Raw genomic sequence first — 56,850 nt, forward strand, 5'->3', positions numbered from 1 at the left:
ATCCAGCCATGTTGCTATTTTTCATTCATTTTCTACTGCTCTATAATTAATTCCTTTACATGAATATCCCACATTTCTCTATCTCCTGTCAATAGTATTTCCATGTTTTCGGTTTGGGGCTACCACAAACAATGTTTCTACTAACATTTTTGTATACATTCTCTCCTGGTGCATTGTACAAGAGCTTACTGTGGCTGTACCATAGGAATGGACTTGCTAGGTTTTAGAGTACACAGATGTTCAACTGCACAAGATGTGACTGTGAAGTGAGGATGTGACTCATTCTCTGAGCTCCAAATAAGAATACAATGTGCACTTTCCTCAGGAGGGAATGTGGACAAGATGTGGTGGGAGGCGCTGGGGTGGAGGGTCTCTGGCGGAAATTGAACACCTATGCCTAATGCATCCCAGTGATATCTTCCTGTTGCATCCATGATCTCTTTTAATCCTCCCAGTTGAAAAGAGGTACTACTATCTCCAGAGATTAGGTTTAGAGAAGGAAAGTGCCTTGCCAAAAGTCAGTTTGTGCCAACTGCCTGAGCAAACAATGTCCCCTCTCTAAGCTTCAGTTTCATCTTACCGTAAAATGGATATGATAATACCTGACCCACTTCACAGATTAACGGCTTCGGCATGCATGGCTCCTGGAGATGCTCCCTAAAAGTCACTTGTTTGTTTGTTTGTTTGTTTATTTGAGACAGAGTCTCGCTCTGTTGCCCAGGCTGGAGTGCAATGGCGCAATCTCGGCTCACTGCAACCTCTGCTTCCCGGGTGCAAGCCATTCTCCTGCCTCAGCCTCCCGAGTAGCTGGGATTACAGGCACCTACCACCACGCCCGGCTAATTTTTTGTATTTTTAGTAGAGACAGGGTTTCACTATGTTGGCCAGGCTGGTCTCAAACTCCTGATCTCGTGATCCGCCCGCCTCGGCCTCCCAAAGTGCTGGGATTACAGGCATGAGCCACCGCGCCCGGCCAAGTCACTTGTTTATTAATGCTATTGTTAAGTTATTGAGTTGTTATTAACATTAAGGGGAACAGTAACCCAGGATAGTCTGAGCCTTGCCTTCTTGACATTCAATGGTGTTGCCTCTTGCAGAGACCTTTTTTGGATGTAGTGACATGGCCCATTTTGGCCACCACTTCTATCCTGGATGTATCTTTCAGAGCTGCATTTCCTGGCCCCCTCCTCTACCCTACTCGGGGCCCCAGAGCTGAGGTTCCTGTCTTTACCTGCAGATTTCTCTGAACCAAAGAAAAGGTAAACTGATCAGCGGCCCAGGCTCCCAGTTCTGCCTCAGGGCAAAGGGAGAAATTGGGGCCCAGGGCCTCATTCAGTGGAAAACATTTGTTGAGCACTAGTATGTGCTAGGACCTGTGCTGAGCACCAGGAACACAGGGGAACAAGACCAAACCCTGTAAGGTAGGAGGCTAAAGGAGGAGACAGAAGACAAGAAAACGACAGTGTGCTGAGTACAGGGACTGTTCTAACCAACAGAAAAACAGACTTAGGGTCAGGGAAAGCTTCCCAGAAGAGAGCTTCCCTTTGAGTTGGAGCTTTATGGCCGGGCAGGAGCTCCACAGATGCTCAGAGACTGACAAGACCGCCAGCCTATTGAACAGAAGAGGAGACTGAGCCCCAGCGCCTCTCGACCCCTCCCCGCCACACCTCACTTACCCGGACTAGGCCGAACGGGCCGAGCACCCGAGCAGGGACTCGCAGCTCCACAGAGCCCAGGGGCGGGGCCTCGGTCCAGGTGCGCGGCGGCGCTTCGCGGAGGCAGGAAGTGTGTCCCTAGCGGCGGCCCGTGCAGCGCTCCCGCGAGACGCTCACCTGCGCCCCAGGTGAGCGGCGAGGGGGCGGGGGAGGGGCTGAGCCGGAGGCGGCTCACCTGGCGGGACAGGTAAGCCCCGCGCGGGCCCAAGGGGGCGCAAACCAGGGCGGCGCCGGTGTCGGGAGCCCCCCGAGGCTGAGCCCGGACAGGAGAGGGTCCCGGGCCCGGTTCCTCGGGGGCCACCCTCCTACTTCCGGGGTGCGCGGGCCGGGCTGGGGAGCGGCCTGAGCGGGGGCCCGGGCTGGGCGCGCAGAACGGGGTGAGGGGCCGCGTTCGCCCTCAGGGCTGCACTGGCTGGGTGCGGGGGCCGCACTCACCGGGGGGCAGCATCGGGTTGGGACAAACGCTGGTGCTCACCCCGAGGAACAGCGTCGGGACGGGAGGGAGGCTGGGTCCGCCCGCGGGGTAGGGCCCTTGCAGCTGGAGAGGGTAGTGCTCGCCCCGAGGGCAGAGTTGGTGTAGGGGCTGTGGTAGCCCGGGGGACAGTGCCAGGGTCTGGTTCTTCCTTGTCCCCAGGACTAGGTGCCCGGGGATATGGGACTCTCGGGCTGCACCTTTGGGGCAGGAGGCCGAGGGTGCACTGAGCCGACGGCTGTTTCTCGAGCAGGACTGGGGCGGTCCTCCCCGGCCGGGTGTCCGAGGCTTGGCACTGGGCTGGGGGCAGAGGCTGGTGCGGCCGGGCCTGTCCTGGGGACCCTGGGAGGAGGGGACGGTACATAGACCCTTGAGTGTGTGTGTGTGTGTTCGCGAGACTAAGGGGGAAGAGGGAAGCATCAACGAGAAATCCAGGGAGGGCCGGCCGGGACCGTCTGACCCCCGGGAAGATCCTTGCGGTGCCTTAGATCGCCCAGTGACCTAGCCCCTCCCATGTGCAAGGCCGCTGCGGGAAGCCCCCTGCACTCAATATTTCATTTAAATCTCACGGGATTGGCGGGGCTGAAGATACTAGTCTCTCCTTATTTAAAGATGAGGAAAATGAGGTTAAGAATCTTGCCTCAAGTCACAATAGGGACAGGGAGCCTCCCCTCGCTAAACCAAGTGACCAGGTTCCTAAGATTGGGCGGGGTGGTGGCGGGGCGGTGGCAGCAGCAGGGTCGGGGAGATACAGCCTGGAAGAAACTGCCTGAGTTTGATTTCAGGAGGATTCAATGGCTGGAGGGAAGTGGGGAACTGAGGCAGGCATTGTCCTTATCCCAGGTCTTCTCTTCTTATCCCACCACCGCTGGAGATGTGTGGCACACACAAAGTACGCAGGCTCCAGAGCCTGGCGGGCCACAGTGCAAATCCTACTCCAGCCCTCTCTTGCTAGGTGTCTCTGGGCCAGTCACTTCACCTTTCTGAGCTTCAGATTCCTGATCTGTGAAATGGAGTTATACTACTTATTTACAGAGCAATTGTGAGAGTTAAATAAGGTGAAAGTCCTCTGGCCCATTCACTGCTGTTTTCTCAGCGTTTAGCACAACGCTGGGCACCTCGTTGGTGCTCAATAAATACCTGTTGGATTAATTTAATCAATAATAGAGAGTCCTAAAGCTTTGGAGGTTGGGGAGAACACAATAGCCAGTCCATCCTCAGGAGCCCCACGTACTTCCGAGCTCAGCATGGTTAACTGTGGATTTGTCCACTCTTCTGAAGGCTTGAGCCTGGAAGACAGGGCTCCCAACGTGGGCTCTCTCTGGGCACACGCTGGTCCATGGAGCTGGCAGCTTTGATTGCCTCTTTTCTCCCAAGTAATAGATAGGATGGGGTAGTGGATAAGAGTCTGGGGCCAGGCCAATTGTGTACAGATAGATGTATGGCTTTGGACAACTTATTTAACCTGTCTGTGCTTTAGTATAATAATACAGGTAATAATATTACAAAGAGGGTAGTGAAAATTAATTGGTTATTATGTCTGAAGTACTTAGAACAGTGTAAGCCATCAATAATCAACTCTCACTGAAGTGTAAACTCCTGAGGTTGAGGGATTTTGTCTGTTTTATCACTTTATCCATAGAATTTAGAACAGCTGGGCCGGGCGCAGTAGCTCACACCTGTAATCCCAGTACTTTGGGAGGCCAAGGCGGGTGGATCACGAGGTCAGGAGATGGGACCATCCTGACTAACACGGTGAAACCCCATCTCTACTAAAAATACAAAAAAATTAGCCAGGCGTGGTGGCAGGCGCCTGTAGTCCCAGCCACTCAGGAGGCTGAGGCAGGAGAATCGCTTGCACCCGGGAGGCAGAGGTTGCAGTGAGCCAAGACTGCGCCACTGCACTCCACTCCAGCCTGGGCAACAGAGCGAGACTCCATCTCAAAAAAAAAAAAAAAAAAAAATTTAGAACAGCTGGCTGGGCGCGGTGGCTTATGCCTGTAATCTCAGCACTTTGGGAGGCTGAGGCAGGTGGATCACTTGAGGTCAGGAGTTCGAGACCAGCCTGGCCAACATGGTGAAACCCCATCTCTATTAAAAATACAAAAAAATTAGCTGGGTGTGGTGGCATGCACCTGTAATTCCAGCTACTTGGGATGCTGAGGCATGAGAATTGCCTCCACCTGGGAGGCAGAGTTTGCAGTGAGCCAAGATCATGCCATGCACTCCAGCGTTGGTGACAGAGTAAGACTGTCTCAAATAATAATAATAATAATAATAATAAATCCAGCATGTGGCACACAGTGGGCCCTCAGTAAATATCTGTTAATTGCGTGAATGTGTGAATCCATACCCCACATTTCTCAAACTAAAGCAAAGATTTTTAACCACTTGCCTTGGATTGCAAGGGAATTTAAAATCACCTGTTACAATTTTAGTTGGGATTCCTTTGCAGACGGGATTTCACTCCCCTTCTCACCTCCTATCCTCCATCCATACTCTGGTCAACCTAGAGCCTAAGTCTTTTTTTCTTTGTACCCAATGGTCCTGGTTCTACCCTGAGGCAACCTGAAATCTGTCAGTCCCCTGAGGCACCTAGTGTACTACCAAACCCTGTTCCAGACCCTGAGGCAGAAAAGAATTACACACAGTCCCTGCACTTCCGGGTCATGGTCCTTGGGGACATAGACTTATCCTCAAACAATCAGTACAAGGCTGACCCAGCTGACAGCCCAGCAGAAGGCCATAGGGAGAGCGCCTCCCATCTAACTAGTGGTTTCAGAGGGTCCCTGGAGAAGGAGTGCTGAGTAGGGCCAGGAGAGTAGGTTGAAGAGTTGTAGGAATGGTTAAAGAACTGTATCCTAGGCCAGGCACAGAGGCTCGTGCCTGTAATCCCAGGGAGGCCAGGGCAGGAGATCACTTGAGGCCAGGAATTCAAGACCAGCCTGAGCAACATACCAAGATCCCATCTCTATCAAAAAACAAAACAAAACAAAAAACTAGTGGGGCAGGGTGGTATGCACCTATAGTCCTAGCTACTCAAGTGGCTGAGGCAGGAGGATCACTTGAGGCCAGTTGTTTGAGGCTTCATTGAGCTAGGGTTGCACCACTGCACTCCAATCTGGGTGACAGAGGGAGACCTTATCTCTAAAAATAAAATAAATAAAAGAACTGTATCCTTCACATCCCCATTTACCATGGGTAACATTCCCTCTTTCCCTTTCTCTACACACACATAACTTCTGTTCTTTTGTGTTTGAACCATTTGAGATTAGGTTGCAGATAATCCTGCCCCTTTATCCCCAAGTGCTTCAGTGTATGTTTCCTAAGAATAGAACATTATCTTATATAACCACAGTAATCAAATTCAGAAAATGTAACATTGATATAATACTATCAAATAACATATTTCACCAGTTATTCACATTATCCAATTTCCAATTCTTTCCTCCCAATCCAGGATCCTTTCTAGGATCATACTGCATTTAGTTGTCATGTTTCTCAACTTGGGCTTGTCTATTATTTCCTCATTATTACATTCAGGTTATGCATTTTTGACAAGAATACTTCGTGAGTTGTATCTTCCTTAGTACATAGTAGCAGGAGGAACTTGATGTCAGTTCATCCCATTATGGTGATATTATCTTTGATCATTTCATTAAAGTGGTGTCTGCCGTGTTCCTCTAAACATTTTAAAGTTTTTACTTGCTACAGCAAGTAAGAGGGAATGGAGGTGGCCAGAATGGGGGCTGTGACAGTATTTGGGTGAGAGATAATGATGGCCCTCTTTAGGGAGGTGGCATTAATTTTCCCAAGTGCCAAATCTGGGGTTAGATTAGGGCCAGAACTGGAACTAAAACACAGGTATCCCGATGCCCAGTTCCATGTTCCTCACACACCCCCAGTTTAAGACCCCAGTGCCATTAATTCAGGAATAAAAGGATAAGGGATCAGTGTCTCAGAAAATCCAAGCTAAGGATAGTTACTGCCTGGCAAACCCCTACATGAGATCAAGGACCTTCCCAAATACACTACTGCATAATCTTCCTTGACTCTCTCAGGCAGAGTTATTTACTCCCATGATGCTTCATATATCCTACATGCTCCATCTTACAAACTTCGTTTGTTTGTTTGTTTGAGATGGAGTCTCACTCTGTTGCATAGGCTGGAGTGCAGTGGTGCGATCTGGGCTCACTGCAACCTCTGCCTCCCAAGTTCAAGCAATTCTCCTGCCTCAGCCTCCTGAGTAGCTAGGATTACAGGCACGCTTCACCACGCCCAGCTAATTTTTGTATTTTTAGTAGAGACAGGGTTTCACCATGTTGGTCAGGCTGGTCTCGAAATCCTGACCTCGTGATCCACCCGCCTCAGCCTCCCAAAGTGCTGGGATTACCGGCATGAGCCACTGTGCCCGACCCTCATTTTACAAACTTTTTTTTTTTTTTTTTTGAGATGGAGGCTCGCTCTGTCACCCAGGCTGGAGTGCAGTGGTGCGATCTCCGCTCACTGCAAGCTCCGCCTCCCGGGTTCAGGCCATTCTCCTGGCTCAGCCTCCCAAGTAGCTGGGACTACAGGCGCCTGCAACCACGCCCGGCTAATTTTTTGTATTTTTTTTTTTAGTAGAGACAGGGTTTCACCGTGTTAGCCAGGACGATCTCGATCTCCTGACCTCGTGATCTGCCCGCCTGGGCCTCCCAAAGTGCTGGGATTACAAGTGTGAGCCACCGCGCCCGGCCAACAAACTTTTAAGCATCTATTTTCCCTACAAAACCATATGTGAATCATCAAGAACAGGATCTGTAATTCATTCATCTTTGGTTCTACGGTACCCAGCACAGGGCCAGCCTGAGTGTTTATGAAGTAAAAGAAGTCTTAGCTCTGAGCTTCCTAGCAACCAGGTCAGAATGGGAAAGAAGACATATTTTGTGGCTCAGCTTTTTTATCTAATCAAAGGACACCAACAGTGCTTGGTGTTAAATGTTGCTAGCAGGGCAAATGTGAGTAAGACTGAAATATTTTTTTTTTTTTCTTTTATTGTAATTATTATTATTATTATTATTATTATACTTTAGGTTTTATGGTACATGTGCCCAATGTGCAGGTAAGTTACATATGTATACATGTGCCATGCTGGTGCACTGCACCCACCAACTCGTCATCCAGCATCAGGTATATCTCCCAATGTTATCCCTCCCCCCTCCCCCAAGACTGAAATATTGACAGGGGACCTCTTAAATTCCCATATCTGATTTGAAGGACCAGGGGAGGGAAAAAGGTGTTAATGATCAGGTTCCATAGCAAGTCTTATGAAAAGGCATTTGTTGAGCAGCCACAGAGGCTCTCAACAAGAAAAACTTACCAACAGCAGGAAGAAACTGGGGGAGACCACTTCACAGAAAGTGAGATCCAGGAGATCTTTCTGTAAAATAGCTATAAAAGTTACCATATTAGGCTGGGTGTGGTGGCTCATGCCTGTAATCCCAGCACTTTGGGAGGTTGAGGTGGGCAGATCACCTGAGGTCAGGAGTTCGAGACCAGCCTGGCCAACATGGTGAAACCCCATCTCTACTAAAAATGCAAAAAGTAGCTGGGTGTGGTGGCGGACGCGTGTAATCCCAGCTACTCCGAGGCTGAGGCAGGAGAATCGCTTGAACCTGAGAGGCAGAGGTTGCAGTGAGCCGAGAATGCGCCATTGCACTCCAGCCTGGGTGACAGAGCGAGACTCCATCTCAACAAAAAAAGGTACCTTATTAACCTTTTTTTTTTTTTTGAGACAGAGTCTTGCCACTCTGTCACCCAGGCTGGAGTGCAATGGCGCCATCTTGGCTCACTGCAACTTCTGCCTCCTGAGTTCAAGCAATTCTCCTGCCTCAGCCTCCTCAGTAACTGGGATTACACGTGCCCACCACCATACCTAGCTAATTTTTGTATTTTTAGTAGAGACGGGATTTCACCATTTTGGCCATGCTGGTCTAGAACTCCTGACCTGAAATCATCCGCCCACCTCAGCCTCCCAAAGTGCTGGGATTACAGGCATGAGCCACTGTGCCTGGCCTAACCTTTTTTTAAAGAAACCACATTTGGCCAGGTGCAGTGGCTCACGCCTGTAATTTCAGCACTTTAGGAGGCTGAGGCGGGCAGATCACCTGAGGGCGGGAGTTCAAGACCAGCCTGACCATGGAGAAACCCCGTCTCTATTAGCCAGGCATGGTGGTGCTTACCTGTAATCCCAGCTACTTGGGAGGCTGAGGCCGGAGAATCGCTTGAACCCAGGAGGCGGAGGTTGCAGTGAGCCGAGATTGTGACATTGCACTCCAGCCTGGGCAACAAGAGCAAAACTCTGTCTCAAAAAACAAAACAAAACAAAAAACAAAAAACAGACCACGTTTAAGGGCCGGGTGCCATGGCTCACACCTGTAATCCCAGCACTTTGGGAGGCTGAGGTGGGCAGATCACCTGAGGTCAGGAGTTTGAGACCAGCCTGGCCAACATGGCGAAATCCTGTCTCTACTGAAAATACAAAAATTAGCTGGGCATGGTGGCACGTGCCTGTAATCCCAGCTACTTGGGAGGCTGAGGCAAGAGAATCACTTGAACCCAGGAGGCAGAGGTTGTAGTGAGCCGAGATGGAACCACTGTACTCCAGCCTCAGTGACAGAGTGAGACTCCGTTTCAAAAAAAAACAAAAAACAAAACATTTAAGCATCATTCCCATATTTAAGCATCATTCCTGTGGCATTAAATACATTCACATTGTTGTACAACTATTGCCACCATCCATCTCCAGATGTTTTTCATCTTCCCCAGCTGAAACTCCCTACCCAGTCAACACTAACTCCCCAGGCCCCTCTGCCCCAGGCAACTACCACTCTACTTTGTGTCTCTATGAATTTGACTATTCTAGAGATGTCATATAAGTGGAATCTTACAATATTTGTCTTTTTTTTTTTTTGAGACAGGGTCTGGCTTTGTTGCCCGGGCTGGAGTGCAATGGCATGATCTCAGCTCACTGCAACCTCCACCTCCGAGGCTCAAGTGGTCCTCCCACCTCAGTCCCCCAGGTAACTAGGACTACAGGTGTGCACCACCACGCCCAGCTAATTTTTGTATTTTCAGTAGGGATGGGCTTTCACCATGTTGGCCAGGCTGGTCTTGAACTCCTGCGCTCAAGTGATCCACCCATCTCGGCCTCCCAAATTGCTGGGATTACAGGCACGAGCCACCGCACCCGGGCTATTTGTCCATTTGTGTCTGGCTTATTTCACTTAGCATAAGTTCTTCAAGGTTCATCCATGTTGCAGCATGTATAAGAATTTCCTTTCCTTTTTAAGGCTGAATAATATTCCACTGTATGTATATACCACATTTTGTTTAGTCATTCATCCATTGGTAGATACTGGGATTGTTTCCACCTTTTGGCTATTGTGAATAATGCTGCTGTGAATATTGTCTAAACATCTGAGTCCCTGCTCTCAATTAGATTGGGTATGTACCCAGAAGTGGAATTGCTGGGTCGTGTGATAATTCGATGTTTAATTTTTGGAGGAACCACCATACTGTTTTCCACAGCAGCTGCACCATTTTACATTCCCACCAGAAATGCACAAGGGTTCCAGTTTTTCCACATTATTGCCAACACTCATTATTTTCTGGAGGAAGGAAGATTATTTTTTAAATACAGATTGAGAGATTGAGTATCCCTAATCCAAAAATCCAAAACACTCCAAAATCTGAAAGTTGAGCACCAGCATGATACTTAAAGGAAATGCTCATTGGAGCATTTCAGATTTTTGGATGAGGAATGCTTAACAGGTAAGTATAATGTATACAATCCACAATCCAGAATCCAAAACATTTCTGGACCCAAGCATTTCAGATAAGATGTTCAACCTTTCTTTTTTCCTTTTTTTTTTTTTTTTTTTTGAGACACAGTCTCGCCCTGTTGCCCAGGCTGGAGTGCAATGGCGTGATCTTGGCTCACTGCAACTTCCGCCACCCGGGTTCAAGAGATTCTCCTGCCTCAGCCTCCCAAGTAGCTGGGATTACAGGTGCCCACCACTACACCTGGCTAATTTTTTTGCATTTTTAGTAGAGACGGAGTTTCGCCGTGTTAGTCAGATTGGTCTCGAACTTCTGACCTCAGGTGATCTGCCTGCCTCGGCCTCCCAAAGTGCTGGGATTACAGGCATGAGCCACCGTGCCCGGCCAATGTTCAACTTTTCATAGCCATCCCAATAGGTCTAAGTCACAGGGAATTTTGAAATCTGGGTTAGACCACAGAGACTTTCTCTTTGTGGAGGGAGGGCCACAAGAGATGAGGGTTTTTGGGCATACTTGGGTCCATCCACATCCCAGGCCTCTCAGAAACTAGAAGTGTGAAGCTGCTCAAGTCAGCCCAGGAGTTTGTCCCTCACCTCTGATCCTGACTCCTTCCTGGCCTCTCCCCCTGCAGGTGCCTGGCTGCTGCAAACCACGCAATGAGCCATGCCCCGCCCTGGACACCCCCGCCCAGCATCTGGGCCTCCACGCTTGGGACCCTGGGAGCGGCCAACAGAGCTATGTCTGGAGACATATGATAAACCACCTCAGCCCCCACCAAGCCGCCGCACCCGTAGACCAGACCCCAAGGACCCTGGCCACCATGGGCCAGAGAGCATTACCTTCATCTCTGGCTCTGCTGAGCCGGCCCCTGAGTCCCCCACCTGCTGCCTGCTCTGGCGACCCTGGGTGTGGGAGTGGTGCCGGGCTGCCTTCTGCTTCCGCCGCTGCAGGGATTGCCTCCAGCGCTGTGGAGCCTGTGTGCGGGGATGCAGCCCCTGCCTGTCTACTGAGGACTCCACTGAGGGGGCTGCCGAAGCCAGCTGGGCCAAAGAACACAATGGAGTGCCCCCCAGCCCTGATCGTGCACCCCCCAGCCGGCGGGACGGCCAGCGGCTCAAGTCAACCATGGGCAGCAGCTTCAGCTACCCCGATGTTAAGCTCAAAGGCATCCCTGTGTATCCCTACCCGAGGGGCACCTCCCCAGCCCCTGATGCGGACTCTTGCTGCAAGGAGCCACTGGCCGATCCCCCACCCATGCGACACAGCCTGCCCAGCACCCTTGCCAGTAGTCCTCGTGGCTCCGAGGAGTACTACTCTTTCCATGAATCGGACCTGGACCTGCCCGAGATGGGCAGTGGCTCCATGTCGAGCCGAGAGATTGATGTGCTCATCTTCAAGAAGCTGACAGAGCTGTTCAGCGTACACCAGATCGATGAGCTGGCCAAGTGCACATCAGACACTGTGTTCCTGGAGAAGACCAGTAAGATCTCGGACCTTATCAGCAGCATCACGCAGGACTACCACCTGGATGAGCAGGATGCTGAGGGCCGCCTGGTACGCGGCATCATTCGCATTAGTACCCGAAAGAGCCGTGCTCGCCCACAGACCTCGGAGGGTCGTTCAACTCGGGCTGCTGCCCCGACCGCTGCTGCCCCTGACAGTGGCCATGAGACCATGGTGGGCTCAGGTCTCAGCCAGGATGGTAGGTGGGGGCCCCATGGGGCTGAGGGGCAGAGTAGGGGAGGCTCTGGCCAGGGGAGGGTTGGAATGGGGTCTTTAGCCACTGTGGGCCTACCCCTCAGCCAGTCCCTGCCCTTCCTCCTCCTTTCTGTCAACTCTTGCATCCCCTCTCCCCAGCTCACACTCTGCCCTTCCCAGTGAGGTCCGAGCAAGGCTGAGAGGAGCATGCAGACCCTGGGAGAGCTCTCTGGCCATAGCTGCTGTCCCCAGAAAGGACAAGGTTCCCTCTGCATTCAACAAGTTTACCCAAAAGGCTCCCCTCCCCTGCTGTCTCCTGCCAGAGTAGCTTCTAGGCCTGGTCTGGTTAACAGGACTTAGGGACCCACATGAACTTGGGCCTCTGACCTGTTCTGGGCTAACCAAAACTCCCACTCATCCATCACTCTGCGCATGCACACGTTGTCTATGTGTCTGTCTTTAAGCATTATTTTCCCAGCCCTGGCCAGGAGTGAGTGGCTCCTCCCTCATCGGGCTGGGAACAGAAGTAGGAAATAGGGTTGAAAGAACGTGCTAATGACCACTGCCTGCCTCACGTTCCCTCCCTAGAGCTGACAGTGCAGATCTCCCAGGAGACGACTGCAGATGCCATCGCCCGGAAGCTGAGGCCTTATGGAGCTCCAGGTGTGGTCTTGACCTAACGAGGGGTGTGGAGAGTGGGGGACTACCCTAGGGGCCCCTCACCTGCTCTTCTCCCAGCTTTCTCTTGGGGTGATGAGGATGACATCAAAAAGGGACGGAGACCTAAGCAGCCACAGACCCGTCTCCATCTAGCAAGCTGGCTTAAAGTGGGTGCAGGTGCCCAGAACAGGCAAGCTGAAAGTGATCAGACCCCAACCTTCAAGCCCAGATGACTAGGAAAGTAGTGGGTGGGGGGCCATCCAGCATGGTGCTGGAGACACCCATGTGGTTCTGTTGCGGTCTTCTTGCCCTTGACAACAACTCCCTGGGAGTGGGATCATTATCCTTTTACAGAAAGGGAGGCTAGGGCTCAGAGAGGTCAATAAACTGAGTGGGTCATCCAGCCAGGATCAGACTGACCCAGGCTCAAGTCCCACTCTGCTCCTTCTCAGCAGGCTTCTCCCTGGTCGTGGGATCTGGATGAGCTCCTTCCCCTGAGCCTGTTTCCTCCTCTCCTCTCCTTCCCACCAGGGTACCCAGCCAGCCATGACTCATCCTTCCAGGGCACCGACACAGACTCGTCGGGGGCACCCTTGCTCCAGGTGTACTGCTAACCCCTGCCAGGCCCAGCTGCCACACCCTTTCTGGGAGAAGCACGGCCTACAGAATGAAGAGGGGGACCAGGAACCCCTGTGGGAGAGGCTGGGCCTTAGACCTGAAGCAGTGCCCACTCTGGCTCCTCCTGCCTTGGCTGACTGGGTTCCTGGACCATGTGCATTTCACTGGGCCATGGGGTCTACATCTTGCATCGCCAGCTGGTCTGATCCCTGCCTGGGCCTCTTCCTTCCTGCTCATGGTCTTCAGGTGGCCTGATCATGGAAAGTAAGGACTTAGGAATTACCTTCTGGGAGTGAACCCTGACTCCATCCCCCTATTGCCATCCTAACCAATCATGCAAACTTCTCCCTCCCTGGGGTAATTCAACAGTTAAAAGAAGCTTATCTTAAATGTATTGTATTGGGGGGTGGGCAGGGCCCACTCTGTGTTATGTTAAGCAGTTGGTTCTGGTTCTTGGCTGATGTTCTGTATCTTAACGTGACCATAGTTTGTAAGTACAAAGGTAATTGGTATCTGCCTGCTTATCTTGGCTGTCCTTTCTCTCCCGTCTGCCTCACTTAACTGCTGCCCAGAGCAGGAGACAGGATATAGGTGTCCAGCCTGGCTTAGTGCCCAGCAGTTTAAGTAGGAAGGATAAAATGGGAGTAATGCTGCCCCCATTTCATGTTCACTGTGAGTTCCAGGAGATAAAGAACCAAGCACAGAGTCTGTGCCTGAGAAAGGTTGGATAAATGGTTTCTGACATTGTTTGAGAGGTTCTTCTAGGGAGGCCTGTCCGAACTGCCTCTGCTCTCCCAGTCCACTGCCTGCAGGCTGGCCTGCTTCTGCCCAGCCCACAGTTTCCCCAAAGCCCTGATCATTTGTTGGCCCTACCCAGCCTTGGACCTGCTTCTCCCCTTCCCCTCTCTCTGTGGTAGTAACAGAACACTGTGGTTTTCTTTTCTTTTTTTTTTTTTTTTTTTGAGATGGAGTTTTTGCTCTTGTTGCCCAGGCTGCTGGAGTGCAATGGCGCAATCTTGGCTCACCGCAACCTCTGCCTCTCAGGTTCAAGTGATTCTCCTAACTTAGCCTCCCGAGCAGCTGGGATTACAGGCATGCGCCACCACGCACAGCTAATTTTGTATTTTTTAGTAGAGACAGGGTTTCTCCATGTTGGTCAGGCTGGTCTCTGGCCTCGAACTCCTGACCTCAGGTGATCTGCCCGCCTCGGCCTCCCAAAGTGCTGGGATTACAGGTGTGAGCCACCGCACCTGGCCAGCACTGTGGTTTTCACCAGTATCTTCTTGGCCTCTCCAATAACCTTGGAGAAAGGACATTATTCTTTCACAGAGAGGAAACCTGGGGCTTACAGTGAGGTCAAGGAACTTAGTGGGACACGCAGTTAGTAACTGTGGCTCTGGCCTTACTGGGGCAGATGCAGAATCCCTTTATTAGGTAGCAGAGCCCAGATGAGGTCAGAAGGATCCTACTTGGCTGCTCCTCACACACAGGCTTATCTACTGGTCCTCTTTTAGCAGAGAGGCCGGGGCAGGCCCACTAGCCCACTCTTAATTAACAAACAAGCTAGAAAGCGTTGAGGATCCCCGCACTCCAGCTCCCATTTGACCTGCTGCCCCCACCGCCCTTTTTATTGTTCCGAAAGGCACCCTTTGGAAAGTAACTACTAGACAAATTGTACTTGTTTGTCCAGTTTCCTAAGGGAAACAGGATGATCTCTCAGGGCTATGAACATAGGGTTCAGTTCTAACTCCAGGCTCTGCTGTCGCGTCCAGGTCAAGGCCTCCAAAACATTAAAATGACCACGGGGCAGAACCAGGAGTACAGAGTGGGAGAGTGACACCACAAACCCTCCACTCTAGCCTCAGCCCTAGAGCACCATTTTCCAAACCTAGCCTTTTAAACCACTATTTGCATTCCCAGAAGAAAAAAGGTTTAGCAAGTTTGGGAAACAGACAAAGCTATGTACTGCATAGCCTCTCTGAAATCTTTAACAAGCTATTCTGATTTTTTTTTTCCCAAGACAGAGTCTCGCTCTATTGCCCAGGCTGGAGTGCAGTGGCACAATCTTGGCCCACCACAACCTCAGCCTCCCAGGTTCAAGTGATTCACCTGCCTCAGCCTCCCAAGTAGCTGTGATTACAGGCACGTGCCACCACACGCAGCTAACTTTCTTTTTTCCTTTTTTTTTTTTTTTGGGAGATGGAGTCTCACTCTGTTGCTCAGGCTGGAGTGCAGTGGCACGATCTCGGCTCACGGCAAGCTCCACCTCCCAGGTTCGTGCCATTCTCCTGCATCAACCTCCCAAGTAGCTGGGACTACAGGCGCCCGCCACCACGCCCGGCTAATTTTTTGTATTTTTAGTAGAGACAGGGTCTCACCGTGTTAGCCAGGATGGTCTCGATCTCCTGACCTCGTGATCCACCCACCTCGGCCTCCCAAAGTGCTGGGATTACAGGCGTGAGCCACCACACCCGGCCAACACCCAGCTAACTTTTTATATTTTTGGCAGAGATGGGGTTTCTCCATGTTGGCCAGGCTGGTTTCGAACTCCTGACGTCAAGTGATCTGCCCGCCTCGGCCTCCCCAAAGTGCTGGGATTACAGGCATGAGCTACTGTGCCCAGCTATTCTCAAACTCTAAAAAAGACATCTGTGTTCCAGAAATTTAGGAGCCAAAGAACTAAGCACTCACAGCAAGTCAGCCTAGACATTCTTGCTATAACCTCTGTGGCCCAAGCATTCTGACCTCCACCCTCCAGCCAAAGTGGGGCAGGGGTCAGCTCTGTGGGCTGGATCTGAGCAAAGGGGAGCACCTCTTCAGCCCTGGGAGCTGGCTTTGAGAAGGCCTAGAATCTGCAGAGGTCCAGGTCAGAGATACAAACAATGGGGCCTCAGTGGACTTTACTCTGTCCTCCTGGTAAGGTCCCTATACCACACACACACCAGATCTGAGGCCAGGGCTGTCCTCCTGGTACCCCTCCCCTGAGCCAGGCAGTGTCACCTTGGCCCTTGCTGCTCTTCTGCCCTGGGACACTATAGTCTCTAGTTTGAAGAATACTTGATTCACGGCTAGAGGGCAGACCCGCTGCAGTGGGAAGTAAAAATCAGATCAACAAGTCCAGCGGTCTTAAAACTCTGCTGGGTTATGTGCCCCTTTGAGAATCTGACATGTGTTCTGGTCTCTGTAGCCAGAAAAACTCAACCTTTGCTCAGAAACATACATAGACTAAAAGCCTTGTTTTATTTATTTATTTTTTTGGGATGGAGTCTCTGTCACCCAGGCTGGAGTGCAGTGGTGCAATCTCAGCTCACTGCAACCTCCGCCTCCCAGGTTCAAGCGATTCTCCTGCCTCAGCCTCCCGAGTAGCTGGGATTACAGGTGTGCACCACCACACCTGGCTAATTTTTTTTATTTTTAGTAGAGACTGGGTTTCTCCATGTTGGCCAAACTGGTCTCAAACTCCTGACGTCAGGTGATCTGCCCCCCTCAGCCTCCCAAAGTGCTGGGATTACAGGCGTGAACCACCACACCCAGCCAAGCCTTGTTTTAATCTTCAAGTAATGAGAAACTGAGGCCCAGAGAGGGGCAAGGATTTGCCCTAGGTCACATGGCAGAATCTGGGCTAGAAGCCAAACTCCCAGTTCCCAGCAGCAGCCGTAAGAGGCCTGTGCCCCAGAGAAAGGCCAGAGGCAAGAGAGGACACAGAAGGAGCTGGGCAAATCGTTTTAATGTGTAACAGTAGACCAACTGGGGAGGATAAGGTCCCATGCCCCAGCCTTTCTCCTGATGCCCTGGGACCTGTGTGCCTGGGCCAGTCCCATGCCTGCCCCAAGCCCTGAGGCCCACAAGTCCCAGAGAAGAGTGGGAAAGAAAGTTGGGTGGTTGCAGCTCAGCCCCAAGGGTTCAGGAAGGCAAAAACAGGAGCTAGTTGAATTTAGCCTTGGAAAAATCCATCTCCGGATGCTGATCCATGAACCTGGAGAAAGGGAAGCAAGAAAATGAAACAGCTCATCCTTCTCTTCTAAAGCTGTCCCTTCTCCCAGCACCCCCGTGTCAAGTCTAATCTCTTCAGACCTCAGCAACACCAAGCCAGGCTGGGCAGGAGCAGGGCTCAGGGTATCTGAGACCCATTTGAGTCCCAAGGCTGGAAGCTGAGGCGCCAACCCTGGCATTGTTTTCCTGTAGGTGGCAATGACCGCCTGTTACCCCTTCCCTCCTATCATGTGCCATGAGCTGGCCTTGCCCTCAAGATGACCTCAGCAAGTGACAAGAGTAGGCAAGCCAAAGCCATAAAGCTATAAACATGGCTGGAAAGGGGGCAGGGCAGCTCCTGAGGCAGCTCAGTGATCCACTCACTGCTGTCACTGAAGTCTAAGCCCCCAGGCACCCACCGTCCCCCAACCCCATCTCTGAATTGCTCACTTCTTCAGAATCTCCTGTTTCTTCTGTTCGTCTGAAGTTGGCAGCCCCATGGACTTCTGTCGCTGGTCATACATCATCTTTTCCACCATGCTGCGAGTCTCACTGTCTAGGTCTGACAGCTGAGGGCAGGCAGTGACAGGAATTGGTGAAGCTCTGGAAACAGTGAGGACCCTCACCTTCCTGCTGAAGCTCCCCCAACCAGCCAGGGCTCACCTTGGAATTCTCGGGGTTAATCTTCTTGGTGTTGATCTCAGGGTCACTGGACACCAAGCGGCTCCACCACTCCATCTTATTGATCTGTAAAGAGAACAACCAGAGGGTGGGAGGTGGCCTGTTCTGTGCACCAGGAATCACCCCTTAACCCTTTCAAACCAAACTCTCTCCCATCCACATCCTGCACCTGAGACCGTTGCAGGCCTACACTGGGTCCAGAGGTACAAGACTCTGCCCTTCCTGCAGTTACGGGAGACACAGAGGCAAAGAGTTATAAATCAGTGTGATAAGGGAAAGAAGAAAGCAGAAAGGGAGATATTCATCCAGGGTGGAGGGAGAAAAGTTTGAAAGTGACACTTGGGCTGAGCCTTAAGACACAAAGCAGTATTCCAGATTTAAAATGTGAAGGAAATAAATATATATATTTTTCTGAGATGGAGTCTTGCTCTTCTTGTCCAGGCTGGAGTGCTGTGGCACCATCTCGGCTCACTGCAACCTCTGCCTCCCAGGTTCAAGCAATTCTCCGGCCTCAGCCTCCCGAGTAACTGGGATTATAGGCATGCACCACCACACCCGGCTAATTTTTGTATTTTTAGTAGAGACGGGGCTTCACCATATTGGGCCAGGCTGGTCTCAAACTCCTGACCTCAGGTGATCTGCCTGCCTCAGCCTCCCAAAGTGCTGGGATTACAGGCGTGAGCCGCCATGTGCAGTGGTGCAGTCTCAGCTCACTGCAACCTCCGCCACCCGGGTTCCAGCCATTCTCCTGCCTCAGACTCCCAAGTAGCTGGGATTACAGGAGCCCACCACCATGCCCAGCTAATTTTTTTGTATTTTTAATAGAGATGGGGTTTGCCATCTTGGCCAGGCTGGTCTCAAACTCCTGAACTCGTGATCTGCCCACCTCAGCCTCCCAAAGCGCTAGGATTATAGGCATGAGCTACCACGCCCAGCCAGAAAAAGTTTTTAAGCAGGGAAGTGCCAGGTGCAGTGGCTCCTACCTGTAATCCCAACACTTTGGGAAGCCAAGGCAGGAAGATCCCTTGAGCCCAGGAGTTTCAGACCGGCCTGGGCAACATGAGACCCTGTTTACAAAAAACATTTAAAAATTAGCCAGGTAGGGTGGCGCTCACAGTTACTCAGGAAGCTGAGGTGGGAGGGTCATTTGAGCCCGGGAGGTCAAGGCTGCAGTAAGCCATCATTGCGCCACTGCATTCCAGCCTGGGTGAGAACAAGACCCTGTCTCAAAAAAATAAAAAATAAATTTAAAAGGCAGGGAAAGGACCAGGCACAGTAGCTCACGCCTGTAATCCCAGCACTTTGGGAGGCCGAGGTGGGCGAATCACAAGGTCAGGGGATCGAGACCATCCTGGCTAACACGGTGAAACCCTATCTCTACTAAAAAATAGAAAAAAAAAATACAGGCATGGTGGCGGGCACCTGTAGTCCCAGCTACTCTGGAGGCTGAAGCAGGAGAATGGTGTGAACCCAAGAGGCAGAGCTTGCAGTGAGCCGAGATCGTGCCACTGCACTCCAGCCTGGGCGACAAAGCAAGTGCAGAGGCATGGAGGGGTGAGTGAGGGCAGCCAGTGCCAGTCGGGCAGGCTGGGACAGGGTCTTATGTGCCCTGGGAAGTTCTCCTCAGACCCTTGGCCCTTTTCAGACCACCTTTATTTACTGATCTCTGTGTCCCACCTCTCTGTAAAGGCAGTGAAGTTGAGAATGAAGGCTTCCTGAGGGCACAGATTTTCCTATGTTTTATTCACTGTTCTCTTTCCAGCACTTAGAACAAGAACAGCACCAGGCACAGAGTAGGTGTTCAAGTATTTGATGAATTGAATGCATGTACAAACCTAGTGAAAAAGAAGTGGCTTTAGAACCTAAGACTTTCAATTCTGATTCCACCCCTTCCCAGAGGTAGGAGCTTGGGTAAATCAACGAGCTCTTTCCCTGACTCAAGGCTGTTATCTCAGTACTTTGGGAGGTCGAGGTGTTAAGATCACTTGAGGCCAGGAGTTCAAGACCAGCCTGGGAAATATAGTGAGACCCCCCCCCCACCATCTCTACAAAAAAAATTAATAACAAAAATTAGCCAAGCGTGGTGGTGTACACCTGTAGTCTTAGCTACTCAGGAGGATGAGGCAAGAGAATTGCTTGGGCCCAAGAGTTCAAGGCTGCAGTGAGCTAAGAAAGTGTTACTGCACTCCAGCCTGGGCAACAGAGTGAGACCTTGTCTTTAAGAAAATAAAATAGGGACAGATCTACTTTAAATAGTGTTGTCATGGGGATTAAGATACTCCCACAATGCCCCCAGCACGGCTCCTGAGTAAAATAAGCACACATCCTCCCTTCTCCTTCCATCAACACCCCAGGCTAGAAGGGCTGGGCCTCACATACCTTCTCCAGATGCACAGTCACCACCTTGCCGTCTTCAATGAGCCACGAGCTCTCCTCCACCTTCACTTCGTTGTAGAGCTCCCCATCGATGATCGCTGGCTGCCCCTTGAGCCCCACCCGGAGGTGCCGCCGCTGGATGTCCACCACCACGTCCTTCCCTTTCAGCCGGAAGTTCACACGGAAAGGGACTGCCAGCTGCATAGGGCAGAGGCAGTCAGAAGAGGCCACTAAGTGCTGCTGGTACCCCAGGCTGGCTCCCTAAGCTTCACCTCTGGTCCCTGACACTCACGTCCAGCTCCGACAGGGTCTGGGTCCAGCGGTAATTGGGCAGGTCTGCCCCGTTGCCTAGGTTGGGCTTCAGTTTTCCTTTGTCCTTCTCATCTTCCTCCTCCTCATCTTCCTCAGTCTCCTGCTTACAATCAAGGACACTCAGCTACTTACTTGACAGACAAGACACAGATTGAACCCTCACTGGGCCAAGCCCAGGGCTAGCACTCGGCATACAGCCACAAAAGAAAACAGACCTGGTCCCTGCCCACTCCACAGAGGGGCAAGGCCCCCAAGCCTTGGTCCACTGGGAACCAGGTAAAACTTGGTTTTGATCTCAGTCTGAGAGGAGCTCAGACTATTATACCATGTGACAAAGGATATGGCTGGGCCCACAGAACCCAGCCAACCTCAGATGGGACCTGTAATAGGCACCGCCCTCTCTGGCTATTGGGTTTTCTTGCCATAAATGGGTTAAGGCCAGTCGGTTTTTATTTTATTTTTTTGGGGATGGAGTCTTGCTCTGTTGCCCAGGGTGGAGTGCAGTGGCGCGATCTCGGCTCATGGCAACTTCCGCCTTCCGGGTTCAAGCAATTCTCTGCCTCAGCCTCCCAAGTAGCTGGGATTACAGGCGCCGGCCACCACGCCTGGCTAATTTTTGTATTTTTAGTAGAGATGGGGTTTCACCTCTTGGCCAAGTTGGTCTTGAACTCCTGACCTCGTGATTTACCCACCTCAGCCTCCCAAAGTGCTAGGATTACAGGTGTGAGCCACCGTGCCTGGCAGGTTTTTATTTTTTTAACCTGGATCCTTTAGTTCAATGTCTCTGAGTGTGATCTTAAAGTACGGGGAAGATTCCCAAAGCCAGGAGGCGAGGGAATAGAATAAGGAAGGGTATTTCAGTGAAAGCAGTAGGCAGGAGATTTCTTGTAAGTTCCAAGCTCCTGGCTCATCCCAAGTCCCTGCAGTCCATCTCACCTGCTTCCCTGGGGAGTCAAGGCTGCCGTTCTTGAGCTGGGCCTCATGATTCTCTGCATCCTTTTTCTGGGGCAAAGAGCACAGCAGTTGGCAACAGGACCCCACTGCTCAGTGCCGGTGGGGATCTGAGGGGTGGAGAAGGGAAGCCCACCCTTCACCTGGTCAATCTCTAGCTGCAGCCTCTCTGCCTCTTCATCAGTTAGCTCCTTGATCTGGGGCCCTGAGGTCTCTGACTTCGCTTCCTTGGCCAGTCTGGCCGCCCGCTCCGCCTTCTCCCGCCGCTCGGCCTCCTGCCGGGCTCTCTTCTCCCACCGGGTCTTCTGTGCCAGCTGATTGTGGTGGCTGAAAGTCTGTGTGATAAGCTGGAGAGGGAAGAAAGGCCATGAGTCATCAGAGCAGGGGACAGTGTCCCATAGCCTGGAGTCCAGTCCCACTCTCTACCTGCTGGGTACAAGGGCAAAGCACTGCACCCAGAAACTCGGTTTCCTCATCTGCAAAATGAGGAAAATACATCTATCTCAAAGGATCGTAATGACAATACCTGCAAAGCACCTGTCTCAATAAACTGGCTGTTTTAAAAAGTGATGCTTGGCCGGGCGCGGTGGCTCACACCTGTAATCCCAGCACTTTGGGAGGCTGAGGAGGGCGGATCATGAGGTCAAGACCATCCTGGCCAACATGGTGAAACCCTGTCTCTACCAAAAATACAAAAAAAAAAAAAAAAAAAAAAATAGCTGGGCGTGGTGGCGGGGGCCTGTAATCCCAGCTACTCGAGAAGCTGAGGTGGGAGATCGCTTGAACCTGGGAGGCAGAGGTTGTAGTGAGCAGAGATCGTGCCACTGCACTCCAGCCTGGTGACAGAGCAAGACTCCATCTCAAAAAAAATTAATAATAATAAATAAAGGAATTGGAGACTAGTCTGGCCAACATGGTGAAACCCCGTCTCTACTAACAATACAAAAAAATTAGCCAGGCACGGTGGCGTGCGCCTGTAATCCCAGCTACTCAGGAGGCTGAGGCAGGGGAATTGCTTGAACCAGGGAGGTGGAGGTTGCAGTGAGCCGAGATCAGGCCACTGCACTCCAGCATGGGCAACAAAGCGAGACTCTGTCTCAAAAAAAAAAAAAAACAAAAAAACCCCAAAAAAAGTGGTGCTGTTAAAAGTAAAAACTCAAGCCTCAGTCCCTCACAAGCCTTTCCTGAGTTCTCAGGCCCACTCATCTGACTAATCACTCTTACTCTTAGTGCATCCTGTCTCCAAGACCACAGTCCAGCTATGCAAGACTTGACACCACACCCAAAAAGGCCACGTTAGCAGAAAGCCAGGGAGCTTTCTTTTTTTTTTTTTTTTTTTTTGAGATAGAGTTTCACTCTTGTTGCCCAGGCTCGAGTGCAGTGGCGTGATCTTGGCTCACTGCAACCTCTGCCTCCCGGGTTCAAGTGATTCTCCTGCCTTAGCCTCCCGAGTAGCTGGGATTATAGGCATGTGCCACCACACCTGGCTAATTTTGTATTTTTAGTAGAGATGGGGTTTCTCCATGTTGGTCAGGCTGGTCTCGAACTCCTAACCTCCAGTGATCCGCCTGCCTCGACCTCCCAAAGTGCTGGGATTATAGGTGTGAGCCACCGCGCCAGGTCAAAGCCAGGGAGCCTTCTTGAAGGAAGAGCCTGTTCACCCTCTCTCCAGCCAGCAAGCTATCAACTTCAAATCCCTTTTCTCCACTACACCTTCCCAGGAGGTTTCCACTCCAGGATGTGCTAGCCAGCCTCCCTGCTACCCAAGGGCAACCCTCCACCCATACTATTGCCACCTGTCATTATTTGGCTCCTGGCCTTAGACAAGTGAACAACTTTGACTCTTTCTAAGCCTGTTTCCTTATCCGTCATGAGGATTGAGTATGACAGCACAAATCAAGAGCCTAGTGAGGTCCACATCACAGGGTTCCCCTGACCTGCAGCATCAGCATCACCTGGAACCTGTTAGAAATGCTAAATCTTAAGCCCCACTCCAGATCTACTGGATCAGAAATTCTGGGGTATGGCCAGGCAATCTGTATTTTTAACAAGCCCTCCTGGCCAATTTCCATGCATACTTCAAAGTCACACCTAGATTTGAGTTCCTGGTCTACTCTTACCTGTGTGACCCTGAGGTCATGTCTCTGTGCCTCTATCTTGTTATTATTATTTTTGAGGCAGGGTCTCACTCACCCACGCCGGAATGCATTCGACCTCCCTGGGCTAAGGTGATCCTCCCACTTCAGCCGCCCCAGTGGCTGGGACTATAGGTACATGCCACCATGCCTGGCTAATTTTTGTATTTTTTGTAGAGACAAGCCATGTTGCCCAGGCTGGTCTCAAACTCCTGGGTCAAGTGATCCACCTGCCTCATCTTCCCAAAGTTCTGGGATTACAAGTGTGAGCCATTATGCCTGGTCTATGTTATTATTTCTAAAAGCAGTCTTGGCCAGGTGTGGTGGCTCATGCCCGTAATCTAACACTTTGGGAGGCTGAGGCGGGCAGATCACCTGAGGTCAGGAGTTCTTGACCACCCTGGCCAACATGGTAAAACCCTGTCTCTACTAAAAATCCAAAAATGAGCCCGGTGTGGTGGCACACGCTGGTAGTCCCAGCTACCTGGGAGGCTGAGGTGGGAGAATCACTTGAACCCGGGAGGCAGAGGTTGCAGTGAGCAGAGATTGCGCCACCAGCCTGGGCAACAGAGCGAGACCCTGTCTCAAAATAAATAAAAGCAGTCTTGGCATGTGTTGTTCTTTGCCTAGAATGTCTCATCCCCATTCTCAGGTCACCTGGCAAACCAATTCATCCTCCATGACCAGTCAAGTGTCAAAGTTTCACCTCTGGCCAGGAACATACCCTTAGGACACTCAACTCAATGCCAACCCATACACAGTGTGCATGTACACACACACGCACATACCCCTAGAGGCCTTGCAGGGCACTCGCCATGTGATCAGTGGTCAATAAACCCTCTTTCAAGTTATCTCTAAGGCAGAACTGCAGGGAAAACTCTGCAGGGGCTCAAGGTCACAGAAGTCACCCACGGGCCTCCAGACCTGGGGTTCTGCTAAACGCCTTGTGGATTCTCACCCATGTGACACCAAATTCTCCTGCTGTGCCCAACCTCCCGTCCCATGCCACACCACAGTAGCTCCACACTCTACAAGGTTAAAGAACACCAAACGTACCCCCTAAACCACGAATTAAAATGGTAGGGGAGGCCATTCTGCTGTCAGTAGAAACAATAGGTCATAATTACGCCAGCAGAGGCTGTTCCACCACAGGGCCTCGGTCCCAAGTGCCTAATCAGAGAGACCTTGAACTAAAGGCATTTGCCAACCAGTGGCCAAAGGGAGGTGGGAGCAGGGCCCTCCCCTCTCCCAGCTCCACTGAATCATGTCACATCCCATTTGTACTGTTCCTTCCTAGCTCCTGGAGGTTAAGCAAGGGCAGAGCTAAACCAGCAGGCAGAGTCAAGGCCAATCACAACAGCCTCTGACCATCCTCCCATCAGCTTGACCGAGGCCCAGCCTCAGACAGATAACCCCAGGGGTGTGGAAGCCTATCCAGAGGCTGTCACCGACTCAAGCTTCGGTCACTGGACACATCTTTGGGAACCACAGCCAACCAGGGTGGGGAGGGCTGGGCCTGCTCTAAATCCAAGCCTGTCGCTCTCCCTGAGAAGAGACCCAGGACAGTACAGGCATGTGCCACCATGCCAGCCTTCTCAAATACTTTTCAGAAGGCAGAAGAATGTTATGAAATAGCTGTTATTCAAATGCTAATCCAGGTCAGGCATGGGGGCTCCCATCTGTAATTCCAGCACTTTGGGAAGCAGAGGCAGACAGATCACTTGAGCCCAAGAGTTTGAAACCAGCCTGGGCAACATAGGAAGACCCTGTCTCTATAAAAAATACAAAAATTAGCTGAGTGTAGTGGTACGTGCCTGTAGTTCCAGCTACTCGAGAGACTGAGGTAGGGGGATTGCTTGAGCCTGGGAGGTCAAGACTCCAGTGAGCCATGATCACATCACTGCACTCCAGCCTGGGTGACAGAGCAAGACTCTGTCTCAAAAAAACAAACAAATAAATATAAATAAAAATAAATAAATAAAATGCTAGCGCACTGAGGAACTACATCTGTGCAAATAAATTTAAGTTTACCGGGTTCAGTGGCTCATACCGGTAATCCCAGCACTTTGGAAAGGCCGAGGCGGGCAGATCGCTTGAGCTCAGGAGGTTAAGACCAGCCTGGGCAACATGGTGAGACCCCGTCTATACCAAAAATACGAAAATATTAGCCAGACACGGTGGCATATGCCTGCAGTCCCAGCTACTCGGGAGGCTAAGATGGAAGGACTGCTTGAGCCTGGGAGCCGGAAGTTGCTGTAAACTGAAGGTTACAGTGAGCTGAGATTGCGCCGCTGCACTACAACCTGCGTGAGAGTGAGAACCTGTCTCAAAACAAAAAACCCCCCTAAACAATGGGGTTTGGAGTTTCTAGGGTGGTGAACACATCAAGGTGTCGGGAGGGTGGCACACCCAGAGAGGGTATGGAGGCTCCAGGCCCCACCCCCATACCTAGCCCTACACAGCTATTTGGCTGTTCCTGAGTTATGTCTTTTATAATAAACCAGTAACAGTAAATAAAGCACTTTCCTAAGTTCTGAATCATTCTAGCAAATTATTAAACCTGAAAAGGTGGTCATGGCAAACCCCAGTTTACAGCTGGTTGGTCAGAAGTACACGAGGCAACTTGGAACTTATGACTGGTGTGTCAAGTGGGCGCTGTCTTATGGGACTAAGTCCTTAACCTGTGGAGTCTGCAGTAATTCTGAGAAGTTACGGTCAGAATTCAATTGAATTGTAGGATACCCAGTTGGTGTCCAGAGAACTGGAGAACCGGTCGTCGAGTGGTGGAAAAACCCCACACATATGGTGTCAGAACGGCTGTGAGTAAAAACCATTCTTAGGATGCAATACGCAAAATCCAGACTGTGGGAAACTTTGCCAGGACAAACAACCATTTATTCAAAAAACAAATTACAAGGAAAAAAGAGGTCTCTTGTGTTTTATTTTTTAAATCTTAAAATTTTTTTTTGTAGGCCAGGCAGGGTGACTCACGCCTGTAATCCCAGCGCTTCAGGAGGCCCAGGCGGGTGGATCACCTGAGGTCAGGATTTAGACCAATGGAGTTCGAGACCAGCCTGGCCAACATGGCGAAACCCTGCCTCTACCAAAAATACAAAAATTAGGCCGGGCTCAGTGGCTCACGCCTGTGATCCCAGCACTTTGGGAGGCCGAGGCAGGCGGATCACCTGAGGTCGGGAGTTCAAGACCAGCCTGACCAACATAGAGAAACCCTGTCTCTACTAAAAATACAAAAATTAGCCAGGCGTGGTGGCGCATACCTGTAATCCCAGCTACTTGGGAAGCTGAGGCACGAGAATTGCTTGAACCCAGGAGGCAGAGGTTGTGTGAGCCAAGATCAGGCCATTGTACTCCATCCTGAGCAACAACAGCGAAACTCTGTCTCAAAAAAATTAGCCGGGCGTGGTGGTGGGTGCCTGTAATCCCAGCTACTTGGGAGGCTGAGGTAGGAGAACTGCTTGAACTCAGGAGGCAGAGGCTACAGTGAGCCAAGATCATGCCACTGCACTCCCACCTCAGCACCAGAGACTCCAAGTCAAAAACAAAACATTTTTTTTTTGTAGAGATGGAGTCTCACTATATTACCCAGGCTGGTCTTCAACTCCTGGGCTCAAGTGATCCTACCACCTCAGCCTCCCAAAGTGCTGTGATTACAGGCCTGAGCCACTGTGCCTGACCCTTAATTTTTTGTTTTTGTCTTTGAGGTCTCTTAATCTACAGGTTTCTATCACCCAGTGTAATGTGTGAACCTTATTTGAATTAGGAATCAAACAACCGTAATCAAATAACCCAATAAAAAAGACAAATGTCTTGACTAGATGATATATGATATCATCTAGTTCTCTGTCCCCACCCAAATCTCATCTTGAATTGTAGTTCCCATAATCCCCACATGTCATGGGAAGGACCTGGTGGGGGGTAATCTGAATCATGGCGGTGGCTACCCCCATGCTGCTTTCTTGATAGTGCATTATCATGAGATCTGATGATTTTACAAGGGGCTTTTCCCCCTTTGCCTGGCACTTCTCCTTCCTGCCACCTTGTGAAGGTGGTGCCTGCTTCCCCTTCACCTTCCACCCTGACTGTAAGTTTCCTAAGGCTTCCTCAGCCATGCAGAACTATGAGTCAATTAAACCTCTTTCCTGGCCAGGTGTGGTGGCTCATGCCTGTAATCCCAACACTTTGGGAGGCGGGGGAGGGGGGCGGAGGGGCGTGGAACACCTGAGGTCAGGAGTTCGAGACCAGCCTGGCCAACATAGTGAAACCCTGTCTCTACTAAAAATACAAAAATTAGCCAGGCGTGGTGTCAGGCACCTGTAATCCCAGCTACTCGGGAGGCTGAGGCAGGAGAATCGCTTGAACCCAGGAGGCAGAGGTTGCAGTGAGCTGAGATCGCCCCACTGCACTCCAGCCCAGGTGACAGAGACAGACTCTGTCTCAAAAGAAAAAAAACAAAAAACAAAAACAAAAAAACCTCTGTCCTGGCCGGGCGCGGTGGCTCATGCCTGTAATCCCAGCACTTTGGGAGGCCGAGGCGAGTGGATCACGAGGCCAGGAGATCGAGACCATCCTGGCTAACACGGTGAAACCCCGTCTTTACTAAAAACACAAAAAATTAGCCGGGCATGGTGGGGAGTGCCTGTAGTCCCAGCTACTCAAGGCTGAGGCAGGAGAATGGCGTCAACCCGGGAGGCGGAGCTTGCAGTGAGCCCACATCGCGCCACTGCACTCCAGCGTGGGCAACAGAGCAAGACTCCATCTCAAAAAAAAAAATAATAATAATAATAATAACCTCTGTCCTTTATAAATTACCCAGTCTTGGGTAGTTCTTCACAGCAGCATGAGAACGAAGTAATACCTTGTCACAGATGAGCTTTGGACTGGGACTTATGGGTTAATGCAGAAATGAATTAAGACTTTGTGGGGCTGTTGGAAGGGCATGATTATGTTTTGAAATGTGAAGACATGAGATTTGGGGGGAGACCAGGGGCAGAATGATACCGTTTGGCTCTGTTTCCCCACCCAAATCTCACCTTGAATTGTAATTCCCACATGTCAAAGGCAGTACCAGGTGGAGGTAATTGAATCACCGGGGTGGTTTCCCCCATGCTGTTCTCATGATACGAGTGAGTTCTCACAAGATCTGATGGTTTTATTAGCATCTGGCATTTCCTCTGCTGGCACTCATTCTCTCTCCTGCCAATCTGTGAAGAAATGCCTTCTTCCATGATTTTAAGTTTCCTGAGGCCTCCCCAGTCATGCAGAACTCTGAGTCAATTAAACCTCTTTTCCTTCTTCTTTTTTTTCTTTTTTGAGACGGAGTCTCGCTCTCTCGACAGGCTGGAGTGCCATGGCGCAATCTCGACTCACTGCAACCTCTGCCTCCCGGGTTTAAGCGATTCTCTTGCCTCAGCCTCCTAAGTAGCTGGGAATACAGGCGCACGTCACCACACCCAGCTAATTTTTGTATTTTTAGTAGAGCTGGGGTTTCACCGTGTTGGCCAGGATGTTCTTGATCTCCTGACCTCGTGATCCGCCCACCTTGGCCACCCAAAGTGGTGGGATTACAGGCGTGAGCCACCGTGCCCAGCCGTAAACCTCTTTTCTTTATAAATTACCCAGTCTAGGGTACTTCTTCATAGCAGCATAAGAACAGACTAATACAGAACCCTCATGTACCATTAGTGATAGTGTCAAATGGTGCATCTGCTATGGAAAAGATCATAGCATTTCCTCAAAAAACTAAAAACTGGCTGGATGCAGTGGCTCACACCTGTAATCCCAGCACTTTGGGAGGCCGAGGTGGGTGGATCACCTGAGGTCAGGAGTTCGAGACCAACCTGGCCAACATGGTGAAACCCTGTCTCTACTAGAAATACAAAAATTAGCCAGGTGTGGTGGCAGGTGCCTGTAATCCCAGCTACTCAGGAAGCTGAGGCAGGAGAATCACTTGAACCCAGGAGGCAGAGGTTGCAGTGAGCCGAGATTGCATCACTGCACTCCAGCCTGGGCAACAAGAGTAATACTCTGTCTTAAAAACAAACAAACAAAAAACAAAACAAAACAAAAAAACTACCATATGATCCAATAGATTACACTGCCGAGTAATACCTACAAGAATTGAAAATAGAATCTCAAAGATTTGTGCATCTATGTTCACAAAAGCACTATGCACAATAACCAAGGGGTGAAAGCAACCCAAAAGTCCATCAACAGAAGAATAGATTTAAAAAAAAAAAAATTGTGGCCAGGCGCGGTGGCTCAAGCCTGTATCCCAGCTCTTTGGGAGGCCGAGCCAGGCAGATCACGAAGTCAAGAGTTCAAGACCAGCCTGGGCAATATGGTACAATCCCGACTCTAATAAAAATACAAAAATTAGCCGGGTGTGGTGACGTGTGCCTGTAGTCCCAGCTACTCGGGAGGCTGAGGTTGCAGTGAGCCAAGATCGTGCCACTGCACTCCAGCCTGGGCAACAAACAGAGCAAGACTTGTCTCAAAAAAAAAAAAAAAAAAAAAAAAAATTGTGATATATACATATAATGGAATATTATTCAGCCTTAAAGGGGATGGAAATCCTGTCACATGCTACAATGTGGATAAATCTGTGGACGCTACATTAAATGAAATAAGCCAGTCACAAAGAGATACATATTGTATGATTCCATTTATATGAAGTATCTACAGTAGTCAACCTAGACAGAAAATAGAACAGCAGCTACCAGGAGGTAGGGAAAGGAACAAAGCAAAGTTGTTTAAGGGGTACAGGGTTTCAGTTCCCTAAGATGCAAAGAGGTCTTACAAATATGTTTCATAGTGTAAGTTCACTTAACACTACTGAACTGTACACTTAAAAATGGCTAACATGGGCCAGCACAGTGGCTCACATCTGTTATCCTAGCACTTTGGGAGGCCAAGTCAGGCAGATCACTTGAGCCCTGGAGTTAGAGACCAGCCTGGGCAACATGGTAAAACCTCATCTCTACAAAAAAAATAGAAAAATTAGCTGGGGGCCGGGCGCAGTGGCTCACACTTGTAATCCCAGCACTTTGGGAAGTTGAGGCGGGAGGATCATGCGGTCAGGAGTTCAAGACAGGTCTGACTGACATGGTGAAACCTCATCTCTACTAAAAATACAATAATTAGCCGGGCATGGTTGTGCGCACCTGTAATCCCAGCTACTCAGGAGGCTGAGGCAGGAGAATCGCTTGAACCCGGGAGGCAGAGGTTGCAGTGAGCTAAGGTCACACCACTATACTCCAGCCTGGGCAACAGAGCTGAGACTCTGTCTCAAAAAAAAAAAAAAAGAAAAAGAAAAATTAGCTGGGCATGATGGCACTGGAGTCCAAGCTACTTAAGAGGCTAAAGTGGGAGGATCACCTGAGCCTTGGGGAGCTCAAGGTAAATAGTGATCATGCCACTGCACTCCAGTGGGTGACAGAGTGAGACTCTGTCTCAGAAAAATAAATAAATAAATAAAATAAAAATTAAAAAAAGGGCCAAGCGTGGTGGCTCACACCTATAATCCCAACATTTTGGGAGGCCAAGATGGGCGGATCACAAGGTCAAGAGTTCAAGACCAGCCTGGCCAATGTTAGTGAAACCCTGTCTCTACTAAAAATACAAAAATTAGCCAGGCGTGGTGGTGGGCACGTGTAGTCCCAGCTACTTGGGAGGCTGAGGCAGGAGAAATCTCTTTTTTTTTTGAGACAGTGTCTCGTTCTGTCGCCAGGCTGGAGTGCAGCAGCGATCTTGGCTCACTGCAACCTCCGACTCCTGGGTTCAAGTGATTATCCTCCCTCAGCCTCCCAAGTAGCTGGGATTATAGGAGAGTGCCACTATGCCCGGCTAATTTTTGTATTTTTTGTAGAGACAGGGTTTCACCGTGTTGGCCAGGATAGTCTCGATCTCCTGACCTCGTGATCCACCCACCTCGGCCTCCCAAACTGCTGGGATTAGAGGTGTGAGCCACTGCGCCCAACCAGCACGAGAAATCTCTTGAACCGGGAGGCACAGGTTGCAGTGAGCCGAAATGGTCCCACTGCACTCCAACCTGGGCGAAAAAACGGGACTCTACCTCAAAAAAAAAAAAAAAAAAAAAAAAAGGCCAGGTACAGTGGTTCATGCCTGTAATCCCAGCACTTTGGGAGGCTGAGGCAGGCAGATCACCTGAGGTCAGGAGTTCGAGATCAGCCTGGCCAACATGGTAAAACCCCATCTCTACTAAAAATACAAATATTAGCCAGGCGTGGTGGCACACGCCTGTAATCCCAGCTACTCGGGAGGCTGAGGTGGGAGAACTGCTGGAACCTGGGAGGCAGAGGTTGCAGTGAGCCGAGATGGCGCCACTGCACTCCAGGCTGGGCAACAGAGCGAGACTCTGTCTCAAACAAACAAACATACAAACAAAAAAAAAACAAAACAAAGGTTAAGAGGGTAAATTTTATGATGTGCTTTTTACCACACTTTTTTTCTGAGACAGAGTCTCGCTCTGTGGCCCAGGCTGGAGTGTAATGGCGTGATCTCGGCTCACTGCAACCTCTGTCTCCCAAGTTCAAGCAATTCTCCCACCTCAGCTTCTCGAGTAGCTGGGATTACAGGCCCCTGCCACCATGCCCAGCTAATTTTTGCATTTTTAGTAGAGACGAGGTTTCACCATTTGGCCAGGCTGGTCTCAAACTCCTGACCTCAGGTGATCTGCCCACCTCGGCCTTCCAAAGTGCTGGGATTACAGGCATGAGCCACTGTGCCCAGCCCACTTTTTTTTTTTTTTTTTGAGACAGGGTCTAGCTCTGTTGCCCAGGATGGATTACAGTGCTGTTTATCATGGTTCACTGCAGCCTCAAACGCCTGGGCTCCAGAGATCCTCCCACCTTGGTCTGCAGAGTAGCTGCGACTACAGGCTTGTGCCACCACTCTTGGCTATGATTTTCTATTTTTTGTACAGATATGCTCTATGTTGGACCAGGCTGGTCTTGAACACCTGGCCTCAAGTGATCCCTCCACCTCAGCCCATATTTTTTTAAAAAACAAAAGAGCTGGGTACAATGGCGGCCGCAAAGGCGGGTAGGTCGCTTGAGATCAGAATCAGAAATTCGAGACCTGCTTGGGCAAGATGGTAAAACCCCCACTCTACAAAAAATACAAAAATTAGCTGGGTGTGGTGGGGCACGCCTATACTCCCAGTTACTCAGGAGGCTGAGGTGAGAGGATGACCTGAGCCTAGTGGTCATGGCTGCAGTGAATCATGATCACACTACTGGACACCATCCAGGCTGGGCAGCAGAGCAAGACCCTGTCTCAAAACAAAACAAAACACAATAGTAAGAAAGCACTGAGGGAAATCAGAACACTGACTGGATGTGGATCTCTGGTAATATTTAAAGAATTGGTATGCTTTTTTGAAGAAGGTAATACCATTACAGTTATATTTTTTGTTGTTGTTGTTTTTGTTTTTGAGATGGAGTTTCACTCGTTGCCCAGGGTGGAGTGCAGTGGTGCGATCTCGACTCACTGCAACCTCCGCCTCCTGGGTTCACGTGATTCTCCTGCCTCAGCCTCCCTAGTAGCTGGGATTACAGGCGCCTACCACCACGCCCGGCTAATTTTTGTATTTTTAGTAGGGACAGGGTTTCACTATATTGGCCAGGCTGGTCTCTAACTCCTGACCTCAGGTGATCCACTCGCCTCAGCTTCCCAAAGTGCTGGGATTACAGGCATGAGCCACCGTGCCCGGCCTTACAGTTATATTTTGAAACAGTAACTTTTCTTTTAGATAGTCACATAATATTTACTCATCAAAAAATATGCCTTCAATTATATGTAAGTCGAATGCAATAGGGCAGTCCCACCGTAGCCACGAAGATTCGTTCCAGGACCACTCCCCAACACTAATTTCCGAGGATGCTCAAGTCCCTTATATAAAATGGCATTTTATTTGCATATAACCTACATGCATCCTCCTGTATACTCTCAATCATCTCTAGATTACCTAATACCTAATACAATGTTAAGTGCTATGGATGTAAGTAATTAGATTGTATTTTTTTAATTTGTTTTTTGTTTTTTTCAGGTGGGGTCTTACTATGTTGTCCAGGCTGATCTCAAATTCCCAGGCTCAAGCCATCCTCCCATCTCAGCCACCCAAGTAGCTGGGATTACAGGTGTGCGTCACCATGTCGGGCTTAATTCATATTATTTTTTATTATTGTACTGTCATTTAAAAAAATTTTTTTTCCCAAATATTTTCCATCAGTGGTTGGTTAAGCTCATGGATGCAGAGCCCACGGATACAAAGGATCAACTGTATTTGTCCTTTTGTGACCAGCTTATTTCATATAACATGATGTCCTCCAAGGTACATCCATGTAGCAATGGACAGGATTTCTTTCCCTTTTAAGGCAGAAAAACATCCCGGAATATGTCTATACCACTCCATCCATTTACCTGCTGATGGAGCCTTTGGTTCTTTCCACCTTTTGGCTATTTTGAACAAGGCTGCTGTGAACACGGGTGTGCAAATAAATCCTCCTTCTAATTCTTTTGGTTATATACCCACAAGCATGACTGCTGGAACATACGATAGTTCTATTCTTTAATTTTTTGAGAAACCGCCATAACATTTTCCATAGCAGATGCACCATTTGACATTCCCTCCAACAGTGTACAAGGGTTCCAGTTTCTCCCTATCTTTGTCAACACTTGTTATTTTGTTTTTTCTTTTAACAGATGCCATCCTAACAGATGTGAAATAGTATCTCATTGTGGGTTTTGTTTTGGAAACAAAGTCCTGCTCTGTCACCCAGACTGGAGCATAGTGACACAATCATGGCTCACTGCAGCCTCAACCTCCCAGGCTCAAGCAATCCTCCTACCTCAGCCTCCTGAGTGGTTGGGACTAGAGGCGTGCGCCACAAGGCCTGGCTAATTTTTATTTATGAGTTCCTAAATATGAAATTCACAATTAAATGTTATTTTTCCTCTGCACTGCATATTTTCTCATCATCTAGTGTTCTTCAATTGACTTAAATGTCTTTTACCATTTACAAATTTTCAGCATCTGAAAAGGCAAACAGCTATCTCTTCTTTTATAGCTTCCAGTTTTCTAACGTTGAAGTCTCCCCCACATAAGACTACAGTTTCCTAGCTTTCCTTACAGGATTTTTCTTATCAGTATTTTTATAGAGTATGACAGATGGCAAATTTTGTTTAACCAAAAAAAATCCATGTAGCAGCATGACTTATTAAATCATGCTTTGCCTAATGAACTGAATTACCACAGCAGACACATTAAATCCTCATAAATGCTAGACTTCATTTCAAGATTCTCTATTCTGCTTCACCGGTCCATTTCTTTCTTCTTCCATCAATACCATACTGATTAGATCACTATGGCTGTATTCAAGTCTACAATTCCTAGCCCCAAAAGCTATAAAAACTAAAAGTGCTTTTGTATTTTTTGGTAAGTTTGCGGCATGAGGTATTTACAGCCTTCATTTCTTCCACTTGGTATCTATATTGATATATATTTCTCTGCAGAAATATTAATGTGTTTTGTTGCAGGATGCAGCTCCTGGCCTGGGATTAGATTATTGTATGTAATGCACATTATATGCACCGTATTGCCTTCCTGAAATCCAAATAATTTTTAAATACCAAAACACATGTGGCCCCAAGGGATTCTGAAGTGGATTGTGGTCTTTTGCCTTTTTTTAAATCCTCGTAACATCCTTGTAAGGTAAGGACTACTGCCACTTACAGTTAAGAAAAATTAGGGGCCGGGCGCGGTGGCTCATGTCTGTAATCCCAGCACTTTGAGGGGCCAAGGCGGGCAGATCACGAGCTCAGGAGTTCGAGACCAACCTGACCAACATGGTGAAACCCCGGCTCTACTAAAAATACGAAAATTAGCCAGGCATAGTGGCAGGCGCCTGTAATCCCAGCTACTCAGAAGGCTGAGGCAGGAGAATCGCTTGAACCTGGGAGGCGGGGATTGCAGTAAGCTGAGATCGCTCCACTGCCCTCCTGCCTAGGTCATAGAGCAAGACTCCATCTCAAAAAAAAAAAAAAAAAAGAAAAAAGAAAAAGAAAAATTAGGTAGTCCCAGCACTTTGCGAGGCTAAGGCGGCTGGATCACGCCACTGTGCTCCAGCTGGGACAACAGAGGAAGACCCTGACAGACACAGACACAGACACAGACACACACACACACACACACACGGTTCATCTCTCTCCCTTCTTACAGCTGTTCACCCTTCATATCTGAAGCATCACTTCCTCACAAAGTCTTCTCTGAGCCCCCAACCTAGGTTAGTTTTATGTTCCCAGGGCTTCTGCCCCAACACCCACTACTTTTTCACTGCTTGTTTTTTTTTATTTTGGCTACACTGTGAGATCCATGAAAACAAAGAACAGATCTGTATTCACCTCTGCAATCCCAAAGGGTTTGATATAGCACCTAACATAATCCGAAGTGTTAAGTGTTCAATAAACGTTCATTAAAAAAGTAGGCCGGGTGCAGTGGCTCACGCCTGTAATCCCAGCACTTTGGGAGGCTGAGGCTGGGGGATCACCTGAGGTCAGGAGTTTGAGAACAGCCTAACCAACATGGCGAAACCCGTCTCTACTAAAAATACAAAATTAGCCAGGCATGGTGGTGCATGCCTATAATCCCACCTACTCAGGAGGCTGAGGCAGAAGTTGCAGTGGGCTGAGATCGCGCCATTGCACTCCAGCCTGGGTAACAAGCATGAAACTCCGTGTCAAAAAAAAAAAAGAAAGAAAAAATAAATGACTAGTCCCAAAAGCTATAAAAACTAAAACTGCTTTTGTATTTTCTTGTAAGTTTGCGGCATGAGGTTTTACAGGTAGTCTGGCCCACAGAAAAGCCAGAGGTGTTAGTGACAATACAGAAAGAATATCTGAGCTAGAAGGGGTCTACTTTCTCCCATTTTACAGATGTAAAGATGGAGAGAACCAGAGCATTGCTGGGAACTCGACTAGGAGACATAGCTAGACCAAGAACCTGTGACTCCTACTGTTATGTAATGTGTCTATGACAGAGTGGCCTCAGACCTTCAGGACACATTAAAGAGTTTACCAACTTGTTAGAATCCTGAAGCCACAGAAAACGGTTTGCAAAGAACGTCTCCTTCTTATTATGTCTCTTATTTATGTCTATTATAAAGATAATGGCGCCGGGCGTGGTGGCTCACGCCTGTAATCCCAGCTCAGGAGGCTGAGCACAATAATTGCTTGAACCCAAGAGGCAGCCATTGCAGCGAGCCAAGATCGCACCATTGCACTCCAGCCAAAAACGGGACTCCATCTCAAAAAAAAAAAAGAAAAAAGAAAAAAGAAAAAAGAAAAAAAAAAAACAAGGCTGGGCGTGGTGGCTCACATCTGTAATCCCAGCACTTTGGGAGGCCGAGGCAGGCGGATCACCTGAGGTCGGGAGTTCAAGACCAGCCTGGCCAACATGGTGAAACCCTGTCTCTACTAAAAATACAAATATTATCCAGGCGTGGTGGTGCATGCCTGTAATCCCAGCTACTCGGGAGGCTGAGGCAGGAGAATTGCTTGAACGCAGAAGGCGGAGGTTGTGGTGAGCCGAGATCGTGCCATTGCACTGCAGCCTGGGCAACAGAGTGAAACTCTGTCTCAAAAAAAAAAAAAAAAAATCCTCATGATATAACAATTTTCAAAAGTATAATTACAACCTTAAGGAATCAGAAGTTCAAGGTCTCAGAATCAATACTACAAAACAGAAATCCTTAAACTCTGAGTCACAGCATCTGGGAAGACATGGCTCTGAGTATTTCTAAATTTATTTCTAAGCATCAGTTTCTAACATTTGCCCAGTCTCATCTCCTAGGTAAGTAGTTAAAACCTCCTCAGGCCGGGTGCAGTGGCTCACACCTGTACTCCCAGCGCTTTAGGAGGCTGAGGTGGGTGGATCACTTGAGGTCAGGGGTTTGAGACCAGCCTGGCCAATATGATGAAACCTCATCTCTACTAAAAATACAAAAATTAGCCAGGCATGGTGGTGCCTGCCTGTAGTCCCAGCTATGTGGGAGGCTGAGGCACAAGAATCACTTAAACCCAGGAGGCAGAGGTTGCAGTGAGCCGAGATTATGCCACTGCACTCCAGCCTGCACAACAGAATGAGACTCCATTTCAAAAAATAAAATAAAATAAAATAAATAAAAGTAAAAATAAAACCTCCTGGCCGGGCACGGTGGCTTATACCTGTAATCTCAGCACTCTGGGAGGCCGAGGTGGGTGGATCATGAGGTCAGGAGTTCGAGACCAGCCTGGCCAATATGGTGAAACCTCGTGTCTATCAAAATACAAAAATTAGCCAGGTGTGGTGGTGGGCGCCTGTAATCCCACCTACTCGGGAGGCTGAGGCAGGAGAATTGCTGGAACCCAGGAGGCGAAAGTTGCAGTGAGCTGACATTGCGCCACTGCGCTCCAGCTTGGGTGACAGACCAAGACTCTGTCTCAGAAAATAAATAAATAAATAAAACCTCCTCATTGGAAAAGGAACTGAGAGGCACTGTGTCGGGGCAGAGGACAGGTTTACAACAGACTGGTTTCAACCCTGGTTCTCCCACAGCTCAGCTCAAGACTTTGGATAAGGTGCAAAACTCCCTTGAGCCAATTTCCTCAATGGGGATAGTTAACACCTGCCCCTCTTGTAGAACTGCAAAAATCATGGGAAATAAGGTAGATGGAGCGCTGAGCAAGGAGTGGAGCTTGAAGAAATGACAGCTTCCTTCCCTTCCCCAATTCCTCACCTTTGGCATTTCGCTTCTGCTGAAAGTTACTATTATGCCAAAGGAAGGCCAGGTGAGCTTTTCTTCTGAAGAGACAGAGCCGCCCAAAGGACAGTGGTTTCCAACACTTACCTTCTCTGCCATCCCTTCTTCTCCTCCAATGAAAAAGTCTGTTTTGCGTCGAAGGAAGCTGAAGAAGGTGTTCACAAGCTGAAAGAGGGGGAGAAGATTAAAGGTGTAGAGCTGCATTTGGGAGCCCTTCAACTGTACACAAGTCAACTTCTTTTGTCTAGGAGGGAACTTGGGACTTGACTATTTTTCCTCTGAGCCTCCCAATTGAGGAGACATCTCCCCAGCAGGTTCTCTTAGTCACTTCCACCATGAAGCAGATTTCTCATATCCTCTGTGTGTGTGTGTGTGTGTGCGCGCCTTTCACTTTCCTTGTGATGCTAGAAGCAGCCTAAGCGTATGGAACACTCCTCTGCATCCAGGGCATGAAAAGCCTAGGCCCAGCTTTCCTCTCCAGAAAGTAAAAAGCCTATCAAGACACTGGCTCACACCTGTAATCCCAGTACTTCAGGAGGCTCAGGTGGGCGGATCACTTGAGGTCAGGAATTCAAGACCAACCTGGCCAACATGGTGAAACCTCATCTCTACTAAAAACACAAAAATTAGCCAGATTACAGGTGGTGGGCACCTGTAATCCCAGCTACTTGGGAGGCTGAGGCAGGAGAATCCCTTGAACCCAGGAAGCAGAGGTTGCAGTGAGCCAAGATCGTGCCACCGCACTCCAACCTGGGTGACAGAGTGAGACTCTGTCTAAACAAAAAAAAGACACTGGCTAAGTTACTGGGTCAAAGCAAGAAGGAGGAGAGCAAATGAAGCCACTTCAAAGGAGGATAAGATGGATTAACTCTGGCTGGAGTACAAGTGCAGCCAACGGTTTGAGTATCAGATGGACATATATTACCTTTTGACTTTGCAGAAGTTTCTTAACTCTGTACAACAGGAATAAGATGCAGTACCTATTTCTAGGGACCTGGTGAGGATCATGAGGTCATGGAGGTGAGGCCTTTAGCAATGTATGTATGGCACAGAGCAAGAGACCCACTGGCAGAGGGTAAACACCTTACAAATAGGAAGCATGAACCATGGCTTAGTCTGTCTGCCACCTGCAATGCTGGGCACCAGACATGGCTAAAGGTACATGCTCAGTAAAATTCTTGCTGAATAAAACAATCTAGTGGTGACCTAAGGTCAGCACACACAAGCCTTTTATTTGCCCAAGAGTGGGTCTAAATCTGATGCTAGAACATATCTCAATGGTTTCCATTCTTGCTTCTAGACACTTTTTCAATTTGCTCAAAAATGAACTCGCTCCCAAATCCAGTTTTGTGTCAACAGCTTAGAGGAATGGAGACAGGAAGGCTTTTCACACTTGCAAATGAGAAACACTCTCCCCACCACAAAGGGCTTAGAAGTCCTTGGTCACCAGACACCTAGGTTATATAGGAATAGAAAGTTCAATGGAAACCTACCTCCAGTAAGACACAATCAGCCATGGACTCTGGGAAGCACACTGACCTGTCTAGGTGAGGACCATGTTGCATGATCTAGGCAAATCCCTGCCACTTCTCTGGCTCTGAGAATGAGAGTTCTGATCCTGACAGACTTTTCTACCTCTAACTTTGCGTTTGTTCCAAAAAAACCAACTCCAGAATCTGTAACAGTTCGCCCTTATTGTTGAGTGTGAGACACACATCAATCACACGACAAATACTTGTTGAATGAAAAAGCCTTATTACTGAGAACTTATAGTTCTTCACTACTCTCCGGAAACCGGTATTCGCAGCTGTCTCACAGACAAGGAAACTCAGGCTTGGAGAGATGTAAAGGTTCCAAGTTGGTAGATGGTGGAAACTAATCGTGAACACAGGCCTCCTATTCCCCCATCCAAGGCCTAACAAGACCACACGCTAACATCACCCCGCGCCCCTACCACACACATTCGACGGCTCGCCCCAAGCCTTGGTGGATCCAAATCACGATATTTGGGACGGTTCTTACTAAGGGATGCTCCTCGGAAGCCGCCATCAAAGTGGAAACGGGGGTGGGGGCATATGTGAAACTAAAGGGGGATCCTAAGCTCAGGGACGCGATAATTTGCTACTACTGAGGGGCACCGGGGCCCTGGGACTGATGCGAACCGGGTGAGACCTCCTGGCGGGTGGCCAGGCCGGAAGCTGGGCGCGGTGAGAACGTGGCGGCATCCCAGAAGCCCGCGAGCCGCTGGGGTGGGTCTCAGCCCTCGAAGACAGAGAAGGGCGGAAGGAGCGTGGCCAGGGCCGCCGGGTGGGCCGACGCCGCGCTGGCCATTACCTCCTGCACGCCGCCCTCGTGCTGCTGAGCCATGGCCAGCAACATGCCGTCGAACCGCTCCTCCTCCTGCTCTCCGCCCATCGCGCCGGCTCCGATCCACAGCCCGAGCTCTGCACTCTAGTCCCGCGCTCTCTACCCTCCTTCAGGTCCCGCCGGGCCCAACGACTCTAGTCGTCCGCCTTCCGCAGCGGAGCCGGAAACACGCACGCGCGCGGCCGCCCAGGCCCGCCTCCTCCTCCTCTCTTCCCGCCTTCCTCCCGGTTTGCGGCCATTGACCGTGCGGCAAGCAACCCGCTTCGCCGACCATTGGTCGACATTCTGAGCCAATCAACAACCGCGTCCACGAAGCGGTGGGCGGAGCCATGGGCCCGAGAGTTTGGCGTGAGTTGCTATGGTCACCCGATGCCGTGGAGACTTCTAGAAAGCCCTGGACTCAAATCTGGCAGGGTTGGAAGTTTAAAAGGGACAAGTTTTGCCCCTCTCCCTTGCTAGTGACCCCCCCAGCGTGTAGAACAGTGAAGCTGAAAGTAGCCTTACTCATCTCTTCCAATCCTAGAAGGGACTTACCACAGGACAGCCTCTTCCTCATCGACCTCACTACGTACTTGACTAGGGCCAGCTTCATGGGAGTACAAATTGCAGTCGCATAGCACCCAGGCTTAGAAAGGCTCCACGCTTGATTTCATGCTCTTCTGTTGTAGTCTTGAAATTCTTAATAATTTTGGAATAAGGAGCCCTACAGTTTCATTTTGCACTGGGCCCAGGAAATTATGACAGGTGCTGAAATTGACCTTCACTTCTGTTAATGTGGAGACAGGACCCAGCCATCCAAGCTAATCCCTCCACTTGTGCAATGAATCTCATCATCTTAGTCTTTTCAGGAACTCTATCCCTGTTAATTATCCCTTTTTTTAGCTTCTGCATCACAAATATCTTTCTTCTTCCCTTCAATTTACAAACACGCTTTAATGTCTTTTTGTTTGTTTTTAGAGACGGGGTTCTCGCATTGTCACCCAAGCTGGAGTGCAGTGGCGCCATCATGGCTTACGGCAGCCTTGAACTCCTGGACTCAAGCCATCCTCCCCACTTCAGCCTCCAGAGTAGCTGGGACTACAGGCTCACACCACCACGCCCTGCTATTTTTTTTTTTTTTTTTTTTTGGTAGAGATGGAGTCTGTGTTGCCCAGGCTAAGTCTCAAACTCCTGGTCTCAAGCACTCCTCCTGTCTCAGCCTCTCAAAGTGCTGGGATTATAGGTGTGAGCCACCATGCCCAGCCCTGTTTTTATATTATTATTCCATGACCCCACTTTCTTCTGCTGCTACCTCTCCAATTTTCAGCTCTCATTTGCAGCAAACTTGTTTGCTTGTTTTTCTACTCCCTCACCTTCCATCTCTCTACAGTTTATTCTAGTCTATCTATTCTTCTTCTTTTTTTTTTTTTTAGATGAAGTCTAGCTCTGTCGCCCAGGCTGGAGTGCAGTGACACGATCTCAGCTCACTGCAACCTCTGCCTCCCAGGTTCAAGTGATTCTCAGCCTCCCAAGTAGCTGGGATTACAGGCACCACCACGCCTAACTAATTTTTTTTTTGTATTTTTAGTAGAGGGGTTTTCACCATGTTGGCCAGGCTGGTTTCAAACTCCTGACCTCAAGTGATCCACCTGCCTCGGCCTCGCACGTGCTAGGATTACAGGCATGAGCCACTGCACCCGGCCTATTCTAGTCTATTCTTTAAAGGCTCTGATATGGTTACAGTGCTACATATTGCCAAAGCCAACGAACCACTATTATCTTACTCAACTTCTCAGGTGCATTTGACACAGTTGACGCCTTCTTTCCTTTTTTCCTTTAGGTTTCTCTTGTGGTTGGAATTGCGTGTTCCCCACTTTAGACTAGAGACTTCTCCCTTTAGATTAGAGATTCCTGGAGTTGATCTGTGTCTTCTCCCTCAGACTGAGGGCTCTTGAGGGCAGGGCCTTGCACTTGCATGGGCCCATCCTAGGCACTGGGAGCAACCCCAGCAATGTCTTCATAGCGTCAAATACATATTTTTTTTTCTTTTAACTTGCAAAAGCAAAATTCTAAAATTGCAATTGGTTAAGACTACTATTTCTTCCCACTCTATCCCACTTTCCCTTGAATCAGGTGATATCAGAGATGCCATGAGGATTTGGTGATCCAACTAAGGCGAAGTTGAGTTGGAAATACATTCAGTTTGGATTGATTTGGTGGGATATAGTTGGGTGGCTGGCAGTTACTTTTGTGTATAGTTAAGTCATTGTGAGCTGTCCTGGTGTGTGGAAAGGGCTTCCAGGAATATTCCTACCATTCGCTGTACCTCATGACCCTTGCTGTACAGGATCAGAAGTCTTATCCCAATATATATGATTCCCAAGACACCTGGAAGTATGTGAGCAGTGAAAGAGAAACAAGTTTATGTGCGGAACAAGAAGCAAATCCGGGCCAGCTGCGGTGGCTCATGCCTGTAATCCCAACACTTAGTAAAACATAGCAACACAGCAAAACCCTGTCTCTACAAAATAATTTAAAAATTAGCGGAGTTAAATGACGAGTTGATGGGTGCAGCACACCAACATGGCATATGTATACATATTTAACAAACCTGCACGTTGTGCACATGTACCCTAGAACATTAAAAAAAAAAAATTAGTGGGGCATGGCAGCGGGAGCCTGTAATCCCAGCTACTCAGGAGGCCGAGGTGGGAGAATCACTTGAGCCTGGGAGGTCATGGCTGCAGTGAGCTGTGATCACGCCACTGCACTCCAGCCTGGGTGACAAAGCCAGACCCTGTCTCAAAAAAAAAAAAAAGTAGCTGGATGTGGTATTTCATGCCTGTAATCCCAGCACTTTAGGAGGCCAACGCAAGTGGATCACTTGAGGCCCAGAGTTCAAAAGCAGCCCAGCCAACATGGTGAAACCCGTCTCTATTAAAAATACAAAGATTAGTTGGGCGTGGTGGTGTGTGCCTGTAACCCCAGCTACACGGGAGGCTGAGGTAGAAGAATCACTTAGGCCAGGTGCAGTGGCTCACGCCTGTAATCTTATCACTTTGGGAGGCTGAGGCAGGTGGATCACCTGAGGTCAGGAGTTCGAGACCAGCCTGCCTAACATGGTGAAATCCCATCTCTACTAAAAATACAAAAACTTAGCCAGGCATAGTGGTGGGAACCTGTAATCCCAGCTACTTGGGAGGCCGAGGCAGGAGAATCTCTTGAATCTGGGAGGTGGAGGTTGTAGTGAGCCGAGATTGTGCCATTGCACACCAGCCTGGGCAGGAAGAGCAAAACTCCATCTCAAAAAAAAAAAAAAAAAAAATGCTGGGTGCGGTGGCTCATGCCTGTAATCTCAGCACTTTGGGAGGCCGAGGCGGGCAGATCACGAGGTCAGGAGTTCGAGACCAGCCTGGCCAAAATGGTGAAACCCCCATCTCTACTAAAAAATACAAAAAATCAGCTGGGTGTGGTGGCAGGCGCCTGTAGTCCCAGCTACTCAGGAGGCTGAGGCAGGAGAATTGCTTGAACCTGGGAGGCGGAGGTTGCAGTGAGCCAAGATTGGGCCTCTGGACTCCAGCCTGGGTGACAGTGAGACTCTGTCTCAAAAAAAATAATAAATAATAATAATCACTTGAACCCTGAGGCAGAGGTTGCAGTGAGTCAAGATCACTTCACTGCACTCCAGCCTGGGGGACAGAGCATGACCCTGTCTCAGAAAAAAAAAAAAAAAAGATAAATCAAGAATAATGGACACCAGATTTCTCAGTGTGAAAGACAGGAAGTATAAATACACAAGGGGCAAAAACTAGAATGAACCCTGTGATATGAGCTTGGAATTGGAGATGATAGTCTGAATTCATGTTGTTTAGTATGTATAAGTATAGAAATAAATATAATTGTAAATGTGTGTGTGTGTGTGTGTGTGTGTGTGTGTGTGTACACATTCATTAGCTCTAGGAAGGACTGGGAGTAGTGCCCTCATAACAGTGAACAGTTCTGGTTTCTTCTTTTTTTTTTTTTTTTTTTGAGACGCAGTCTCACTCTTGTCGCCTAGGCTGGAGTGCAGTGGTGGGATCTTGGCTCACTGCAACTTCTGCTTCCCGGGTTCAAGCGATTCTCCTGCCTCAGCCTCCCAAGTAGCTGGGATTACAGGTATGCACCACCATGTCTGGCTAATTTTTGTATCTTTAGTAGAGACGATTTTGCCATGTTGGCCAGGCCGGTCTCAAATTCCTGGCCTCAAGTGATCCGGCCGCCTCAGCTTCCCAAAGTGCTGGGATTACAGGCGTGAGCCACCATGCCCAGATGGTTTCCTTTATTTTTTTATTTTTATTTACTATTAGTATTTTTAGAAAGAGTCTCACTGTGTCTCACCCAGTCTAGGCTGCAGTGGCACGATCTCGGCTCACTGAAACCTCTGCCTCCTGGGTTCAAGCGATTCTCCTACCTCAGCCTCCCGAAAAGCTGGGACTACAGGCGTGCACCACCATACCTGGCTGATTTTTGTATTTTTAGTAGAGATGGAGTTTTGCCATGTTGGCCAGGCTGGTCTCGAACTCCTGACCTCAGGTGATCCATCTGCCTCGGCTTCCCAAAGTGCTGGGATTACAGGTGTGAACCCCCCACATCCAGCCCTATTATTATTATTATTATTATTATTATTATTATTATTATTTTGAGACAGGGTCTCACTCTGTTGCCCAGTCTGGAGTGCAGTGGCACGATCTTGGCTCACTGCAACCTCTGCCTCCCGAGTTCAAGCTATCCTCCCGCTTCAGCCTCTGTAGTAGCTGGGACTACAGGTGCATGCCACCACGGCTGACTCATTTTTGTATTTTTAGAAGCGACAAGATTTCACCATATTGGCCAGGCTGGTCTCAACTCCTGACCTCAGGTGATCTGCCTGCCTTGGTCTCCCAAAGTGCTGGGGATTACAGGCATGAGCCACCGCGCCTGGCCCGATTTTTATTTATGTATCTATTTTTAGTCAGGGTCTCACTCTGTTGCCCAGGCTAGAGTGCAGTGGCTTGATCACAGCTCACTGTAGCCTCGCCCTCCTGAATTCAAGTGATCCTCCCACCTTAGTCTTTCAAGTAGCTGGAACTATAGGTGTGCACTACCTACCTGGCTAATTTTTGTATTTTTTTGTAGAGATGGGGTTTCACCATGTTTCCCAAGCTGGTCTTGAGCTCCTGGGCTCAAGCAGCTCACCCACTGCAGCCCCCAAAGTGTTCGGATTACAGGTGTGAGCCACCGTGCCCGGCCAGTTCTTGGTTTTTTAGTATGATTCTAGTGCCTACTTCATGCTTTCTAAATATTATTTTCCACTAAAAGATTGAATCAGAGCTCTTTGGAGTATTGGTTGATTCTGGGGCTGGAAAAGTTGATATCTTGCTATACCAGAAAGCAAGTGTTCCAGGAATTATGGAAGCAGGCCAAAATGACACGGACACCAGCTTGAAAGGGTTCCCATTGACCACATTGATCAAATAAATATAAATATTCAGGGTTTGGGGGGAGGTTTTGTTTGTGGGGGGGTTTGTTTTGTTTTGTTTTTTTAGACAGAGTCTTGCTTTATCTAGAGCAAGGCAGGAGGGCAGTAACACAGTCATAACTCACTGTAGCCTTGAAGTCCTGGGCTCAAACCATCCTCTTGCCTCAGCCTCTCAAGTAGTTGGGACTACAGATATGCCCCACCACACTGGCTAATTTTTTTTTTTTTTTTTTTTTTTTGGTAGAGCCTGTGTTGACCAGGCTGATCTTGAACTCCTGAAGCCTCAAGTGATCCTCCCACCTCAACTTCCCAAAGTGCTGTGATTACAGGCGTGAGCCACCGTAACCGGGTGTGTATTCTATTCTTAAAGAGGGTCCTCCAAATCGTAACCTTCAGGCCCCATAAAACCAATATCCACCTCCAGACATTCTTGTCACCGTTTTTAAAATGAGGAAACTGAGGCACAGAAACAGAAAGTGATTTGCCCAAGGTCACTCAGCTAAGTGAAGAAGCAGGATTTGAACCCAGCCAGTCTGACTCCAGAGTCTGCTTCAAGGGGACACTGTGAGAATTCAGTGAGATTCTCACAGTGAATCTCACTGTGACACGAAAGGAACTTTATAAATTTAAGGATTAAGACTAATAATCAAATGAAAGAGGTGTGCCTGTTTGTCCACTGGTGCTCAGCTCCACAGAGGAAAGGGGCAGAAAAATCCTCCTACCGTATGCCAGAAACCACTTGGAATTTAACAACCAGGACCTCATTTTGTCCCCATGGCAGCCCTACAGCCAGGCATTATTGTCCCAGTGAGGCTCATCGAGGTTCGAGGATCAACCCAAGTCACACAACCGAAAAGTGATGGATTCTGGAGCAGATGCCAGGGCTGGTGATGCCAGAGCCTCTCTCTCCCCATCCAGGGCACCAGACTGCCCAACAGCATGCAGAAGAAGGCTTGCCATGCTGGACTGGCCAAGTTCCAGGAACATGACACAACCAAGGGGCCTCTCTACCTTCTCTCATCCCCTGTGCTCCACCATCTGAGAAAGATGCCCGGGACAGAGGAGCCACGTGGCAGCAGAGCAACATTTCTGCCCAGATCACAAGTGGGCAACGTCTGCAAAGCAGGGAGCAGCAAGGTGGGGGCAGCTGGGCAGCTAGCCACAAGCTCTGAGAATCTCAGGCTCTGGCTGCGCAATTGCGCCAGTGGGTTCAGGGAAACAAACAAGGACTTTGGAGTCAGGCAAGATCTGGGCTTTGTCTTCCTGGTGGGATGACCTTGGGCAAGTCACTTTAACTTTTTTAGTCTCATAAAGTAATAATCTAGTCTTAGGAGGAGGCTGCCAATATTAGAGTGGGAAGTGCCTGATACATAATAGGTGCTTAGAGAATGGCAACCATATATATATATATATATATATATATACACACACACACACACATATACACACACATATACATATATATATATATATTTTTTTTTGAGACAGGGTCTTGCTCTGTTGCCCAGGCTGGAGAGCAGTGACATGATCTCAGCTCACTGTAACCTCTGCCTCCCAGTTTCGAGTGATTCTTTTGCCTCAGCCTCTAGAGTAGCTGGGACTACAGGCACACGCCACCATGCCCGGCTAATTTTTGTATTTTTAGTAGAGACGGGATTTTGCCATGTTGGCCAGGCTGGTCTTGAACTCCTGACCTCAAATGATCCCGCTTCCTCAGCCTCCCAAAGTGCTGGGATTTCAGACATGAGCCACCGTGCCCGGCCAGCAACTATCTTTTATTATAATTCTGTGAGTTCTTCTCAGCAGACCTGGCCTTTCAGGAGTGGTAGGAATCAGGCTGGGGATAACGATTCTGAAGGACCTTATTCCCGCAGGGGGCCCAGAACTGGAATCAGAGGAAGGAGGCCTCCTAGACTGGACAGCAGGCAAAGTCCTCCCAGCCCCCCAGGGTCCTGGCTCCCTTCCCTGTAGCCTGCTCCTGGCTGACAACAGAAGCAGGGCCCCAAGGTTAGGCAAACAAGCTAGTGATAAGGCACTTCCAGGTTGGGCCTTGCATTCAAGGCCCACCCAGCTCGGGCTGGCTTCCTGGCTTAGCAAAAGCCCTAGTCTTTTGTGCACACAAGAGCGGGCACCAGTGGGGACACCTGCTGATTGTGCACCTGGGGCCTTGGTGCCCTGGTACAGCCTGAGTTAATGACCTTGTTTATCCACTTGAGTCATCCGATAAGGGGCAGCTGAGTGAGCGGCAGGTGGCCCTGTGCCCTGCACTGGCCACTTCATTGACCGAGGTGATATCAGCGCCACGTGGGGTTCCCAATGCCCCCTCCCCCACCACTTCCCCAACATTCCTGCCAGAGGCAATGTCTGTGTGTTTTTTTCAATGAACATGACTTCTGGAGTCAAGGTTGTTGGGCCATTCCCCCCCTTCCACTCACTGGGAATATAAATAGCACCCACAGCGCAGAACAGAGGGCCAAAGAGCTGGAAGTAAGAGCAGATCCCTAACCATGAGCACCAGCCAACCAGGGGCCTGCCCATGCCAGGGAGCTGCAAGCCGCCCCGCCATTCTCTACGCACTTCTGAGCTCCAGCCTCAGGGCTGTCCCTCGACCCCGTAGCCGCTGCCTATGTAGGCAGCACCGGCCCGTCCAGCTATGTGCACCTCATCGCACCTGCCGGGAGGCCTTGGATGTTCTGGCCAAGACAGTGGCCTTCCTCAGGAACCTGCCATCCTTCTGGCAGCTGCCTCCCCAGGACCAGCGGCAGCTGCTGCAGGGTTGCTGGGGCCCCCTCTTCCTGCTTGGGTTGGCCCAAGATGCTGTGACCTTTGAGGTGGCTGAGGCCCCGGTGCCCAGTATACTCAAGAAGATTCTGCTGGAGGAGCCCAGCAGCAGTGGAGGCAGTGGCCAGCTGCCGAACAGACCCCAGCCCTCCCTGGCTGCGGTGCAGTGGCTTCAATGCTGTCTGGAGTCCTTCTGGAGCCTGGAGCTTAGCCCCAAGGAATATGCCTGCCTGAAAGGGACCATCCTCTTCAACCCCGGTGAGCTCCCAGACACTTCTGGGTGAAGGGCAAGGCTGAAGCAGGGGCCAGCCAGGGAAGGTAGCTTCTAAGGGTTTGATATCTGTTATCTCATTGGGTCCTCATTTTCTTTTTATTTTTCTGAGACAGAGTCTCACTCTGTCACCCAGTCTGGAGTGCAGTGGTGCGATCTTGGCTCACTGCAACCTCTGCCTCCTGGGTTCAAGCAATTTTCTCTGCCTCAGCCTCCCGAGTAGCTGGGATTACATACAGGTGCCTGCCACCACTCCCGGCTAATTTTTGTACTTTTTAGTAGAGACGGGGTTTCGCCATGTTGGTCAAGCTGGTCTTGAACTCCTGACCCCTCAGGTGATCCACCCACCTTGGCCTCCCAAAGTGCTGGGATTACAGGCGTGAGCCACCGTGCTTGGCCAGTTCCTCATTTTCATCAAACAGCCATCTCACAGAAGAGGCACAGAGAAGCTAAGTGACTAGCTAAGGGTAACACAGCCAGGTACGGACAGACCAGGATGGCAACTCAGGTCTATTCACTCCAGAGACTGGCCCTTGCCACTCTGCCTGAGAAATTTGCTCTGACCTTTACAGAAGGCTGCAGGGAGGTGGGGTGGGCAGACACAGCTGTGTCTCAGTCACATCTTCAAAGGAAGGCTGCATGGTGAAGCTCTAGAGCTAAAACTCCTCTGTGGGTTCAGAAAGATCACATAGAAGAGACAACTGAAAGGGGTGTAGGGAGGACAGGAAAGGAGTCTTTATGGAATTCGGCCAGGAGAGCGGCAGATGGAGACAGTGCTGTTTGTAATCTGGGGAGCATCTGAGATGAGAGCTCCTCAGGAGTCCCTTGTGGCATGCATAAATCGTAGTAATTAATTATAATAATAGTAGCAAATACTCATATCACACTTACCATATGTTACGCCCTATTCTAAGGGTTTTACATATACCAGTTCATTTAAATCTCATAAAAGCCTAGGAGACAGGTCCTATTATTATTATCCCCATTTTACAGATAAAGAAACCGAAGCCCAGAGATTAAGTGACTTGCCCAAGGTCACCCAGCTAATAAGTGACAGTGCTGGGATTCATACCCAGGAAGCCTAATTCTTAACTATTACTCCACACTGCTTCTTCATAAATGGATGGATGAATACATTGAAAATTGATAAATAAATTACCTCCTCCAAAGGAGGAGGTAGTAGTGGGACCTCAAAGGCTGAGCAAAGGAGGCAGAGGGGTGTCTCTGATGGCCCAGATCTTGGGCCAGTCCCATCCTTTGGTGGCTGGGAGTAGGGTGCTCACCAGCCCTCTTCTCCCTCTCTGCCCACAGATGTGCCAGGCCTCCAAGCTGCCTCCCACATTGGGCACCTGCAGCAGGAGGCTCACTGGGCACTGTGTGAAGTCCTGGAACCCTGGTGCCCAGCAGCTCAAGGCCGCCTGGCCCGTGTCCTCCTCACGGCCTCCACCCTCAAGTCCATTCCGACCAGCCTGCTTGGGGACCTCTTCTTTCGCCCTATCATTGGAGATGTTGACATCGCTGGCCTTCTTGGGGACATGCTTTTGCTCAGGTGACCTGTTCCAGCCCAGGCAGAGATCAGGTGGGCAGAGGCTGAGAGTGCTGATTCAGCTTGGCCATCCCCAGAGGTGACCCAATGCTCCTGGAGGGGGGCAAGGCTGTATAGACAGCACTTGGCTCCTTAGGAACAGCCCTTCACTGAGCCACACCCCACATTGGACTTCCTTGGTTTGGACACAGTGCTCCAGCTGCCTGGCAGGCTTTTGGTGGTCCCCCCAGCCTCTGGGCCAAGACTCCTCTCCCTTCTTGGGATGGGAATGAAAGCTTAGGCTGCTCATTGGACCAGAAGTCCTACCAACTTTATACAGAACTGAATTAAGTTATTGATTTTTGTAATAAAAGGTATGAAACACTTGGAGCCTGATACTGTCATTTGTGCATATGGAAGGGACTGTCTCACCTCCAGGGCCCACCCTGCTCCTATCAGAGGTAGCACAAGGGAAAAAATCCACAGGGTTGCTGGAGCTAATTTTCCAGGGAACAGTATCAGTTCACAATCCCATCACCTCATTGTCTTTATCCTCAGGGGAAGGAGGTTGCTCTCTCGTTCCCAAACCCCAACCGCTCCCCTGGCTCCTACCCACTTCAGGCGCCCTCTTACCACAGTGAAAGCCCAATCACAGCCAATCAGGAAGCAGCCTACTCCCGAATTGAAACAGACAAGGTCACTGCCATTTCTTCAGTTTGAGATCGTTCACTTCCCCCATTCCTGCAGATAACAAAAGAGAGTGGTCCATTATTTTCCCAAAGGGAAGGGACAAGGGTACCCAGGGCTGGCCTGGCAACTGCTTGAAGGCCAAGGCAGACCAAGGTTTAGCTGGACCACCAGGATTTGACTACATCAGTTGTTTAAGCCTGAAACCCTTCCATGACACTTGGTTCACAGCCACCGCCCTGAGGCCTCCCCAGTTTCCTTCTCTGCCCCTCTGCCCCAGCCCCTCTCCTGGGATTCTCCTCCCAGACATTCCCACTGTCTAGCAACTAAAGAGGCAACTCTTGGCATAGCCATGACCTCCCTGACTGCTCCATTCAGAATATGACTTGTATCTATTCTGATTGGTCAATATCTGTGCCTCACTGCTTGTTAAATATTTTGACCCAGTCGCCATGGGTCAGGGTGAGTGACCTGAAGAGTGGGCAGGAAGGCGTGATAACAACACACAAGCCTATAGGATTTTCTGGCCTCCTCCTTTTACCCGCAGTAAGTCCTGTCCTGACCAGTCCCCACCCCCTTCACCATAACAGTTTGGATTCTTCTCACAGTGGCCAAGTTAATGATTGCTCAATAAGAGGCCATTCACTTGGGGATAACAGTCTAGGCGTCATCATTCAGGCCTTTCTCTAAGCCCCCCAGGTTAGGACAATAGCTGGTTGGCCTCGTACCCATTATGGTGACCCAGTGCCAGCAGCAAGGGGAACCCTGTCCCTTACCTAGCCTCTCACTCACAAGTCAGACACCAGATAGAGACAAAAACACAGCTGAGATCTCACACGAATACAAACAACACAAATTGGACACCCCCCCAACACACACATACTAAGATGTACAACTCAGGCCCACCTACACGGACCCATAAAACAGACTCTCCAACCACCCACTTATAGCCCAGAAAAGCACTGCCCAGATACAGTCACTCAGCAATGTACTGCAGACCCCCACACAGTCACACAGCCGAAGCACGCACCCTTGCACTTGAGGGTGGGGCACACAGTGTGGAGACACCCCCATGCCAGAGTGTGTTCATCTTCCCTGCGTCACAGTAAAGGGAAAAGTGGCCCCCTAAGTAGGCAGACCTGTGTCTGTGCATCTTCAGGATCCTCTTGGAGTCTGTGAGCCCAGGCCAAACTGCTCTGCCTGGCATTTGGGACCCCAACTAACCATTCATCCTCTTTCCCCATGGTGACTTCAATGTCCATCCTCCTCTTAGCTCGACAACTGTCCCCACCAGGACCTAATCAAATCCCCAATAAAGGCATCCTTCAGGGCCCAGAACAAGCCCTGTATCACCCCACCTCCCACCAGATGCCCGAAACTCAGACCTCAGGCCCCCAGGACTCTCTCTGACCTGCCCTCCCCATCCCCCTGGCACATACCACCCCGTGTAACCTTGTAGACGCATGAAACCACTCTTTCAAGAGCAGAAGCCCTGTTTCCTACATAGGACCCAAATCCAGAAGATTCAGGGATTTAGGGTCATTCTACATCTTTTATGCCCTACCAGTTTCTGCCTCTATTAGTTAATTGCCACATCTCTCTGAATCCTCAAGCTGGGTCTTCCCACCTCTTACCCTTCCCCTTCTCCGGCCCTGAACAACCATTAGGAAGCATTCCTCTCCATGCCCCACCCTAGGCTTTTTCCCTCATCTTATTTAATTTTTTCCACCATCCAAACAGCTTCCCTTATTAACTGTACCTTGCCAGGCACCACTGATGGCTCATGCCCGTAATCCCAGCACTTTGGGATTCTGAGGTGATAGGATCGCTTGAGCCCAGGAGTTCAAGATCAGGCTGGGCAACGTAGTGAGACTCCTGTCTCTAAAAAAATTATAAAATCAGCTAGGGGCCGGGCGCGGTGGCTCACACCTATAATCCCAGCACTTTTGGAGGCCAAGCCAGGCGGATCACCTGAGGTTAGGAGTTCAAGACCAGCCTGGCCAACATGGTGAAACCCTGTCTCTACTAAAAATACAAAAATTAGCCTGGCATGGCAGCACTCACCTGTAATCCCAGCTACTTGGGAGGCTGAGACAGGAGAATCGGTTGAACCTGGGAGGCGGAGGTTGCAGAGAGCCAAGATCGCACCACTGCACTCCAGCCTGGGCAACACAGTGAGACTCTGTCTCAAAAAAATTAAAAAATAAGGCCAAGCAGATTACGAGGTCGGAGTTCAAGACCAGCCTGGCCAAGATGGTGAAACCCCATCTCTACTAAAACTGCAAAAATTAGCCAGGTGCGGTGGCTTCCAGCTGCTCAGGAGGCCAAGGCAGGAAAATCGCTTGAACCCAGGCAGCAGAGGTTGCAGTGAATCAAGATTGCACCACTGCACTCCAGGCTGGGTGACAAAGTGAGACTCCGTCTCAAAAAAATAAATAAATAAAAGTAAAATAAAATAAAATAAAATAAAGTAAGCTAGGTATGGTGGCTCATGTCTGTAGTCCCAGCCACTCGAGAGGCTGAAGTGGGAGGATCACTTGAGCTGGGAGTTGGAGGCTGCAGTGAGCATGGTAGCATCACTGCACTCCAGCCTGGGTGACAGACCAAGACCCTGTCTCAAAACCAATAAAAAAACAACAACAAGAAAAATCTCTACCTTGATCCTTTTCAAATTTCTTCCCTACCAATCCACATGGTTGGGGAGCTACACTTCTGTTTCTTGTCTGCATTTCTTGAGTCATTCCCCGTGCCCTACTTCCTTGCCTTGAGCAAGGAACATAAAGACAAATATGGCAAAACTAAAGAGATAATTACGGTACAATGTGGTAAGGGGAATCGTGCTTTCTCCATGAGACTGTAGGCTTTCCAAAAGTGGGGAAGTATGTCTCCATGATCAGCATCCTGGGTTGGGATCTGTGTCTCATTGCCAGTGAGGGAAGAGGAAGAAACAGGCTCAGATGGCATATGTAACTTAAGGTCTGGGATGATCACTGTCTGTGCTGAGAATTTTTTTTTTTAGATAGAGTTTCGCTCTTGCTGCCCAGGCTGGAGTGCAGTGGTGTGATCTCGGCTCACTGCAACCTCCGCCTCCTGGGTTCAAGCGATTCCCCTGCCTCAGCCTCCCAAGTAGCAGGGATTACAGGCGCCAGCCACCACACCTGGCTAATTTTTGTATTTTTAGTAGAGACAGGGTTTCACCATGTTGGCCAGGCTAGTCTCAAACTCCTGACCTCAGGTGATCTACCCACCTTGGCCTCCCAAAGTGCTGGGATTACAGGCGTGAGCCACTGCACCTGGCCTGTGCTGAGACTTGTACTCAAATCTGTGTAGTTCTGGAGGGTTCTTGTCAGCAGCACAAGCTGGAGTGAGTCATGGCCAGGATCAAGCAGTCTGGAACCAGCTCAGCCACTGTTGACTGACCATCTACCTCTCAGCCATGATTCCTGTCCTCAGGCCCAGCCAGGGATGACTCACTAGAAAGCAGGAGAGTGGCTGTGACTCTGGGTCAGCCTAGAGTACCATTTTATTGCCATCATTATCTCTATCTTCATTAGCCAAATCGTTGACCACCTATTAAGTAGTCAGACAGCTGACGCATGCTGTGCCCCGCACTAACCCCACCCTGTCCTTGGGGCATTCAAATATCCTAGAACCCGTGATGCTGGCAAAAAGCCAACACCCACTATCCATCCATTAATTCATTCTATCACTCAATATCTCTCAACCTCCATTTGTACCAACCCCTGTGCTAGATGCTGTGGTAGGGGGCACAGAATAAATAAGATACATTTCTTACTCTCATGAAACATCTTGTCTGTGGCAGAGGAAGACACATAAGTAATTGTAATGCAGAGTCATCTGAGCTGTGATAGGGGTACAAACAACAGGCAACAGGGAGAGATTAAATCTGCCTGAAGGTGGGAAAAATGCTTCACCCAAGTGGTGACTGGTTTGAGCTAAAGAGAATGAACAGGGTTTTGCTAGGCAACCCAAGGGATGGGCATTCCAAACAGATATATGCAAAGGCACAGAGATGTCAGAGAGCAAGAGGTGCTTAGTCAACTGCAAGTGATGTGTGGGGCCCAGGGTAGCAGGAAATGGGCCTGGAGAGATGACAGGGACCACCTCACAGAACAAGACAGCAGAGAAAGGAAATCCCAATGAAACTGATGGAGGCGACAATGCTAAGATCTCAGGGGAGTCAGAGTTACCAAAGGAGACCTCCTCTTCCCGGCAGGGTATGGCCAGAAGAAACCCCAGGCTGTGGCTGCTCACTCTGGGTAGCTACTAAACTATAACCACATAACATTTATTTATTTATTTTTATTTTATTTATTTTTTTTTGAGACGGAGTCTTGCTCATTCGCCCAGGCTGGAGTGCAGTGGCGCAATCTTGGCTCACTGCAACCTCCTGGGTTCAAGCGGTTCTCGTGCCTCAGCCTCCCGAGTAGCTGGGATTACAGGCATGCGCCACCACACCTGGCTAATGCTTTTTGTATTTTTTTGTTTTTTTTGAGACAGAGTCTCACTCTGTTGCCCAGGGTAGAGTTCAGTAGCGCGATCTCAGCTCACCGCAACCTCTACCTCCCAGATTCAAATGATTCTCCTGCCTAACCTCCCAAGTAGCTGGGATTACAGGCATGCGCCACCATGCCCTGCTAATTGTGTATTTTTAGTAGAGACAGGGTTTCTACATTTGGTCAGGCTGGTCTCAAGCTCCCAACCTCAGGTGATCCGCCCGCCTCGCCCTCCCAAAGTGCTGGGATTACAGGCTTGAGCCACTGCACCTGGCCTTTTATGTATTTTTTAGTAAAGATGGGGTTTCACCATGTTAGCCAGGCTGGTCTCAAAGTCCTGACCTCAGGTGATCCGCCCGCCTCTGCCTCCCAAAGTGCTGAGATTACAGGCATGAGCCACTACGCCCAGCCTCCATCCATTTAATAGACAAAGAAACTCAAGGAGTGAAGGACGTGCCAATGTGCCAAACTGGTATCTTGATCATTTTGAGTTGAAAATCTTGGAGAAATTGTAGTTTCAGAAAGGGCGAGCTGAACTGCCTCTTCCTGCATGTAGCAAGCCATCAAGATTCCTCTGTGAGGTATACCCTCCCTATACCAGGGCAAAAAATTACCCCTGATTACCAGAGACTGGGAACTGGGGGCTGCAACGGACCTGAATAAATATGCTTTTCAAAGTAACCCTTATCTTCCACTAGTTTTACACTTCCACCTCAAATATCTCCTCATCACTCACCTAGAAATTTACTGCCCCTAGCCAGATGTCCCTTGTCCTGTTACTTCTCAAATTTATTGTTGTCTAAAAAGTATAAAAGCATCTTGTGGCCGGGCTCACACCTGTAATCCCAGCACTTTGGGAGGCTGAGGCGGGAGGATCACCTGAGGTCCGGAGTTCAAGACCAGCCTGGCCAGCATGGTGAAACCCCGTCTCTACTAAAAATACAAAAATTAGCTGGGCGTGTTGGCAGGTTCCTGTAA

The 56,850-nt window shown here is 49.5% G+C and overlaps 3 protein-coding genes across 5 annotated transcripts; 2 read left to right on the forward strand and 1 right to left on the reverse strand.

The window, feature by feature from the left end:
* The first annotated feature begins 1,783 nt into the window (after positions 1-1,783).
* Positions 1,784-13,904, forward strand: KDF1 (keratinocyte differentiation factor 1). The gene is made up of 4 exons (XM_009233264.4): positions 1,784-1,902; positions 10,640-11,710; positions 12,295-12,369; positions 12,898-13,904. Exons 2-4 carry the CDS (start codon positions 10,672-10,674, stop codon positions 12,978-12,980), a joined length of 1,197 nt encoding a protein of 398 aa, XP_009231539.2. The 5' UTR covers positions 1,784-1,902; positions 10,640-10,671; the 3' UTR covers positions 12,981-13,904.
* A 2,788-nt stretch (positions 13,905-16,692) lies between these two features.
* Positions 16,693-40,767, reverse strand: NUDC (nuclear distribution C, dynein complex regulator). Of its 3 annotated transcripts, none has more exons than XM_002811225.5 (9): positions 40,583-40,767; positions 38,336-38,413; positions 21,420-21,623; positions 21,262-21,327; positions 20,306-20,425; positions 20,017-20,211; positions 17,620-17,703; positions 17,407-17,525; positions 16,693-16,960 (listed from the first exon to the last, which is right to left on the reverse strand). In XM_002811225.5, exons 1-9 carry the CDS (start codon positions 40,661-40,663, stop codon positions 16,909-16,911), a joined length of 999 nt encoding a protein of 332 aa, XP_002811271.1. In that variant the 5' UTR covers positions 40,664-40,767; the 3' UTR covers positions 16,693-16,908. The 3 variants fall into 3 exon arrangements, with proteins under 3 accessions (XP_002811271.1, XP_024089045.1, XP_054395351.1); XM_024233277.3 differs by having other exon boundaries at positions 20,306-20,428; XM_054539376.2 differs by having other exon boundaries at positions 20,306-20,449.
* Positions 40,500-51,052, forward strand: NR0B2 (nuclear receptor subfamily 0 group B member 2). Its single transcript, XM_002811227.3, has 4 exons — positions 40,500-40,963; positions 44,652-44,749; positions 46,336-49,130; positions 50,455-51,052. Exons 3-4 carry the CDS (start codon positions 48,599-48,601, stop codon positions 50,694-50,696), a joined length of 774 nt encoding a protein of 257 aa, XP_002811273.1. The 5' UTR covers positions 40,500-40,963; positions 44,652-44,749; positions 46,336-48,598; the 3' UTR covers positions 50,697-51,052.
* The last annotated feature ends 5,798 nt before the right edge of the window (positions 51,053-56,850 follow it).

This window comes from Pongo abelii, chromosome 1 (assembly GCF_028885655.2).
Source record: "Pongo abelii isolate AG06213 chromosome 1, NHGRI_mPonAbe1-v2.0_pri, whole genome shotgun sequence".
Classification (NCBI taxonomy): domain Eukaryota; kingdom Metazoa; phylum Chordata; class Mammalia; order Primates; family Hominidae; genus Pongo; species Pongo abelii.

What these genes read in the sequence shown, in the direction of transcription:
- KDF1 (XM_009233264.4), top strand. Translation starts at nt 10,672, where the DNA reads ATGCCCCGCCCTGGACACCCCCGCCCAGCATCTGGGCCTCCACGCTTG. An exon ending in CTCAGGTCTCAGCCAGGATG is followed by an intron (nt 11,711 to 12,294) that starts GTAGGTGGGGGC and finishes TTCCCTCCCTAG; the next exon opens with AGCTGACAGTGCAGATCTCC. An exon ending in GAGGCCTTATGGAGCTCCAG is followed by an intron (nt 12,370 to 12,897) that starts GTGTGGTCTTGA and finishes CCTTCCCACCAG; the next exon opens with GGTACCCAGCCAGCCATGAC.
- NUDC (XM_054539376.2), bottom strand. Translation starts at nt 40,663, where the DNA reads ATGGGCGGAGAGCAGGAGGAGGAGCGGTTCGACGGCATGTTGCTGGCC. An exon ending in AAGAAGGGATGGCAGAGAAG is followed by an intron (nt 21,624 to 38,335) that starts GTAAGTGTTGGA and finishes TTCCCTCTCCAG; the next exon opens with CTTATCACACAGACTTTCAG. An exon ending in AAACAGGAGATTCTGAAGAA is followed by an intron (nt 16,961 to 17,406) that starts GTGAGCAATTCA and finishes CCCTTTCTCCAG; the next exon opens with GTTCATGGATCAGCATCCGG.
- NR0B2 (XM_002811227.3), top strand. Translation starts at nt 48,599, where the DNA reads ATGAGCACCAGCCAACCAGGGGCCTGCCCATGCCAGGGAGCTGCAAGC. An exon ending in GACCATCCTCTTCAACCCCG is followed by an intron (nt 49,131 to 50,454) that starts GTGAGCTCCCAG and finishes CTCTGCCCACAG; the next exon opens with ATGTGCCAGGCCTCCAAGCT.